The 57,163-nt window shown below is 47.0% G+C and overlaps 1 long non-coding RNA gene across 1 annotated transcript; it reads left to right on the top strand.

Annotated features, from left to right (window-relative positions):
* Positions 1-36,390: 36,390 nt before the first annotated feature.
* On the top strand, positions 36,391-43,802 carry LOC134983599 (uncharacterized). The gene is made up of 3 exons (XR_010191667.1): positions 36,391-36,737; positions 36,841-36,977; positions 42,177-43,802. It is a non-coding gene; the product is annotated as an uncharacterized LOC134983599 (long non-coding RNA).
* Positions 43,803-57,163: the final 13,361 nt, after the last annotated feature.

Here is a 57,163-nt window from a genome sequence, read left to right as displayed (position 1 = left end):
GCACAGACCCCGCTGTTACCGTAATACAGGCTGCACAGACCCGCTGTTACTGTACCTGTCACCGTACTGCAGGCTGCACAGACCCCGCTGTTACCGTAATACAGGCTGCACAGCCCCGCTGTTACCGTAATACAGGCTGCACAGGCCCCGCTGTTACTGTACTACAGGCTGCACAGGCCCCGATGTTACTGTACTACAGGCTGCATATGCCCCGCTGTTACTGTAATACAGGCTGCACAGGCCCCGCTGTTACTGTACTACAGGCTGCACAGACACCGCTGTTACTGTACTACAGGCTGCACAGGCCCCGCTGTTACCGTACTACAGGCTGCACAGACCCCGCTGTTACCGTAATACAGGCTGCACAGACCCCGCTGTTACCGTACTACAGGCTGCACAGACCCCGCTGTTACTGTACTACAGGCTGCACAGGCCCCGCTGTTACTGTACTACAGGCTGCACAGGCCCCGCTGTTACCGTAATACAGGCTGCACAGGCCCCGCTGTTACTGTACTACAGGCTGCACAGGCCCCGCTGTTACTGTACTACAGGCCAGGCTGCACAGGCCCCGCTATTACCGTAATACAGGCTGCACAGGCCCCGCTGTTACCGTACTACAGGCTGCACAGGCCCCGCTGCTACTGTACTACAGGCTGCACAGACCTCGCTGTTACTGTACTACAGGCTGCACAGGCCCCGCTGTTACTGTACTACAGGCTGCACAGGCCCCGCTGTTACTGTAATACAGGCTGCACAGGCCCCGCTGTTACTGTACTACAGGCTGCACAGACACCGCTGTTACTGTACTACAGGCTGCACAGACACCGCTGTTACTGTAATACAGGCTGCACAGGCCCCGCTGTTACTGTACTACAGGCTGCACAGAGACCGCTGTTTCTGTACTACAGGCTGCACAGACCCAGCTGTTACTGTAATACAGGCTGCACAGGCCCCGCTGTTACTGTACTACAGGCTGCACATGCCCCGCTGTTACTGTACTACAGGCTGCACAGACACCGCTGTTACTGTAATACAGGCTGCACAGGCCCCGCTGTTACTGTAATACAGGCTGCACATGCCCCGCTGTTACTGTACTACAGGCTGCACAGACACCGCTGTTACTGTAATACAGGCTGCACAGGCCCCGCTGTTACTGTAATACAGGCTGCACAGGCCCCGCTGTTACTGTACTACAGGCTGCACAGACACCGCTGTTACTGTACTACAGGCTGCACAGACACCGCTGTTACTGTAATACAGGCTGCACAGACCCCGCTGTTACCGTAATACAGGCTGCACAGACCCCGCTGTTACCGTACTACAGGCTGCACAGACCCCGCTGTTACCGTACTACAGGCTGCACAGACCCCGCTGTTACTGTACTACAGGCTGCACAGGCCCCGCTGTTACTGTACTACAGGCTGCACAGACCCCGCTGTTACTGTACTACAGGCTGCACAGGCCCCGCTTTTACCGTAATGCAGGCTGCACAGGCCCCGCTGTTACTGTACTACAGGCTGCACATGCCCCGCTGTTACTGTACTACAGGCTGCACAGACACCGCTGTTACTGTAATACAGGCTGCACAGGCCCCGCTGTTACTGTACTACAGGCTGCACAGACACCGCTGTTTCTGTACTACAGGCTGCACAGACCCAGCTGTTACTGTAATACAGGCTGCACAGGCCCCGCTGTTACTGTACTACAGGCTGCACATGCCCCGCTGTTACTGTACTACAGGCTGCACAGACACCGCTGTTACTGTAATACAGGCTGCACAGGCCCCGCTGTTACTGTAATACAGGCTGCACATGCCCCGCTGTTACTGTACTACAGGCTGCACAGGCCCCGCTGTTACTGTACTACAGGCTGCACAGACACCGCTGTTACTGTACTACAGGCTGCACAGACACCGCTGTTACCGTAATACAGGCTGCACAGACCCCGCTGTTACCGTAATACAGGCTGCACAGACCCCGCTGTTACCGTACTACAGGCTGCACAGACCCCGCTGTTACTGTACTACAGGCTGCACAGGCCCCGCTGTTACTGTACTACAGGCTGCACAGGCCCCGCTGTTACCGTAATACAGGCTGCACAGGCCCCGCTGTTACTGTACTACAGGCTGCACAGGCCCCGCTGTTACTGTACTACAGGCCAGGCTGCACAGGCCCCGCTATTACCGTAATACAGGCTGCACAGGCCCCGCTGTTACCGTACTACAGGCTGCACAGGCCCCGCTGCTACTGTACTACAGGCTGCACAGACCTCGCTGTTACTGTACTACAGGCTGCACAGGCCCCGCTGTTACTGTACTACAGGCTGCACAGGCCCCGCTGTTACTGTAATACAGGCTGCACAGGCCCCGCTGTTACTGTACTACAGGCTGCACAGACACCGCTGTTACTGTACTACAGGCTGCACAGACACCGCTGTTACTGTAATACAGGCTGCACAGACCCCGCTGTTACCGTAATACAGGCTGCACAGACCCCGCTGTTACCGTACTACAGGCTGCACAGACCCCGCTGTTACTGTACTACAGGCTGCACAGGCCCCGCTGTTACTGTACTACAGGCTGCACAGACCCCGCTGTTACTGTACTACAGGCTGCACAGGCCCCGCTGTTACCGTAATACAGGCTGCACAGGCCCCGCTGTTACTGTACTACAGGCTGCACAGGCCCCGCTGTTACTGTACTACAGGCCAGGCTGCACAGGCCCCGCTATTACCGTAATACAGGCTGCACAGGCCCCGCTGTTACCGTACTACAGGCTGCACAGGCCCCGCTGCTACTGTACTACAGGCTGCACAGACCTCGCTGTTACTGTACTACAGGCTGCACAGGCCCCGCTGTTACTGTACTACAGGCTGCACAGGCCCCGCTATTACCGTAATACAGGCTGCACAGGCCCCGCTGTTACCGTACTACAGGCTGCACAGACCCCGCTGTTACCGTAATACAGGCTGCACAAACCCCGCTGTTACTGTACCCGTCACCGTACTGCAGGCTGCACATGCCTCGCTGTTACTATACTACAGGCTGCACAGACCCCGCTGTTACCGTAATACAGGCTGCACAGACCCGCTGTTACTGTACCTGTCACCGTACTGCAGGCTGCACAGACCCCGCTGTTACCGTAATACAGGCTGCACAGCCCCGCTGTTACCGTAATACAGGCTGCACAGGCCCCGCTGTTACTGTACTACAGGCTGCACAGGCCCCGATGTTACTGTACTACAGGCTGCATATGCCCCGCTGTTATTGTAATACAGGCTGCACAGGCCCCGCTGTTACTGTACTACAGGCTGCACAGACACCGCTGTTACTGTACTACAGGCTGCACAGGCCCCGCTGTTACTGTACTACAGGCTGCACAGACCCAGCTGTTACTGTACTACAGGCTGCACAGGCCCCGCTGTTACCGTACTACAGGCTGCACAGGCCCCGCTGTTACCGTAATACAGGCTGCACAGGCCCCGCTGTTACTGTACTACAGGCTGCACATGCCCCGCTGTTACTGTACTACAGGCTGCACAGGCCCCGCTGTTACTGTACTACAGGCTGCACAGGCCCCGCTGTTACTGTAATACAGGCTGCACAGGCCCCGCTGTTACTGTACTACAGGCTGCACATGCCCCGCTGTTACTGTACTACAGGCTGCACAGACACCGCTGTTACTGTAATACAGGCTGCACAGGCCCCGCTGTTACTGTACTACAGGCTGCACAGAGACCGCTGTTTCTGTACTACAGGCTGCACAGACCCAGCTGTTACTGTAATACAGGCTGCACAGGCCCCGCTGTTACTGTACTACAGGCTGCACATGCCCCGCTGTTACTGTACTACAGGCTGCACAGACACCGCTGTTACTGTAATACAGGCTGCACAGGCCCCGCTGTTACTGTAATACAGGCTGCACATGCCCCGCTGTTACTGTACTACAGGCTGCACAGACACCGCTGTTACTGTAATACAGGCTGCACAGGCCCCGCTGTTACTGTAATACAGGCTGCACAGGCCCCGCTGTTACTGTACTACAGGCTGCACAGACACCGCTGTTACTGTACTACAGGCTGCACAGACACCGCTGTTACTGTAATACAGGCTGCACAGACCCCGCTGTTACCGTAATACAGGCTGCACAGACCCCGCTGTTACCGTACTACAGGCTGCACAGACCCCGCTGTTACTGTACTACAGGCTGCACAGGCCCCGCTGTTACTGTACTACAGGCTGCACAGACCCCGCTGTTACTGTACTACAGGCTGCACAGGCCCCGCTGTTACCGTAATACAGGCTGCACAGGCCCCGCTGTTACTGTACTACAGGCTGCACATGCCCCGCTGTTACTGTACTACAGGCTGCACAGACACCGCTGTTACTGTAATACAGGCTGCACAGGCCCCGCTGTTACTGTACTACAGGCTGCACAGACACCGCTGTTTCTGTACTACAGGCTGCACAGACCCAGCTGTTACTGTAATACAGGCTGCACAGGCCCCGCTGTTACTGTACTACAGGCTGCACATGCCCCGCTGTTACTGTACTACAGGCTGCACAGACACCGCTGTTACTGTAATACAGGCTGCACAGGCCCCGCTGTTACTGTAATACAGGCTGCACATGCCCCGCTGTTACTGTACTACAGGCTGCACAGACACCGCTGTTACTGTAATACAGGCTGCACAGGCCCCGCTGTTACTGTAATACAGGCTGCACAGGCCCCGCTGTTACTGTACTACAGGCTGCACAGACACCGCTGTTACTGTACTACAGGCTGCACAGACACCGCTGTTACTGTAATACAGGCTGCACAGACCCCGCTGTTACCGTAATACAGGCTGCACAGACCCCGCTGTTACCGTACTACAGGCTGCACAGACCCCGCTGTTACTGTACTACAGGCTGCACAGGCCCCGCTGTTACTGTACTACAGGCTGCACAGGCCCCGCTGTTACCGTAATACAGGCTGCACAGGCCCCGCTGTTACTGTACTACAGGCTGCACAGGCCCCGCTGTTACTGTACTACAGGCCAGGCTGCACAGGCCCCGCTATTACCGTAATACAGGCTGCACAGGCCCCGCTGTTACCGTACTACAGGCTGCACAGGCCCCGCTGCTACTGTACTACAGGCTGCACAGACCTCGCTGTTACTGTACTACAGGCTGCACAGGCCCCGCTGTTACTGTACTACAGGCTGCACAGGCCCCGCTGTTACTGTAATACAGGCTGCACAGGCCCCGCTGTTACTGTACTACAGGCTGCACAGACACCGCTGTTACTGTACTACAGGCTGCACAGACACCGCTGTTACTGTAATACAGGCTGCACAGACCCCGCTGTTACCGTAATACAGGCTGCACAGACCCCGCTGTTACCGTACTACAGGCTGCACAGACCCCGCTGTTACTGTACTACAGGCTGCACAGGCCCCGCTGTTACTGTACTACAGGCTGCACAGACCCCGCTGTTACTGTACTACAGGCTGCACAGGCCCCGCTGTTACCGTAATACAGGCTGCACAGGCCCCGCTGTTACTGTACTACAGGCTGCACAGGCCCCGCTGTTACTGTACTACAGGCCAGGCTGCACAGGCCCCGCTATTACCGTAATACAGGCTGCACAGGCCCCGCTGTTACCGTACTACAGGCTGCACAGGCCCCGCTGCTACTGTACTACAGGCTGCACAGACCTCGCTGTTACTGTACTACAGGCTGCACAGGCCCCGCTGTTACTGTACTACAGGCTGCACAGGCCCCGCTATTACCGTAATACAGGCTGCACAGGCCCCGCTGTTACCGTACTACAGGCTGCACAGACCCCGCTGTTACCGTAATACAGGCTGCACAAACCCCGCTGTTACTGTACCCGTCACCGTACTGCAGGCTGCACATGCCTCGCTGTTACTATACTACAGGCTGCACAGACCCCGCTGTTACCGTAATACAGGCTGCACAGACCCGCTGTTACTGTACCTGTCACCGTACTGCAGGCTGCACAGACCCCGCTGTTACCGTAATACAGGCTGCACAGCCCCGCTGTTACCGTAATACAGGCTGCACAGGCCCCGCTGTTACTGTAATACAGGCTGCACAGGCCCCGCTGTTACTGTAATACAGGCTGCACAGGCCCCGCTGTTACTGTAATACAGGCTGCACAGACTCAGCTGTTACTGTAATACAGGCTGCACAGACTCAGCTGTTACTGTACTACAGGCTGCACAGACTCAGCTGTTACTGTAATACAGGCTGCACAGACTCAGCTGTTACTGTACTACAGGCTGCACAGACTCAGCTGTTACTGTAATACAGGCTGCACAGACTCCGCTGTTACTGTAATACAGGCTGCACAGACTCCGCTGTTACTGTAATACAGGCTGCACAGGTCCCGTCGTTAGGCCCCGCTGTTACTGTAATACAGGCTGCACAGACTCCGCTGTTACTGTAATACAGGCTGCACAGGTCCCGTCGTTACTGTAATACAGGCTGCACAGACCCCGCTGTTACTGTAATACAGGCTGCACAGACACCGCTGTTACTGTAATACAGGCTGCACAGGTCCCGTCGTTACTGTAATACAGGCTGCACAGACTCCGCTGTTACTGTAATACAGGCTGCACAGGTCCCGTCGTTACTGTAATACAGGCTGCACAGACCCCGCTGTTCCTGTAATACAGGCTGCACAGACCCCGCTGTTACTGTAATACAGGCTGCATAGGCCCGCTGTTACTGTACTACAGGCGGTGCATATTCCACTGTTACTGTACTACAGATGGCACAGACTCCGCTGTTATTGTAATACAGGTGGCACAGACCCCGCTGTTAATGTACTACAGGCGGTGCATATTTCGCTGTTACTGTAATACGCTGTTACTGTTAGGCAGATGGCACAAACCCCGCTGTTACCGCAATACAGTATGGGGCAGACCCGTCTATTACTGTAATTTAGGAGGCACAGACTCTTCTGTTACTGTGATACAGGGGGCGTAATAGAGGTGGCACAGAATCCGCTGTTAATGTAACATGGGTGGCACAGCCCACGCTGTGACTGTAATATGGGTGGAGAAGATCTTTAGTAATAATACAATGACATGACTGGGAAGGTGAGGGGACCTGGCACTGTCACAGGAACATCACTTATATCTATAGTAATAATACAGGTGAGGTGATCTGGGAGTGTCACAGTAACAACTTGTATCTATAGTAATAATATGGGGAGGTGAGGTGTTTTGGGAGTGTCAGTGTGACATATCTATAATTGATAGTGATTTCCCAATATACATGTAGTGCTCTAATAGTGCCTAAAAAGGGGGTATTGTTATTTTAAAAGATAGCTGTCTGCATTGACTTCGTTTATGTATTTATTGTGGGTGATTATATGTAATGAGTATTTAGGGTGGTGAAGTGGGGGCACGAGGGGACAGCAGAGACTATTCTGGAAACCCCTCGCGCCGATGGCGCTGGGCAGGAGTAACCTGATGTGAGGGGAACGAGGCAGCGCGAGCAGCACCAAAAGGACGGTTGTTACTGGACAAGCGGCCAGAGAAACGGGCGCGCGGGTGAGTGCTGAGGACCCATGAAAAAGAGAGGAGAGTGTGCGCTGCGGGGATCGGTGCGGGTGAAGAGCGGTGCCGTGGCTTGGACGCTGAGTCGGGGGAGAAATCCTGGCCACCTGAATGTAATAGCCGCCTGAATTTCTCAGCTGCTGACCCGAGCACGGAACCTACCTCACGAAAGGGAGAATCCACAGATCTACCTCCCGGGAAGTGCCTGGTCCCGCTTGAAATACAACACCATCCAGGTAGAAGAAGAGAAGGGGTGCCTTACCAGCCCTCCAGCCGCGGTGTGTTCCAGAGGGAGGAGCTCACAGATAGAAACGCGAGTGACATGTACCTGTCCCTCCCCTCTGGCCCTGTCAGCAGAGACATTGATAACTAGATCTGCAGGGACAAAGGTAGTCTGAGGGCACTACATATACTACGAGACTGCTGTAAACAGTATGATTAGCCTGTATCCAGTCTAGTCAAGGAACACACACCCACATATTATAATCTTACCAGAGGAGGGAAGATTCATAGCAGCAAGGATCCCTAAAGGAATATAGATAGAGTGTTCATAGTAACGGTACGGACAGCCCCATATCACCCATCACCCTCCTGCTTGGGAACTGTAGGCAGAAGAGGACTCACCACCCCTTATAGTTAGCTCCCACTGAGGAGCGGCAGCGCCGGCGGTAATAAAGGATATTGAGTTCAGCCAGCTGGCGTGTTGGACTACTAGCACAGATAGGGGTTCTAGTGAACTATAATTGCCCATATGCACGGCTAGTAGATACTGACCAGTTCCCCCGGTACAGGAAAGCTGTAAGGAAGAACGTACCCAGCCCGTAGCTTTACGCCTAGCACTGTGAGATAATCTAAGATGGCTGCCACGGCATAAACCCCCACTGAGAGGACCTGTATTCTTAGCCCTTGTGGTAGACAGGGATCCGCCAAGATCACAGAGGTGACAACTGAGCTTAACACATTGTATGGTTTGCCTCCCCTACCGGAATCCTGCTGACAGCTGCAGTGGAAAGGGGAGCGAAGTATCAGAGTGCTAGATTAGGAGGAAAATATTCATCTCTATAACTACAGAGCAGACTATGGGAACATAATTGTATGGTTCAGAACCCAGAACCCATCTACTACTTCACCTTTTACCCCGGGCCCCAACTTGTGCACCAACGTAATACTCGAGTATAGTTAGGGGACTAAAACTAGGGTTATAACTGTGTGCGCAGCGACTAAAACAGTACTCTTCTCTTCCCGGGTGTTTTTGTGTACATAACCGGTTCTCAAGTTTTTTTTGCAGTGCATGCATAAGAAATTGTATAGCCTGAGGGTATATTAGGATGTACTCGTTAAGATAGATGTATATATATATGTGAAGGATCTAATACAATTGCTGAGGTAATATCTAGAAAGTGGTCATGTGTTATTATTCACTAAACCTACATGTCCATCGGGATCCCTGGGAAGGTCGCTGGAGAGGATCGGAAAGACAAAGAAGGCCGACCCTAGGTTAAGTAGGTTTATAACCTGTATAACCATTGCTGTAAAAAGAGAAAGTTTAAATACTCACTGCAGGCTTTCCCAAGCAAGCCCGACTACAATAAAAGCTTGGGTGTGTCACGCTCGGCGTAAGTTGGGGTTCCAACAACCGAGTTTTGGCTGAAGGGACAGCTACCTGTGAGGAGAGTAAACGAGGTGGCTGAATGTAATTCCTCCTCATGGGGTGGAAGCCTAACTAAGTGTTAATGTTGGCCGGAGGGCGTAAAGAAAAGGAGGACTTTGTAGGAAGATAACTGTAGTTTTAATGAATAATCAGGCTGTACACGAATATTGGAGCAATTGAAGAAACTGGAAGAATTAGAGTCCACGGTCAGATGACTTGAAGAGTGAAGCTGAAGAACTCCGGTAAAGAAGAACTGAAGAATGTGTTTAATGATTGAAAGACGAGACTGAAGAGCTTGGACTTTGAAGAAATGAAGACTGTGGTTTGTAATTGAAAGACGAGGCTGAAGAACTTGGACATTGAAGAAATGAGGACTGTGGTTTGTGATTGAAAGACGAGGCTAAAGAACTTGGACTTTGAAGAAATGAAGACATCTGCGTAAACTGCCGTTAGCACCTGGAGCTCCTCTATGACCTGGAACCCCCCGTGAGCACTTCCACGAGTGGCAACGGACTTAGACGGCAGGACTGCAGCAGCGTTTAGGTAACCGATGGATGAGAGCCACCAGGACCAGGGAACCAGAAGTAACCTGGGAGCACAGAGCTGGAGAACCTTTCACAAGGAGGTAACATGAAGCACTGGCACTCTCCCTCTGAGCCAGACCCTTTTTGTAAGGGGAGAACACGCAGGATTGGCTGGACACAGATTGGGAACTTCATTGGTAATACTCTGGTCTCCAACATGGCTGCCCCCAGCACAGGAGACATACTTAGCTGTTAGCACACAGCTTTAGCCAGCTTCTGTCTCTGACACACTATACTGTGTCACCACTAGAGGACCTTACCGCAGCCATCCCCGCCGCAGCGCCGGCTCTCCAGACCCTCGGCCCTTGACAGCAGCACATCCGTCCAGAGGGACCCGCCGCCAGCAGCTCCCTGCCACCGCAGCCGCGCCAACCAGCGGGATGGTAACCTGTGGGAGCTCCCGACGGAGGTAAGGCTCTGGACCACACCTTAGACATAATCATTGGTAACCCCATTTCCCTGGGTAGTCACAAGTAGAGAGGGGTTACATACTGGATTACACAGTGGTGAAGACATCCAGTGAATGTGGAACACCCAGCAGCCATTCCTGGGGGCCGCTCACCCCAGCAGCATGCCGCCACCCCCTTACAGAGCCAGAAGAATTGTGGCGAGTGAGTACACGGCCCCCCTAGCAAGCGGGGGGCTGGTGTGAAGATGGCGGCAACAGGGTATGGAGCACAGTATTAACTGCGCTCCGGGGCTCAGCGGTACATAATGCGGCGCTGTGAGGGGCGCCCTGAGCCAGCCCCTACACTGGTCACACAGCCTGTCGGGGTCCCGGGATCTCAGCCAGCATAATTCCTCAGGCCAGTATAATCCTATGGAGAGCAGGAGGACAGCGCTATTTTGGGGGCGGAGCTTTCCCTCAGAGCGGACCCAGCAGTGTCCAGCGCAATTTTCCTGCCTGCACATCGCTGTCCGTGAAGAGCAAGTCCCTCCAGAACAACTCCAGCTATCTCTCACGGTACCAGGGGGTTGTAGAAAGGATGGGGGGGGGGGACTGTATACAGTCTGTGTAAACTATTGAGGTGTACAGTCAGCGCTGGTTGGGGGTCTCCCTTTACCTAAAAAGCGCTCTTTGTCATATGCTGCAGAGGATATGTCCTCCCAGGATGATCCCATTCCATGTAACCAGGATTGCACTGTTTTAGCACAGATACCAGCAAGGGAGCCTGAGTGGTTATCCTCTATCAAATCTATGGCTCTATGGCAGTCTGGCCCAGTTCTGTTACCTCAGGGCCCCAAAAACGTGCTATTGCCCAGATTATGCAAGATGACACGGATACCGACTCTGACACGGCAGACGTTGATGGGGATGTGCTGCGGGGGGGGCTGCATCTCTTGCAAAAGGGGTGCAGTTGATGATAGAAGCCATTAGGAATGTGCTGAATATTACTGTTACAACACCTGTGCAGGTTGCGGAGGCTTACTTTACTCCCTGACGAAGCTGCCATAGCGCAGTGAAACGCGCGTGTTGGGCACAGCGTGTCCACGTGTGTGTGCATAATGTTATAAAACATATATATTATTGCTCAAAGTTGGTTACACCCCATGTGTGAGAGAGGCTCAGCTGCACTATGTAATACAACATATGAGATAATATACAGTGATTTATCAGTTATGTCAGTATACCTTAATAGTGTCAGCAGATAATTGAGATATATTCTGTGCTATGTATGTCTATGCATATAGGAAGATAGGATATTTAAACTAGCACATGTCAATTACCCGTATCGAGAAGAGTCAGATCAGATTCTATGTTTAAATATCAGGGATAAAAAGAGTGTGCTATATATACTTCTGGATATAATAATGACATCAGAAAGCATCACTACAGGTACCAGCTACGTGCTGCATAAATCAAACTATTGATGTCACTGAGTTGTTACAGATTAAGAACACTGTGCTGAGACCTAAGCGGCCCAATGCCCCAGTGAGACATCAAATGTTATACACTGTAACAAATACAACTGGTAACAGTTGGGAGCTGGGGAGCAACAGCATACTTTGCTGATATATTTAATCCAATGGTATCCGTTCACATGGTCGACCATGTTATGGTCGACAGTTATTAGGTCGACCACTATTGGTCGACATTGACATGGTCGACATGGACACATGGTCGACACGTGAAAATGGTCGACGCATGAAAGGTCGACACATGAAAAGGTCGACATGAGTTTTTTAACTTTTCCATACTTTCCGATCCACATGGACTACGATTGGAACGGTAAAGTGTACCGAGCGAAGCGGTAGCGGAGCGAAGGCACCATGCCCGAAGCATGGCGAGCGAAGCGAGCCATGCGAGGGGACGCAGTGCACTAATTGGGGTTCCCAGTCACTTTACTAAAAAAAACTAAAAAAACTCATGTCGACCTTTTCATATGTCGACCTTTCATATGTCAACCATTTTCATGTGTCGACCATGTGTCCATGTCAATGTCAACCAATAGTGGTCGACATAATGACTGTCGACCATAACATGGTCGACCATTCATACCAAACCTAATCCAATACATTGTAGCAGACTCACTGGCAACATTTATAAGCCAGCTGGCAGTTGAAGCTGTGCAACTGTAAAAGCCATTAGGGAGATAGCACATTCAAACACATATGCTATAATATAATACCTCAACTTTATCCCTGTATGATCGCTTTGCATTTAACATCTATATCTTGACTTATCTGCCTTTATCCCCTCTCATTCGTATTAATGGGATGATATATATTGCCATAAAGTAAATAAGCTTATTTACATTACCAACCACTGAATCTAGACTATTGAGGTAATATTACTAGAAAATAGAATTACTATATCCCCAAATGGTAGTTAAAACACACCGTAAAATAAACAAGGATCATTTCCTTTAACGGTGTGAGTAATCAACGTGATGCCTTGATACATGTCAATCAGGGCCGGTTCCGGGGGTTCTTGCGCCCCGGGCGGCATTAGGGGGCGTGGCTTCATACAGGGGGCGTGGTCAGCTACGCCCCTTTACCGTAGTAGGAAGTGCGTGCGCGATGACATCATCCCGCACCGCACAGCAAAGGTCCTCTCCACGGAGAAAAACTAGACGCTAAGCGTCTAGTTCCCTTCGTGGAGAGAACCTTTGCTGTGCGGTGCGCAATGATGTCAACGCGCATCGCACCTTATTACAGTAAAGGTCCTCTCCTCGAAGGGAAACTAGACGTTACGCATCTAGTTTCCCTCCACAACGGGCAGCCGACGAAGGGAAACTAGACGCGTAGCGTCTAGTTTCCCTTCACAGTGGGCAGCGGCACGGGGGGCACAGCAGCAGCGGATCTTGCCATGGTGCGGCGCCCTCCGGATGGCGCCGCCCCGGGCAAAAGTCCTGCTTGCCCGTGGCAAGATCCGCTACTGATGTCAATCTACTGCTCAATAAAACTGACTTGAATTATACAAACAAGAATTAAGTTGTGTTGATAGGCAACTTGCTTTCTGATAAAATTGGGGTTGCTATACCCCTAATGAAAGTACGATTACCTGTATTTTTCAGCCACACCTAATATGGTCAATATTAATTTATAGTAGGCTGTTAAATGTTGATTGTGAAATATCAAAACTGGAATGGCTATATTCCTTAAAGTGACTCTACCCATCAGCTAAATCAGGATCAACATTATTTCAGTTTCAGGATTAATATTCCCATCCCAGGAACAACTCTGAAACATTTTTGATATAAATTGTACTGTCCTTTCCCTGATACTTTGCGCAGCTGATTTTGTCTGTTTCTATATTCTCCAACCAAACACCCACATAGTGTTTTTCAGCCGCGCATGTATCAGGGTAATTTGATTATTAGCCTCCTGCAATTGAGGGGCTGTAGAAGCAGTCTTCGGTTTTTTTCGTTTTTTTCTCTTTTTTTCTCTTGCTGGTCCTTCAACCTGGAACAATACCGTCAAAGCTTCTTGTTGAGATCAGAGGCCATCATGTTTATTTGAGGTATATCCCAAAGATTTGTCACCTCTGTGAACACCACCGGATGGAGTCCCCACTCTACTGGATGGAGATCGTTTGTGCTTAGGAAGTCTGCTTCTCAGTTGTCTACTCCCGGAATGAAGATTGCTGACAGCGCCAACGCGTGTTTTTCTGCCCAGAGGATGATTCTTATTACCTCTGACATTGCAGCTCTGCTCTTCGTTCTGCTCTGTCGGTTGATGTAAGCCACTGTTGTTACATTGTCCGACTGCACTTGAATGGCCCGATTTCTCAGAAGATGGGCCGCTTGGAGAAGACCGTTGTAGACGGCTCTTAGTTCTAGAATATTTATCGGCAGGCCGGCTTCCTTGGAAGGTCTCCCCTTGAGTGACTGCGCTCCAGCCTCGGAGACTTGCATCCGTGGTTAGAAGGATCCAGTCCTGAAACCCGAACCTGCGGCCCTCCAGAAGGTGAGGTAGTTGCAACCACCAGAGGAGTGAAATCCAGGCCACGCCTCCTGTCTGCACACCTGCCGAGGTATCCGATTTGAAAGCATCAGCGGGTTTGTTCTCCCCGCAAGCCGTCTTTCATCTCCACAGAGATCCCAGAATAGCCGCGGATCTGAATTCTCGAGCCGCCCGTATCAACATACGGCTCCCCTTCAGCCGGATAAACCAGCACACGGCTTATACTTTACAGTGAATCCACGGCTCCCTCTCCCCTGCGGCATTCGCACAGTGGGCATTTCAGGACACTTCGCCGAGGACGCTCGGCTTTGGACCAGCCCACCTAAGGAGAGGTAATTGAACAATAAATAACACTGGATCACTCCCTCAATTTACTATTATGGGATGTCTACTGCACTGATCATTCACTTCCAATATTAACCTTACGGCTACTACCATCTATTGCTTTCCAACAAACAGCTGGACTTTATTTCCTTTTGTGGACTTCTATATAGAGAACCGACACAATTTGGTGTCTGTTTAAACGGATAAACTGAGTCATGGTGTGTCTTTTTATATCCAACAATTTAATGTCATCTTTTACTGCTATTTTATGCTTTTTCATTAATAAATCAATTTATATACATACATCGGTTCTCCTAAAATTGTACTGTCCTTTCCCTGATACTTTGCGCAGCTGATTTTGTCTGTTTCTGAAGGACCAGCAAGCCATGGCGGTGAATGCCCTAGTGACTCCGTGGGTGTTCCAGTCGGTGTACGTGTTTCCTCCACTTCCACTGATTCCAAGAGTGCTAAAGCTCATAAGGAGAACAAGGGTTCATGTGGTCCTCATTGCTCCAGACTGGCCAAGAAGGTCTTGGTACACGAATCTTCTGGATCTACTGCTAGAAGAGCCAAGGCCTCTTCCTCTTCTGGAGGACCCGCTGCAGCAGGGGCCGTTCGCCTATGAAGACTTACCGCGGCCGCGTTCAACGGCATGGAGGTTGAACGCCTAATACTAGCTCGGAAGGGCATTCCGAACAAGGTTATTCCTACCCTGATACAGGCTAGGTAAGGAGTAACGTCTAAACATTACCATCGTATTTGAAAAAAATATGTATCTTGGTGTGAGTCCAAGAAGTTTCCTATGGTGGAGTTTCAACTGGGATGTTTTCTCCTCTTCCTGCAAGCAGGTGTGGATATGGGCCTGAGGTTGGGATCCGTAAAGGTCCAAATTTTGGCCCTATCCATTTTCTCCCAGAAACAGTTGGCTGCCCTCCCTGAGGTTCAGACTTTTTTGAAGGGAGTTCTGCACATCCAACCTCCCTTTGTGCAGCCTACGGCACCCTGGGATCTTAATGTGGTGTTGCGGTTCCTCCATTCGGACTGATTTGAGCCTCTACAGGAGGTTGAGGTCAAGTTTCTCACGTGGAAGGCTGTCACTTTGTTGGCCTTAGCTTCTACTAGACGGTCACTATTAAGAGTTTAAGAGTGTGGGCTGGCTCCTCCCTCTATGCCCCTCCTACCAGACTCCATTTAGAAAATGTGCCCGGAGGAGCCGGTCACAGCTAGGGGAGCTCTACAGTGCTTTCTTAGAAAAAGTTTATTTTAGAGTATATTTTTTTACAGGAGGCTGTTGGCAACAGCCTGCCTGCAGCGAGGGACTGAGGGGGGGAGCAGTGTCCGCCCTGCGGGGTCTGAGCCATTGTCTCCACTGACTGGACATTGAGCTCCAGAGGGGACAGATCATGCCCCGCCACAGGGGAACGCTCTCCCCAACAGCCAGCCACCACCCCCTTGCAGAGCTGAAGTGTGGTATGAGTCACTGTCCTCCCTCACAAGTGGGGAGTCAGTTTGAAGATGGCAGTTTAAGGCTAGGAGGAAACCATCAGGATTCACGTTGCAGAAACGTGTTAAGGGTTTGAGCCACACCATTGATAGCCCATTTGATGACCCACAGCATTGGGACAGCTGCAACGCTGAAACATCATCACCGTCTCTGGCCGCGTCCTCCCTCCCCGAGACTTACATTACAGTCACCGCCGCTCATGTCACTGCCGCTTCATCCCGCTGCAGGGTGACACGGCAGCCAAGTCTTCATCTGCGGTGAGCTAAGCTGCTATCAGGCGGCAGGGGGGTCGTAGCATAACGCTGACCAGGAGGTGATGCTTTACCACCTCTCCAGGCGGACAATATGGCATACTCCTTCACATATGTGCCTCATATTTAAGGAGAACAATGTGCAACTTTTGCCTTTAAATTTACTCCGTTTCCTGAAATCCACCTGCTAGTGGGACTCACGCTGAATTATTAATTCTTTCCTATTATTCAGAACTTTCTGGACATTATAAACACGTCCTAGTGGGGACCAATTTGTCCTTCAACTTTTATTGCTGATTTATCCATGTGGCAATCAGGGGTTTATTTCTGTGGTTCTGTTATACGATATATTTTATATATTTTATTATTAATGCTTTGATATTAGATATCCTACCTTTAAAGTCAGAATACATTGTCATTTATTAATGCGCTCTCTTTTATAGTCTAATTTTATGGATTATATCAGTTTTTAGTGGATCCTGAATAGGCCTTCCTAGCTGAGGTAGTTATGTGGACTTACCCCCAGTAGCTTTATCCATTTGTCTAGTTCATCTCCAAATAAGGCCTCGCCTCTGAAAGGTAGGCCTTCTATGCCTTTCTTGGAGTCTGCATCTGCAGTCCACTGGCGTCGCAGACACTGCATAGCTGTAGTGCGTGCATTAAGCAAGCCTCTCTCTTTTATGACTTCCACCATAAAATTCGCAGAGTCCTGTATGTGCTGCAGCAGCAAAATAATCTCCCCTTGAGGCAAGGTATCTAACCCCTCAATTATGTTACCCGACCATTTAGCAATGGCTCGTGTAATCCGCCCACATGCTATAGTGGGTCTCTAGGCCACCCCCACAGCTGTATACAAAGATTTAAGTGTAGACTCAATTTTGCGATCAGCCGCGTCTTTTAGGGAGGCTGCACCCGGGACAGTCAATACAATTTTTAGTGAGAGCCTGGAGACCGATGCATCCACTATTGGTGGATTTTCCAATTTTCTCAGGCGTCCTAGAGGATGCTGGGGACTCCGTAAGGACCATGGGGTATAGACGGGATCCGCAGGAGACATGGGCACACTGTAAGACTTTGAATGGGTGTGAACTGGCTCCTTCCTCTATGCCCCTCCTCCAGACTCCAGTTAGATTCTTTGCCCAAGAGAGACTGGACACACACTAGGGGAGCTCTACTGAGTTTCTCTGAAAAGACTTTATATTAGTTTTTTTATTTTCAGAAAGACCTGCTGGCTACAGGCTCTCTGCTTCGTGGGACTGAGGAGAGAGAAGTCAGACCTACTTCTGAGATAAGGGCTCTGCTTCTTATGCTACTGGACACCATTAGCTCAAGAGGGCTCGATCACTTGGTGTGCCTAGCTGCTTGTTCCCGGAGCCGCGCAGTCAACCCCCTCACAGAAGCCAGTAGAAAGAAGCCGGGTGAGTATTAGAAGAACAGAAGACTTCAGTGACGGCAAAAGACTTCAGAGTCTCAGAGGTACCGCGCAGCGGTCGTGCTGCGCGCCATTGCTCCCACACACCAATGGCACTACAAGGGTGCAGCAATATACCTTTTCAATGAGCCTGGCAAAAGATGTATACAGTGCATAGGCACTGTATACGGACCCCCGCCAGTATAAAACTGTAAAATAATAGCGGGGCTGAAGTGCGCCGAGAAAGGGGCGTGGCTTAGCCCTCACAACTTGATACAGTGCCATTTTCTCCACAGTCCCCGCCAAAGCACTGTTTACAGCTAGCAGTGTAAACCGAAAGGGGGCACAGTGATTTAGTGCAATATAAAAAAATATAGCTATATATATATGTTATATATTGGGCGTGTAGTCAATGAGTTGTACATAAGTGTCTGTGTTTTCCCGGTCCCTGTCTGTACTGCTGAGGCAATCTGGAGTCTCTCCAGAGAAGCTGCGCGTCCCTGTCAGTCAGCGTCTGTGTAGCTGCAGTAGGGAAAATGGCACCTGTGAGCTGCTGGATCCGCTCATGGTGAAGCCCCGCCTCTTCAATGGCATGCGGTCTTCCCGCTCTTCTTTATACTGGCTGTATGTGTCTATGTGCATAAAATGAAGACTCCTTTTATGGCTCTGTTGCCAGTGCAGGTACTGTGTCCGCTGTTCAGCGTCTGTACACAGTCGGGAGACGCAGTCCTCCCGTTAGAAGCCGTGCATCTCCGTACCCGGCTTAGTACTCACCACTAATTCTTCTGGCTCTGTTAGGGATGGCAGCGTGCTACGGGAATGTACGCTCGCCGTAGTGGGGCTTATGAATAGCTCCCTCAGGAGCTCAGTGTCCTGTCAGCGGGGAAGGGGACCATTAATCCTGAGAGAGGTTGGTCCGTCCCGTCTCCCCCCCCCCCACCAAGTCCCATGAAGCAGGCAGGCTGGTGCCATCCAGTCCTGCCTGAAAATAACAAACATAGAAAATAACTGTAGAAAACTCTCCATGAGCTTTCAGAGATGTGATCTGCTCCTCCGGGCACATTTTCTAAACGGAGTCTGGTAGGAAGGGCATAGAGGGAGCAGCCAGGACACCTAATCAAACTTCTATAGTGCCCATGACTCCTAGTGGACCCGTATATACCCCATGGTACTGAATGGACCCCAGCATCCTCTAGGACGTAAGAGAAACATCAACCAACCTTTATCAAGAGGTTTTCTCCTTCGTCCTAGAGGATGCTGGGGACTCCAAAAGGACCATGGGGTATAGACGGGATCCGCAGGAGACATGGGCACTTTAAGACTTTAAATGGGTGTGAACTGGCTCCTCCCTCTATGCCCCTCCTCCAGACCTCAGTTAGATTCTGTGCCCAGAGGAGACTGGTTGCACACTAGGGGAGCTCTACAGAGTTTCTCTAGAAAATACTTTTGTTAGGTTTTTTTATTTTCAGCGATCACTGCTGGCAACAGGCTCCCTGCTTCCTGGGACTGAGGGGAGAGAAACAGACTTACTTCTGTGAGTTCAAAGGCACTGCTTCTTAGGCTACTGGGCACCATTAGCTCCAGAGGGTCTGATCACTTGGTGCGCCTAGATGCTTGTTCCCGGAGCCACGCCGTCGCCCCCCTCACAGAGCCTGAAGAGAGAAGCCGGGTGAGTAGCAGAAGCAAGAAGACTTCAGAGGCAGCAGAAAACTACTGATCTTCGGAGGTATCGCGCAGCGGTCGCGCTGCACGCCATTGCTCCCACGCACTATAATGGCACTATATGGGTGCAGGGCGCAGGGGGGACGCCCTGGACAGCAATTACACCTAATTTGGGGACTGGCATGACAGTATACAGTGCATAGGCACTGTATACAGAACCCAGTCAGTATAAATAAAATCTGGACACACGTGCGCCATGTAGGGGGCGGGGCTTCGTCCTCTGAGGAAGGTAGATGGGCAAGCATTAGTATGATTCTGCAATAAAGCCAATGTTACTCCATTTTGTTATATTCAATACATTATAAGCTTACTTTAGCATTAATATATGATATGCTTAAATATGTTTGGGGAAAAAGAAAAGTATAGAATGATGAAATATTCAGTTAGCAAAGAGAGGAACTTGTGGGTAAGCCATATCTGATAGAGATAAAGAAAAGAACAAGAATAAGACCGTTATCAGGAAGAGGACACAACCCTGAGGTTAAACTGTAAACTCCTCTGAGTTTTTTTCAAGTATATATTCATGTAACAGGAGGACCGATCAGAGCAACGGTACCAGAATTGCATAGATAATTGATAATAAAGGTACATAACAGTATGAAGACATAAAATGCACTGTGGTACATATAAGACGGGGTATAATGTATAATACAGTGGGTTGGTACACGGAGCTAGGAAGTGACGTCACTTCCGGTCACGGACTAAAGTCACAGACTGAATAATATGCATAGACGGGTATTGATTACGCCGTCTGTGCAATACCAAATAAGCTCCTTATCAGGGCACCCATTAAAGCCACCTATGAGCAATGTAGTTTAAAATCCGAAGTTTATTAAAAATCACGGAGACAGGAAGTGACTTCACTTCCGGTTTTAGTAAATATGTGTACGAAAAGCAAATATTACATTGATGCTTCTTTGTTCTTTCTCATATTGCCTATGTTCCACCTAAACTCTAATATCATTTATGATATGTCAGTTATTTCATTTTGCATTAGCTTTTATTTTACTTTCGTTTTGGATGTTGATTACGTCACTTCCGGTTCCGGGAGTTCCGTGAACCGGAAGTAAGGGGTCAAATTGACTCAGTTCATCTTTAAATAGACTTTGATCTGTACTGTACTCTGATCTCCTGATGAAGCCTTGTTTGGCGAAACGCGTTGAGACCTGAGCAGAACCTTACCCGGCTGCTAAGCTAAGCTATATTGATTACTCCTTTTTAATTATTTATTATACTACTTATTTGGATGTTGTTTTATAGCCTACATTTTTTTGAATAAATATTTTAGTCATTTGACTGAAACTACAACTGCCCTGTGTGCTGGATTTGATGAGAAGATCTGGATATAAGATCATTTAATGTTCACGCTGATTATTCATCTTAATCTGGTACGCTTAACTGGGTGACTACAGGGATATCATTGTTAATCTTGAAGTACTACGCTATGCGGCGATTCCTGTTTCTTTGATTTTTAGATGGTGTTGTTGGTGAAGAAATTTCCTGACTGACATCTTACTATTAGACGTGTTTTAAAGACTCCATCTGGTACGCATTTATATTATCTCAAGTGTCAATTCACACTTTTAAGAACTTACTGCACCATAGGCGCTTGTTCTTCTCCACCCTCTTTTTGCTACAGAATTTATGCCATATACCTTTGGTACACTGAGGAACGGAGCAGCCACCCTGAAGAGTGGAAGGTGCTGATAAAGACTTAATCAAGCCTATTAAACTGTGATTTCAGCCATTTGTGGCTACCTTACTAGCAAATTCAAAAAACTATTCGGAGAAGGATTTCTCATTACGGTCGATCCCTAAAGAAGCGCACGAGTCTATACATCTTTTCTATATATTCATGTATGTAAGAACATTAAACCAGAACTCAGATTGAATACACCAGGCTGAGTGTGTGAATATTTGATTTCTCCAGCTGGCTGCACGGCACATATTTTATTCACAGGTAGTTCTGAATGCAAGACAGGCTGTTGTTGGAGTCCTCTCAGAGAAGGCTAAGGCTAAAGGAGGTTTACCGCCAACATTTTCATGGTGCCGAAACCCGGGAAGCCAAGAAGTTGAAGTTGAACCGTTTAAACCGCGGTAAGTAACAAATTGATTGCGATTTTCGCCAATTGTTTCTTTACGTGTTTTAACGTCTGTGTCAGAAGTGTCAGTTTTCTCTGTTCAACTCAAGCGCTTCCTAGTAAAAGCCTTGCCTCTTTTGTATCAGAACAGTAATGTAAATATATGTCTAAAATGTAAGAATGTATTGATTTTGAAAGCTCATATGGTTGTGGGTGTTGTACTGTTAGTTTAAAGTGGATTGCGCAAGGTCCTCATGGGTCAGTAAATATTACATTTGTTGTACGCACTGAAAAAGATATATCAGGTTTTAAAAGGTGTAAGGGACAGCAAGAAGATGTTTATGGTAAAACTGTGGGTTATATGAAAGGTATATTAACAACAGGATGTCATGGTTTTGTTAATCTAAGGGAAGGCAAGGACTTGCGCCAGACACTGAAAGAACCAGAACCTGAAAGATTCTTTTGTCCCTATTCTGTCAGACCCACCAGATTGAGATATACCTTGATAACGGAAGATTGTGAGTCCACCCATAAGGAAACTGAATGATTACAGGTGTATGTAATCAGTAGGACAGAGGTAAACCTGTAGTGTTCAGGAAACCCATCTTTACAATAATCAACATAGAGTACTGAAATTGTGTAACTCATATCGGAGAGAGAAGTGTTGATAAGTTGGCAGAAGGCAGGATGGGAACCTCTAATAGCAAGGGTGAATTAACCCCTGTAGAAATAGTTAAACAGGAGGTGGGACCACATGCAGTTAAAGATATAGCCAAGGTATTTAAAAGGGGAGGATTTCCTCCATATGGGGAATTTAACACTGACAAATGGAGAAAGTTTAGAATCTGTAATAGGGAATGGATAGAGAAACGCAAGGAAGGGGATCAGGTTTATATTTGGCTAACAGCAAGTGAGAAATGGGAGCAGGAGGAGGAAAGGAAGAAGAAAGAGAGGGAAGATGACCAGCATATGACGGTCTGTTTAGCAACTACAGGAACGAACCAGGGCCATAATGTGCCAGTTATTCCCAATCCGCCCCCTCCTCCACCTGTAATACCAGTCCCAGTATCTACACTAGTCACAGATCCACCCCCTTACCCCGCAAATCTGGGAACCCCAGGGCAACCTCCTATAGTATGGAACCAGTACCCTGATTTAACTAAATGTCCCCAATGTGCATCTCTGTTGGAACCAGAGAGGATGACATGTCCCAACTTTACACCCTAGATAGGAACAGGCCACAGAACTACATTAATGATAAATAGACTGAAACCGTACAACCTACCTGGTCAAGGGGAAATGCATTCAGGATCCCAATTGTCTCATAAAGACAAAATAAAAACGGAGAAAGGGGAGACTGGGAACAAGAAATGTATTTACACTGAAGTAGAAAATGGAACTCTTCAAATGCATGAAATTGAGGAAGAAGATGAATCAGAAAACTTAAATGTTCCTGTTTGTTACCCAGTACGTACCTTTGCCTATGTCAATCCAAGAGGAGGACAGGCTATATTAGCGAATGAGGAGGGATATGTTCAAGGAGGACAGAATAATTTTAGACCACAATTTTTTACAAGAGAACAACATACCCCTTTTTCAGGAATGGAAGTTACAGCCATAATAAAAGATAGCCCAGATCCCTACAAACAGCCAGGACGGTTTGGGTTATATATGGAGACTATGTGTTATTAACATTCCGCAGCATGGGTAGATGTGGAACAAATATGTAAAAATAAATTAGCAGAGGGTGATCTAAGACAGATTAAGGATATGGCAGCTTATCAAGCCACTGATTATCATGAACAGATAGAAGATGTACTAGAAGCACAAAGGAAAACTATAGCCAGTGGACCACAATTTGTGGCACGCCTAAGGAGATGGTGTTATTTAAGAAATCAAAGGTATCCAAAAGCCATTGGACCACAAGGAGAACAACCGTTTAGAAGTTACCTCTGTAAAATTAAGGATATGGTCCGAAATGAAGGTTTGGACCCAGAAGCAGAAGCAGGAGAAAGGATGGTCAGATACAGAGTATTGGAAGGTTTAAGACCAAATCTAAAACAGAAATTAATTACTAGTACTCCTGCATATAGGTCTACGCCTATGGATCAAATTCTGGATACGGTAGAGGCCTTAGAAGATCTGGAAAAGGAGAAATAGGTAGCCAAATCCAAAACAGTCTACCTGGTCACAGAAGAAGGCTCAAAGAAAAAAATTAGAAGGGGAAGGAAGAGCCATGATCAAGCCCGAATCGGGAAAATGCTTCCGGTGCAAGAAACCAGGACATTTCAAAAGAGACTGTCGCACATATAAGAGTTGGATAGAGAAAAGGGGCAATCAAGCCCCCAAGGATAAGTCAGACTGAAGTCCCGGCACCCCAGTACCAATGATACTCCCGATGAACCCCCCGACAGAATGGAAGATGGGTTTATTAAAGTCAAACTGCCAACGGGAGAAAATGTTTCCTGCCTGTTTGATACTGGGGCAAGCCAATCAGTTATAAGACAGGAAGAAGTACCAGCACACCTCATTAGAGGAAAACCAGTGACAGCAAAGGGATTAAGTGGAGAAAAGATCCAGCTGAGGAAAACTAGGATCCTCAATGTACAAGTACAAGGACATCCACATGAAATCCCAGTAGAGTTCCTAGTATCTCCCACCTGCCCAGTCAACTTGCTGGGAGCAGATTTGCTGCAGAAACTACAAGCAAGTATTCTGTACAGAGGGCACAAGGTGATATTCAAGACAGCACTATCACCCACAGACTATGATCAAGTGCAAGCCGCTATACAGATATTTCTAGCAACCACCGCAGAAGAGGATGAAGAAGAAACCCCAGAACAAATTAAAACCTGGCGAGGATGGGGAGTTCCAGACAAGGTATGGGCAAAAGGAAAAAGATGTTGGAACCATGAAGGTCCAACCTGTGAAGCTATCAATCAAACCAGGAACTGTACCAGTAACTATAAAACAGTACCCCTTAAACAAGGAACAGACAGCAGGAATAGGAGTACAGATCAAAGATATGCTTGCACTTGATGGACAGCAATATTGCTGGACAAGACTTCCTCAAGGAGGAGCTACAAGCCCATCAGAGTTCACAGAAGCCATGGCCACAGTCTTGAAGAAATGGGCACCTGAGTATCCAGAAGAAACTCATCTACTGCAATATGTGGATGATCTACTACTAGCAACTGCTACCAAACAGCAATGCCAAGAAGAGACAATATCATTGTTAAAGTTTCTTGTAGATAAAGACTGCTGAGTGACACAAGCCAAGCTGCAATTTGCCCAGAAGGTGATATTCCTAGGACACTGAATTTCTCAAGAAACACGCCACCTTACAACAGAAAGAATAAAAGTTATACTGAATGCTCCAAATCTACAGACCTTAACACAGAAAAGAGCCTTTCTAAGTTTGGTGTCCTATGTCAGAGACTGGATACCAGGAGCTTCAGCCCTTATGCAACCACTGTATAATGCCAAGAAGACTGCTACAAACTCCCAAGAAGAGAAAGAGACACAATGGGTGGCAGTTAAGCAGATGAAGGAAGCCATATGTTCAGCTCCAGCCCTGGGACTCCCAGACTACACAAAGCCTTTTACCTTGTTCTGTCATGAACATAGGGGTCATGCAACAGGAGTCCTGACACAGGAGGTCGCTTATTATTCAGCAGCGCTGGATGGAGTGATGCAAGGATCACCAACCTGCATAAGGTCAGTAGCAGCTGCAGCCATCCTAAAGGACAAATGTGCAGATGTTGTGATAGATCACACACTTATCATACAATTTTCACATGCAGTCACAGAAATACTGCAACAGGCATCTACAAGACATCTCAGCACAGCAAGGCTGACAAAATATGAAGTAGCCCTTCTATCAGCAAGCAACCTTACTATTAAGAGATGTACCACTCTCAACCCTGCAACTTTACTACCTCTTAAAGATGAACCTGACGGTTCAAAAGGAGGGAAAGATGAAGAAGTACAGCCAGAGGAAAGAACAGAACCATACCCGGAACAAGAACATGACTGTATAGCCCTCATGGAGGAATAAATACAGCCAGATTGGAAGATTGATGACAGACCGATACATAATATAACATTTTTATTTTTTACCGATGGTTCTAGTTATTATGTTCAAGGATACAGGGTGGTGGGGTATGTAATTGTTTCTCCGCATGAAGTCTGGGAGAACAGAAGTTTCCTTACAGCAGCAGGTAAACTTATAAAGAATGGGCATCTAATACAAAGACAAACAAGAGCATTGAAACTGCCCAAACAAATGGCAGTCATAAAGACCAAAGCACATACTAAGGAAGAAACAGAAGAAAGCAAGGGTAATGCATATGCGGATGCAGAAGCAAGGAAAGCAGCCCTAAAGAACAAACATGAACCAGCCATTTATGTTCAGGAAGAAGCAGAAGAAGTGAACATAAAGACTCTCATCAAGCTACAAGAACAAGCAAAAGCAACACAAGACATGGGAAAAGATGGGAGCCAAAGCAACCTGTTTAGGGTTATGGAAGAAAGAAGACAAATGGTGCTTACCAAGAGCACTATACCCACCTATGCTACATGTATCCCATGGATCAGATCACAAGGGAAGAGAACAAATGACTAGGCTGGTACAGGACTATTGGGTAGCACCAGGATTCTATGTGGCAGCAAAGAACTTTACGGATCAATGCTGGATATGTGCAGAGAACGATCCAGGAAGAAGAACAAGGACAAGCTTTGGCCAAACACCACAAGCTTATTTTCCTTTCCAGAGACTACAAATTGACTGTATACAGATGCCAAAGCATGGAACATATGAATATGTTCTAACCTACACAGACATTTTTAGCAGATGGCCAGAGGCGGGTCCGGTAGCAAAAGCAAATGCTATCTCTACTGCAAGGAAAATAATAGCAGAAATAGTATGCAGATTTGGGGTTCCAGTAGTAATAGAACGTCTGAATGGGACCCTAAAGCTTAAAATACAAAAGGCCATGCAAGAGACAGGGAAAGCATAGGTAAAGTGCTTGCCCTTAGCATTGTTTGCAGTTAGAACACCAGGCAAGGAAACAGGGTACTCACCTTTATGAGATTTTATTCGGGACAAAACCCAAGACAGGGTGTTATTTGCCCTAGGAACTGCAGCATAAACATGGAAATATGACAGAGTATATAAAGCAGTTGAATAAACACCTAACTGAAATACATTCTCAAGTTTTATCCTCAGGACCTGAAAGAGCTTATCTTGAACAACACAGCATCCTGATTGGCGATTGGGTCTACCTAGAAAGACACGTGAGAGGAGCACTTGAGCCCAGATATGATAGTCCTTTCCAAGTGTTGCTAGTGACACCCACCTCGGTGAAACTCGAGGGTCGAGACGCGTGGGTGCATGCATTGCACTGCAAAAAGACCAAGATCACTATTAAACCCCCAGGAAAGTAATAACTATGAATTTACTTGGACCTATGCCTGATAGGTCCCTGTGGGGGGTTATTTGGGATCCGCAATGTTGGTTGTTGCAATTGTATTTACTGTACATTTGGTAAACACGCCTGTAAGTCAAAGCCCTACTCTAGCCCCTGAGATAAGTACGTAAAAATACCCTGTAACCATGAATAAATAACCCTGAAGTGTAAGAAAGACATGCAGTGTGGCCAATACCACTGTGTGCAAAAATGGAAGGCAGGGATAAATGTTTGTGTGAGTGTGGACAGGAACCACTGGAAATAGCAATGGAATGTCAGACTAAATGTAAATTTGATTACAGTACATGGGGAATATACTTTGCAAGGTTACAGACATGTTGGAAGTGTTACCCAGAAAACAGTTTGAAATGGACATGTATGACTGGATGTTGGACAAGGCCCTCCCTGCATAAGAGTAACGAATGGGCATGGCTGTTAGAAGCCAGGCAAAGAGAGGGCAGTAAGAAAAAATGCAGGAAATAGAAGATATAAAACAGCAGTTTGTGAGAAAGGTGGAGGAATCATCATGGACATGGGGAGACTGGGATTTTGGATGGTTAAACCCTGCAAATTTGGTTCAAGGGGATTGGAGGATGGTTAATATGCATTGTTCTCCTAATTGCAAAAGTAAATGGAGTATGTTTGTTGGTATATGTACTCATACGTATTATTCTCTGTTGTATTTCATGCACTTCGAAAAAAGTAAAACGCAAGATAAACAAAAAGAAACTTGCTAAACACGTAGGATTCGAGCATACAGAGGAAATGGATGAACGTGACCAAGATGAATATGATGATATTGAATCATGTAATGACAGACCACCCGTCTACAAAAATGAAAGCAATCAAAAAAGACTGTAAAAAGGACTCTTATGCATCTATGCCTTGTGACTATTTTGTCTGTACGGGATGGTTATTACCCTCCCCTGGCAATAGGCCCAGGGAGACAGACGTACTTGACCAGGTCATCGCCTGGCCTGCTCGGCGAAGTAGGGTAGCGAGGTATAGTGTGATGTCTTTTTGAGAATCAAAAGGAGGGAAAATGAGGAAGGTAGATGGGCAAGCATTAGTATGATTCTGCAATAAAGCCAATGTTACTCCATTTTGTTATATTCAATACATTATAAGCTTACTTTAGCATTAATATATGATATGCTTAAATATGTTGGGGAAAAAAGAAAAGTATAGAAAGATGAAATATTCAGTTAGCAAAGAGAGGAACTTGTGGGTAAGCCATATCTGATAGAGATAAAGAAAAGAACAAGACCGTTATCAGGAAGAGGACACAACCCTGAGGTTAAACTGTAAACTCCTCTGAGTTTTTTTCAAGTATATATTCATGTATGTAAGAACATTAAACCAGAACTCAGATTGAATACACCAGGCTGAGTGTGTGAATATTTGATTTCTCCAGCTGGCTGCAAGGCACATATTTTATTCACAGGTAGTTCTGAATGCAAAAGACAGGCTGTTGTTGGAGTCCTCTCAGAGAAGGCTGAGGCTAAAGGAGGTTTACCTCTAACACCTCCAGCTCTAATCAGTGCCATTTTCTCTAACGTCCTAGTGGATGCTGGGGACTCCGTAAGGACCATGGGGAATAGACGGGCTCCGCAGGAGACATGGGCACTTTAGGAAAGAATTTAGATTCTGGTGTGCTCTGGCTCCTTCCTCTATGTCCCTCCTCCAGACCTCAGTTTGAATCTGTGCCCGGACGAGCTGGGTGCTGTTCAGTGAGCTCTCCTGAGCTTGCTGTAAGAAAGTATTTTGTTAGATTTTTTTATTTTCAGGGAGCTCTGCTGGCAACAGACTCCCTGCATCGTGGGACTGAGGGGAGAGAAGCAGCCCTACTCTTTGAAGCTAGGTCCTGCCTATGAGGCTACTGGACACCATTAGCTCCAGAGGGATCGTACACAGGATCTCACCCTCGTCGTCTGATCCCAGAGCCGCGCCTCCGTCCCCCTCGCAGAGCCCGAAGACAGAAGCCGGGTGAGTATAAGAAGCAAGAAGACTTCAAAATCGGCGGCAGAAGACTCCAGTCCTTCACATGAGGTAACGCACAGCACTGCGGCTGGGTGCCATTGCTCCAAACACACTTCACATACTCCGGTCACTGTAAGGGTGCAGGGGAGGGAGGGGGGGGGCGCCCTGGGCAGCATATGGACCTCTGTTGGCAAAAGTACTCATATATACAGTTGGGCACTGTATATATGTATGAGCCCCCGCCACAAAGATATGTATTTTAGCGGGATAGAATCCCGCCATCGAGGGGGCGGGGCTTCTCCCTCAGCACTCACCAGCACCATTTTCCCTCCACAGCTCCGCTGAGAAGAAGCTCCCCAGGCTCTCCCCTGCAGTTCACGGTAGATAAGGGTAAAAAGAGAGGAGGGCCACATAATTAGGCGCTAAAAACACAATATACAGCAGCTACTGGGTTAACATTAAGTTACTGTGTTATTCCTGTGTTATATAGCGCTGGGGGGTGTGCTGGCATACTCTCTCTCTCTCCAAAGGGCCTTGTGGGGGAACGGTCTTCAAAAAGGGCATTCCCTGTGTGTGTGTGGTGTCGATACGCTTGTGTCGACATGTCTGACGAGGAAGGCTATGTGGAAGCAGAGCGGGAGCAAATGAATGTGGTGTCTCTGCCGACGGCACCGACACCTGATTGGATGGATATGTGGAAGGTTTTAAATGACAATGTTAATGCCTTACATAAAAGGTTAGAAAAAGCTGAAGCCTCAGGACAGTCAGGGTCCCAACCCATGCCTGATCCTATGTCGCAGAGGCCGTCAGGGTCTCAGAAGCGCCCACTATCCCAAATTATTGACACGGATACAGACATGGATTCTGACTCCAGTGTCGATTACGATGATGCAAAGTTACAGCCAAGATTGGCTAAATCCATCCGTTATATGATTATAGCTATTAAGGATGTGTTGCACATCACAGAGGAAACCCCAGTACCTGACAAGAGGGTTCATATGTATGGGGAAAAGAAGCCGCAGGTGACTTTTCCGCCCTCACACGAGCTCAATGAGTTATGTGAAAAGGCTTGGGGATCTCTAAATAAAAAAACTCCAGATTTCCAAAAGGATTCTTATGGTGTATCATTTCCCGCCAAAGGACAGGTTACGCTGGGAATCTTCCCCTAGGGTGGACAAAGCTTTGACACGCTTATCCAAAAAGGTGGCCCTGCCGTCACAGGATACGGCTACCCTCAAAGATGCTGCGGATAGAAAACAGGAGGGTATCCTGAAGTCCATTTATACACATTCAGGTACCTTACTGAGGCCGGTAATCGCGTCGGCCTGGGTGTGTAGTGCTGTAGCAACATGGACGGATACCTTATCTGAGGAACTTGATACCTTAGACAAGGATGCTATATTAATGACCCTGGGGCATATTAAAGACGCTGTCCTTTATATGAGAGATGCTCAAAGAGACATTAGCCTACTAGGTTCTAGAATAAATGCAATGTCGATTTCTGCCAGGAGGGTACCGTGGACTCGGCAATGGACAGGCGATGCCGACTCAAAAAGGCACATGGAGGTTTTACCTTATAAGGGTGAGGATTTGTTTGGGGAGGGTCTCTCGGACCTGGTCTCCACAGCTACGGCTGGAAAATCACATTTTTTGCATATGTTTCCTCACAGCCTAAGAAAGCACCGTATTACCAAATGCAGTCCTTTCAATCACAGAAAAACAAGAAAGTCTGAGGTGCGTCCTTTCTTGCCAGGGGCAGAGGAAAGAAGCTGCACAACACAGCTGGTTCCCAGGAACAGAAGTCCTCCCCGGCTTCCACTAAATCCACCGCATGACACTGGGGCTCCACAGGCGGAGCTAGGCCCTGTGGGGGCGCGTCTCTGAAATTTCAGCCACAAGTGGGTTCACTCCCAGTTAAATCCCTGGGCAATAGAAATTTTGTCTCAGGGATACAAGCTGGAATTCGAGGAGATGCCCCCTCACCGATACCTCAAATAGTGTTAACTGCAATTCACAAATTGTATCTTCAACAGGTGGTGGTCAAGGTTCCCCTTCTTCAACAAGGAAAGGGTTATTATTCGACCATTTTTGTAGTACCGAAACCGGACGGTTCGGTCAGACCCATATTGAATTTAAAATCCCTGAACATGTACCTGAAAAGGTTCCGGTTCAAGATGGAATCGCTGACAGCGGTCCATTGCAAGCCTGGAAGGGGGGGATTTTATGCTGTCTCTGGACATAAAGGATGCATACCTTCATGTCCCCATTTATCCACCTCATCAGGCATACCTCAGATTTGTGGTACAGGATTGTCATTACCAATTTCAGACGTTGCCGTTTGGTCTCTCCATGGCTCCGAGAATATTTACCAAGGTAATGGCGGAAATGATGGTACTCCTGCGGAAGCAAGGGGGTCACAATTATCCCATACTTGGACGATCTCCTCATAAAAGCGAGGTCAAGAGAGCAGTTGCTGATAAGCGTAACACGTTCTCTGGAAGTGTTGCGGCAACACGGCTGGATTCTGAATATTCCAAAGTCGCAGTTGGTTCCTACGACTCGTCTGCCTTTCCTGGGCATGATTCTGGACACAGACCAGAAGAGGGTTTATCTCCCGATAGAGAAAGTTCAGGAACTCATGACACTGGTCAGGGACCTATTAAAACCAAAACAGGTGTCGGTGCATCACTGCACTCGAGTCCTGGGAAAGATGGTGGCATCATACGAAGCCATTCCCTTTGGCAGGTTCCATGCGAGGACTTTTCAATGGGACTTACTGGACAAATGGTCCAGATCACATCTTCAGATGCATTGGTTAATCACCCTATCCCCCAGGGCCAGGGTGTCTCTTCTGTGGTGGCTGCAGAGTGCTCACCATCTCGAGGGATGCAGATTCGGCATTCAGGACTGGGTCCTGGTGATCACGGATGCAAGCCTCCGAGGGTGGGGAGCAGTCACACAGGGAAGAAATTTCCAAGGTCTGTGGTCAAGTCAGGAGACTTGCCTTCACATCAACATCCTGGAACTAAGGGCAATTTACAACGCCCTAAGTCAAGCAGGGACCCTGCTTCGCAGTCAACCGGTTCTGTTTCAGTCAGACAACATCACCGCTGTGGCTCATGTGAACCGACAGGGCGGCACAAGGAGCAGGGTGGCAATGGCAGAAGCCACCAGAATTCTTCGCTGGGCAGAGAATCACGTAAGCGCACTGTCAGCAGTGTTCATCCCGGGGGTAGACAACTGGGAAGCAGACTTACTCAGCAGGCACGACCTCCATCCGGGGGAGTGGGGACTTCATCAAGAAGTCTTCGCGCAGATTGCAAGTCGGTGGGAACTGCCACAGGTGGACATGATGGCATCCCGCCTCAACAAGAAACTACAGAAGTATTACGCCAGGTCAAGAGACCCTCAGGCGATAGCTGTAGACACCCTGGGCACACCGTGGGTGTTCCAATCGGTTTATGTATTTCCTCCTCTTCCTCTCATACCCAAGGTGTTGAGAATCATAAGAAAAAGAGGAGTGAGAACAATACTCATTGTTCCGGATTGGCCAAGAAGGACTTGGTATCCAGATCTGCAAGAAATGCTCACAGAGGACCCGTGGCCTCTTCCTCTAAGACAGACTTGTTACAACAAGGGCCCTGTCTGTTCCAAGACTTACCATGGCTGCGTTTGACGGCATGGCGGTTGAACACCGGATCCTAGCGGAAAAAGGCATTCCGGATGAGGTCATTCCTACGCTGATAAAGGCTAGGATGGACGTGACAGCTCAGCATTATCACCGTATATGGCGGAAATATGTTGCTTGGTGTGAGGCCAGGAATGCCCCTACGAAAGAATTACAGCTGGGCCGTTTCCTTCGCTTCCTATAGTCAGGGGTGACTTTGGGCCTAAAATTGTGTTCCATTAAGATCCAGATTTCGTCCCTATCCATTTTCTTTCAAAAAGAGCTGGTTTCTCTACCTGAAGTTCAGACGTTTGTGAAGGGAGTGCTGCATATTCAGCCCCCTTTTGTGCCCCCAGTGGCACCTTGGGATCTTAACGTGGTGTTGAGTTTCCTGAAATCCCACTGGGTTGAACCACTCAAAACGGTGGAATTGAAATATCTCACGTGGAAGGTGTTCATGCTATTAGCCTTGGCTTCGGCTAGGCGTGTGTCAGAATTAGCGGCTTTGTCACATAAAAGCCCCTATCTGGTTTTCCATGCGGATAGAGCAGAGTTGCGAACCCGTCCACAATTCCTGCCAAAAGTGATTTCATCTTTTCATATAAACCAACCTATTGTGGTGCCTGTGGCTACTACTGACTTGGAGGATTCCGAGTTGCTTGATGTGGTCAGGGCTTTGAAGGTTTATGTAGCCAGAACGGCTAGAGTCAGGAAAACAGAATCTTTGTTTATCCTGTATGCTTCCAACAAGCTTGGTGCGCCTGCTTCAAAGCAAACTATTGCTCGCTGGATCTGTAACACGATTCAGCAGGCTCATTCTGCGGCTGAATTGCCGCTGCCAAAATCTGTTAAAGCCCATTCCACTAGGAAGGTGGGCTCATCTTGGGCAGCTGCCCGAGGGGTCTCGGCATTACAGCTGTGCCGAGCGGCTACTCGGTCAGGTCCAAACACTTTTTCAACGTTCTACAAGTTTGATACCCTGGCTGAGGAGGACCTTGAGTTTGCTCATTCGGTGCTGCAGAGTCATCCGCACTCTCCCGCCCGTTTGGGAGCTTTGGTATAATCCCCATGGTCCTTACGGCATCCCCAGCATCCACTAGGACGTTAGAGAAAATAAGATTTTACTTACCAGTAAATCTATTTCTCGTAGTCCGTAGTGGATGCTGGGCGCCTGTCCCAAGTGTGGACTTCTTCTGCAAATACTTGTATATAGTTATTGCTGCAATAAGGGTTATGTTATGGTTGCATCAGGGTTGAACTGATGCTCTGTTGTTGTTCATACTGTTAACTGGGTAAGTTTATCACAAGTTATATGGTGTGATTGGTGTGGCTGGTATGAGTCTTGCCCTGGATTCCCAAAATCCTTTCCTTGTACTGTCAGCTCTTTTGGGCACAGTTTCTTTAACTGAGGTCTGGAGGAGGGGCATAGAGGGAGGAGCCAGTGCACACCAGTATCCAAATTCTTTCTTAAAGTGCCCTGTCTCCTGCGGAGCCCGTCTATTCCCCATGGTCCTTACGGAGTCCCCAGCATCCACTACGGACTACGAGAAATAGATTTACCGGTAAGTAAAATCTTATTCTCTCTTCACAGCAAGCTGCAGAGACGCTGGTCCTGGCCCTTCACTTCTGTCTCAAGTAACAGGGAGCAAAAGCAGGGGGGGCACAGCATATTTGGCGTTGTATTTATTTACATATAAAAGGGTTTTTGTATATTCCTTCAGACCGGGTGAGGCGCTGGGTGTGAGCTGGCAAACTCCCTTTCTCATACGTCCTAGAGCAGGAGTGGCCAACCAGTCAGAGACAAAGAGCCCAGAAAAATATGTTAGGTACGTCAAAAAGCCAACATCGAACCGAAGGCGCGCATGCAAAAATGGGATGTGGCCTTGTGTCTTCTAGGCCACGCCCCTGGTATAAAATACATTGAAAAGCCAGATCCAACATAAAATACATTGAAAAAGCCACTTCCACATAAAAATTGTAAAATCCAGATCCACATAAAATATATTGAAAAATCCAGATTCACATAATACACTTCAGCTCCCCCATGTGTCACTCCAACCAGCACCCTCCTGTCACTCCAACTAGCACCCTCCTGTCACTCCAACTAGCACCCTCCTGTCACTCCAGCCAGCACCCTCCTGTCACTCCAGCCAGCACCCTCCTGTCACTTCAGCCAGCACCCTCCTGTCACTTCAGCCAGCATCCTCATGTGTCACTTCAGCTTCCCCCAATTCATGCTATTGCAGCAGTCTCTTATGTGTCCTCTGTTTGCTGGTGGGTGGCTCATCTCTAGTATCTGTCTCCTTCAGTTCTAAGTCCATGTAGTGCTGCTGCGTGTTTTTCTGGAGAGCAGTGGTTACCGGATCTGCTGTGGTCATGTGACTTTGTGTGTTAGGAGCCACATTTGAAGAAAGAAAGAAAGAGCCGCATGTGGCTCAAGAGCCACAGGTTGTCCACCGCTGTCCTAGAGGATGCTGGGGACTCCAAATGGACCATAGGGGTATAGACGGACACAAAACAGGGGAGCTCTCCTGAGTTTCTCTGCTTCTTAGGCTACTGGACACCATTAGCTCCAGAGGGTCTGATCACTTGGTATATCCTAGCTGCTCGATCCCGGAGCCGTGCCGTCATCCCCCTCACAGAGCCAGAAGAAAGAAGCCGGCTGAGTAAAAGAAGCAAAGAAGACTTCATAAAGACGGCAGAAGACTTCAGTCTTCAGCGGTCGCGCTGCGCGCCATTGCTCCCACACACAAGCGGCACTACAAGGGTGCAGGGCGTGGGGGGGGGGCGCCCTGGGCAGCAATAAAACCTCCATATCAGGCTGGCACAAGAGGTATACAGTGCATAGGCACTGTATACAGACCCCCGCCAGGGTAAAGAAAGCTAAAAAATAGCGGGGCTGGAGCGCGCCATTAATGGGGCGTGGCTTATCCCTCACAGCTCTACACAACACCATTTTCTTATCACAGCGACGCTGGCCCTGCCAAAAGCACTGCTGATATCACAGTGAAAAACAAGGGGGGGGGGGGGGGGCACAGTGGTTTAGTGTGTTATATGTATAAGAAAAGCACAATATATAAGGAACATGGTGTAATAGAGCTGAGAAACATCTTCTGTGTTTCCCTTACATAAAATAATCAGTGTAATGTCGGTGGGTGGTTAGTACATGTGTGTCGGCATGTCAACGGCTGAGTACTCTGTAAAAAATGTCTCAGTCGGCACCACCGACGCCTGATGCTACTTGGTTCATGAAAATACGTATCAACATGTCAGTAGATGTATAGCTTTCACAAGAGAAAACTATATGGGACATACAGACGTGTGTGGCTGACCTTGTCGGCACCAACAAATCTGACTGGGTAAACATTGCATGATACTGTGATACTTGATGGTGGCGGCTTACTAGGCCATCCTGTTTGGCAGTTTTCATGCCAGAGTTTTTCAGTGGGACCTGTTGGACAAGTGGTCCGGGTCCCATCTACACATGCACCGGAAGATATGCCTATCTCCCAGGGCCAGGATTTCTCTCCTGTGGTGGCTCCAAAGTTCTCACCTCCTAGAGGGTTGCAAGTTCGGGATCCAAGATTTGATCCTGGTGACCACGGATGCGAGTCTCCGAGGTTGGGGAGCGGTCACACAGGGAGAAAATTAAGAGGGAAAATGGTCGAGCCAAGAGGCTTGTTTGCACATAAACATTCTGGAATTAAGGGCCATTTACAACGGCCGTGTACAAGCGGAACTGCGAAAAAAAGAGAAATTTCCTGACTGACATCTTACTATTAGACGTGTTTTAAAGACTCCATCTGGTACGCATTTATATTATCTCAAGTGTCAATTCACACTTTTAAGAACTTACTGCACCATAGGCGCTTGTTCTTCTCCACCCTCTTTTTGCTACAGAATTTATGCCATATACCTTTGGTACACTGAGGAACGGAGCAGCCACCCTGAAGAGTGGAAGGTGCTGATAAAGACTTAATCAAGCCTATTAAACTGTGATTTCAGCCATTTGTGGCTACCTTACTAGCAAATTCAAAAAACTATTCGGAGAAGGATTTCTCATTACGGTCGATCCCTAAAGAAGCGCACGAGTCTATACATCTTTTCTATATATTCATGTATGTAAGAACATTAAACCAGAACTCAGATTGAATACACCAGGCTGAGTGTGTGAATATTTGATTTCTCCAGCTGGCTGCACGGCACATATTTTATTCACAGGTAGTTCTGAATGCAAGACAGGCTGTTGTTGGAGTCCTCTCAGAGAAGGCTAAGGCTAAAGGAGGTTTACCGCCAACATTTTCATGGTGCCGAAACCCGGGAAGCCAAGAAGTTGAAGTTGAACCGTTTAAACCGCGGTAAGTAACAAATTGATTGCGATTTTCGCCAATTGTTTCTTTACGTGTTTTAACGTCTGTGTCAGAAGTGTCAGTTTTCTCTGTTCAACTCAAGCGCTTCCTAGTAAAAGCCTTGCCTCTTTTGTATCAGAACAGTAATGTAAATATATGTCTAAAATGTAAGAATGTATTGATTTTGAAAGCTCATATGGTTGTGGGTGTTGTACTGTTAGTTTAAAGTGGATTGCGCAAGGTCCTCATGGGTCAGTAAATATTACATTTGTTGTACGCACTGAAAAAGATATATCAGGTTTTAAAAGGTGTAAGGGACAGCAAGAAGATGTTTATGGTAAAACTGTGGGTTATATGAAAGGTATATTAACAACAGGATGTCATGGTTTTGTTAATCTAAGGGAAGGCAAGGACTTGCGCCAGACACTGAAAGAACCAGAACCTGAAAGATTCTTTTGTCCCTATTCTGTCAGACCCACCAGATTGAGATATACCTTGATAACGGAAGATTGTGAGTCCACCCATAAGGAAACTGAATGATTACAGGTGTATGTAATCAGTAGGACAGAGGTAAACCTGTAGTGTTCAGGAAACCCATCTTTACAATAATCAACATAGAGTACTGAAATTGTGTAACTCATATCGGAGAGAGAAGTGTTGATAAGTTGGCAGAAGGCAGGATGGGAACCTCTAATAGCAAGGGTGAATTAACCCCTGTAGAAATAGTTAAACAGGAGGTGGGACCACATGCAGTTAAAGATATAGCCAAGGTATTTAAAAGGGGAGGATTTCCTCCATATGGGGAATTTAACACTGACAAATGGAGAAAGTTTAGAATCTGTAATAGGGAATGGATAGAGAAACGCAAGGAAGGGGATCAGGTTTATATTTGGCTAACAGCAAGTGAGAAATGGGAGCAGGAGGAGGAAAGGAAGAAGAAAGAGAGGGAAGATGACCAGCATATGACGGTCTGTTTAGCAACTACAGGAACGAACCAGGGCCATAATGTGCCAGTTATTCCCAATCCGCCCCCTCCTCCACCTGTAATACCAGTCCCAGTATCTACACTAGTCACAGATCCACCCCCTTACCCCGCAAATCTGGGAACCCCAGGGCAACCTCCTATAGTATGGAACCAGTACCCTGATTTAACTAAATGTCCCCAATGTGCATCTCTGTTGGAACCAGAGAGGATGACATGTCCCAACTTTACACCCTAGATAGGAACAGGCCACAGAACTACATTAATGATAAATAGACTGAAACCGTACAACCTACCTGGTCAAGGGGAAATGCATTCAGGATCCCAATTGTCTCATAAAGACAAAATAAAAACGGAGAAAGGGGAGACTGGGAACAAGAAATGTATTTACACTGAAGTAGAAAATGGAACTCTTCAAATGCATGAAATTGAGGAAGAAGATGAATCAGAAAACTTAAATGTTCCTGTTTGTTACCCAGTACGTACCTTTGCCTATGTCAATCCAAGAGGAGGACAGGCTATATTAGCGAATGAGGAGGGATATGTTCAAGGAGGACAGAATAATTTTAGACCACAATTTTTTACAAGAGAACAACATACCCCTTTTTCAGGAATGGAAGTTACAGCCATAATAAAAGATAGCCCAGATCCCTACAAACAGCCAGGACGGTTTGGGTTATATATGGAGACTATGTGTTATTAACATTCCGCAGCATGGGTAGATGTGGAACAAATATGTAAAAATAAATTAGCAGAGGGTGATCTAAGACAGATTAAGGATATGGCAGCTTATCAAGCCACTGATTATCATGAACAGATAGAAGATGTACTAGAAGCACAAAGGAAAACTATAGCCAGTGGACCACAATTTGTGGCACGCCTAAGGAGATGGTGTTATTTAAGAAATCAAAGGTATCCAAAAGCCATTGGACCACAAGGAGAACAACCGTTTAGAAGTTACCTCTGTAAAATTAAGGATATGGTCCGAAATGAAGGTTTGGACCCAGAAGCAGAAGCAGGAGAAAGGATGGTCAGATACAGAGTATTGGAAGGTTTAAGACCAAATCTAAAACAGAAATTAATTACTAGTACTCCTGCATATAGGTCTACGCCTATGGATCAAATTCTGGATACGGTAGAGGCCTTAGAAGATCTGGAAAAGGAGAAATAGGTAGCCAAATCCAAAACAGTCTACCTGGTCACAGAAGAAGGCTCAAAGAAAAAAATTAGAAGGGGAAGGAAGAGCCATGATCAAGCCCGAATCGGGAAAATGCTTCCGGTGCAAGAAACCAGGACATTTCAAAAGAGACTGTCGCACATATAAGAGTTGGATAGAGAAAAGGGGCAATCAAGCCCCCAAGGATAAGTCAGACTGAAGTCCCGGCACCCCAGTACCAATGATACTCCCGATGAACCCCCCGACAGAATGGAAGATGGGTTTATTAAAGTCAAACTGCCAACGGGAGAAAATGTTTCCTGCCTGTTTGATACTGGGGCAAGCCAATCAGTTATAAGACAGGAAGAAGTACCAGCACACCTCATTAGAGGAAAACCAGTGACAGCAAAGGGATTAAGTGGAGAAAAGATCCAGCTGAGGAAAACTAGGATCCTCAATGTACAAGTACAAGGACATCCACATGAAATCCCAGTAGAGTTCCTAGTATCTCCCACCTGCCCAGTCAACTTGCTGGGAGCAGATTTGCTGCAGAAACTACAAGCAAGTATTCTGTACAGAGGGCACAAGGTGATATTCAAGACAGCACTATCACCCACAGACTATGATCAAGTGCAAGCCGCTATACAGATATTTCTAGCAACCACCGCAGAAGAGGATGAAGAAGAAACCCCAGAACAAATTAAAACCTGGCGAGGATGGGGAGTTCCAGACAAGGTATGGGCAAAAGGAAAAAGATGTTGGAACCATGAAGGTCCAACCTGTGAAGCTATCAATCAAACCAGGAACTGTACCAGTAACTATAAAACAGTACCCCTTAAACAAGGAACAGACAGCAGGAATAGGAGTACAGATCAAAGATATGCTTGCACTTGATGGACAGCAATATTGCTGGACAAGACTTCCTCAAGGAGGAGCTACAAGCCCATCAGAGTTCACAGAAGCCATGGCCACAGTCTTGAAGAAATGGGCACCTGAGTATCCAGAAGAAACTCATCTACTGCAATATGTGGATGATCTACTACTAGCAACTGCTACCAAACAGCAATGCCAAGAAGAGACAATATCATTGTTAAAGTTTCTTGTAGATAAAGACTGCTGAGTGACACAAGCCAAGCTGCAATTTGCCCAGAAGGTGATATTCCTAGGACACTGAATTTCTCAAGAAACACGCCACCTTACAACAGAAAGAATAAAAGTTATACTGAATGCTCCAAATCTACAGACCTTAACACAGAAAAGAGCCTTTCTAAGTTTGGTGTCCTATGTCAGAGACTGGATACCAGGAGCTTCAGCCCTTATGCAACCACTGTATAATGCCAAGAAGACTGCTACAAACTCCCAAGAAGAGAAAGAGACACAATGGGTGGCAGTTAAGCAGATGAAGGAAGCCATATGTTCAGCTCCAGCCCTGGGACTCCCAGACTACACAAAGCCTTTTACCTTGTTCTGTCATGAACATAGGGGTCATGCAACAGGAGTCCTGACACAGGAGGTCGCTTATTATTCAGCAGCGCTGGATGGAGTGATGCAAGGATCACCAACCTGCATAAGGTCAGTAGCAGCTGCAGCCATCCTAAAGGACAAATGTGCAGATGTTGTGATAGATCACACACTTATCATACAATTTTCACATGCAGTCACAGAAATACTGCAACAGGCATCTACAAGACATCTCAGCACAGCAAGGCTGACAAAATATGAAGTAGCCCTTCTATCAGCAAGCAACCTTACTATTAAGAGATGTACCACTCTCAACCCTGCAACTTTACTACCTCTTAAAGATGAACCTGACGGTTCAAAAGGAGGGAAAGATGAAGAAGTACAGCCAGAGGAAAGAACAGAACCATACCCGGAACAAGAACATGACTGTATAGCCCTCATGGAGGAATAAATACAGCCAGATTGGAAGATTGATGACAGACCGATACATAATATAACATTTTTATTTTTTACCGATGGTTCTAGTTATTATGTTCAAGGATACAGGGTGGTGGGGTATGTAATTGTTTCTCCGCATGAAGTCTGGGAGAACAGAAGTTTCCTTACAGCAGCAGGTAAACTTATAAAGAATGGGCATCTAATACAAAGACAAACAAGAGCATTGAAACTGCCCAAACAAATGGCAGTCATAAAGACCAAAGCACATACTAAGGAAGAAACAGAAGAAAGCAAGGGTAATGCATATGCGGATGCAGAAGCAAGGAAAGCAGCCCTAAAGAACAAACATGAACCAGCCATTTATGTTCAGGAAGAAGCAGAAGAAGTGAACATAAAGACTCTCATCAAGCTACAAGAACAAGCAAAAGCAACACAAGACATGGGAAAAGATGGGAGCCAAAGCAACCTGTTTAGGGTTATGGAAGAAAGAAGACAAATGGTGCTTACCAAGAGCACTATACCCACCTATGCTACATGTATCCCATGGATCAGATCACAAGGGAAGAGAACAAATGACTAGGCTGGTACAGGACTATTGGGTAGCACCAGGATTCTATGTGGCAGCAAAGAACTTTACGGATCAATGCTGGATATGTGCAGAGAACGATCCAGGAAGAAGAACAAGGACAAGCTTTGGCCAAACACCACAAGCTTATTTTCCTTTCCAGAGACTACAAATTGACTGTATACAGATGCCAAAGCATGGAACATATGAATATGTTCTAACCTACACAGACATTTTTAGCAGATGGCCAGAGGCGGGTCCGGTAGCAAAAGCAAATGCTATCTCTACTGCAAGGAAAATAATAGCAGAAATAGTATGCAGATTTGGGGTTCCAGTAGTAATAGAACGTCTGAATGGGACCCTAAAGCTTAAAATACAAAAGGCCATGCAAGAGACAGGGAAAGCATAGGTAAAGTGCTTGCCCTTAGCATTGTTTGCAGTTAGAACACCAGGCAAGGAAACAGGGTACTCACCTTTATGAGATTTTATTCGGGACAAAACCCAAGACAGGGTGTTATTTGCCCTAGGAACTGCAGCATAAACATGGAAATATGACAGAGTATATAAAGCAGTTGAATGAACACCTAACTGAAATACATTCTCAAGTTTTATCCTCAGGACCTGAAAGAGCTTATCTTGAACAACACAGCATCCTGATTGGCGATTGGGTCTACCTAGAAAGACACGTGAGAGGAGCACTTGAGCCCAGATATGATAGTCCTTTCCAAGTGTTGCTAGTGACACCCACCTCGGTGAAACTCGAGGGTCGAGACGCGTGGGTGCATGCATTGCACTGCAAAAAGACCAAGATCACTATTAAACCCCCAGGAAAGTAATAACTATGAATTTACTTGGACCTATGCCTGATAGGTCCCTGTGGGGGGTTATTTGGGATCCGCAATGTTGGTTGTTGCAATTGTATTTACTGTACATTTGGTAAACACGCCTGTAAGTCAAAGCCCTACTCTAGCCCCTGAGATAAGTACGTAAAAATACCCTGTAACCATGAATAAATAACCCTGAAGTGTAAGAAAGACATGCAGTGTGGCCAATACCACTGTGTGCAAAAATGGAAGGCAGGGATAAATGTTTGTGTGAGTGTGGACAGGAACCACTGGAAATAGCAATGGAATGTCAGACTAAATGTAAATTTGATTACAGTACATGGGGAATATACTTTGCAAGGTTACAGACATGTTGGAAGTGTTACCCAGAAAACAGTTTGAAATGGACATGTATGACTGGATGTTGGACAAGGCCCTCCCTGCATAAGAGTAACGAATGGGCATGGCTGTTAGAAGCCAGGCAAAGAGAGGGCAGTAAGAAAAAATGCAGGAAATAGAAGATATAAAACAGCAGTTTGTGAGAAAGGTGGAGGAATCATCATGGACATGGGGAGACTGGGATTTTGGATGGTTAAACCCTGCAAATTTGGTTCAAGGGGATTGGAGGATGGTTAATATGCATTGTTCTCCTAATTGCAAAAGTAAATGGAGTATGTTTGTTGGTATATGTACTCATACGTATTATTCTCTGTTGTATTTCATGCACTTCGAAAAAAGTAAAACGCAAGATAAACAAAAAGAAACTTGCTAAACACGTAGGATTCGAGCATACAGAGGAAATGGATGAACGTGACCAAGATGAATATGATGATATTGAATCATGTAATGACAGACCACCCGTCTACAAAAATGAAAGCAATCAAAAAAGACTGTAAAAAGGACTCTTATGCATCTATGCCTTGTGACTATTTTGTCTGTACGGGATGGTTATTACCCTCCCCTGGCAATAGGCCCAGGGAGACAGACGTACTTGACCAGGTCATCGCCTGGCCTGCTCGGCGAAGTAGGGTAGCGAGGTATAGTGTGATGTCTTTTTGAGAATCAAAAGGAGGGAAAATGAGGAAGGTAGATGGGCAAGCATTAGTATGATTCTGCAATAAAGCCAATGTTACTCCATTTTGTTATATTCAATACATTATAAGCTTACTTTAGCATTAATATATGATATGCTTAAATATGTTGGGGAAAAAAGAAAAGTATAGAAAGATGAAATATTCAGTTAGCAAAGAGAGGAACTTGTGGGTAAGCCATATCTGATAGAGATAAAGAAAAGAACAAGACCGTTATCAGGAAGAGGACACAACCCTGAGGTTAAACTGTAAACTCCTCTGAGTTTTTTTCAAGTATATATTCATGTATGTAAGAACATTAAACCAGAACTCAGATTGAATACACCAGGCTGAGTGTGTGAATATTTGATTTCTCCAGCTGGCTGCAAGGCACATATTTTATTCACAGGTAGTTCTGAATGCAAAAGACAGGCTGTTGTTGGAGTCCTCTCAGAGAAGGCTGAGGCTAAAGGAGGTTTACCTCTAACACCTCCAGCTCTAATCAGTGCCATTTTCTCTAACGTCCTAGTGGATGCTGGGGACTCCGTAAGGACCATGGGGAATAGACGGGCTCCGCAGGAGACATGGGCACTTTAGGAAAGAATTTAGATTCTGGTGTGCTCTGGCTCCTTCCTCTATGTCCCTCCTCCAGACCTCAGTTTGAATCTGTGCCCGGACGAGCTGGGTGCTGTTCAGTGAGCTCTCCTGAGCTTGCTGTAAGAAAGTATTTTGTTAGATTTTTTTATTTTCAGGGAGCTCTGCTGGCAACAGACTCCCTGCATCGTGGGACTGAGGGGAGAGAAGCAGCCCTACTCTTTGAAGCTAGGTCCTGCCTATGAGGCTACTGGACACCATTAGCTCCAGAGGGATCGTACACAGGATCTCACCCTCGTCGTCTGATCCCAGAGCCGCGCCTCCGTCCCCCTCGCAGAGCCCGAAGACAGAAGCCGGGTGAGTATAAGAAGCAAGAAGACTTCAAAATCGGCGGCAGAAGACTCCAGTCCTTCACATGAGGTAACGCACAGCACTGCGGCTGGGTGCCATTGCTCCAAACACACCTCACATACTCCGGTCACTGTAAGGGTGCAGGGGAGGGAGGGGGGGGGGCGCCCTGGGCAGCATATGGACCTCTGTTGGCAAAAGTACTCATATATACAGTTGGGCACTGTATATATGTATGAGCCCCCGCCACAAAGATATGTATTTTAGCGGGATAGAATCCCGCCATCGAGGGGGCGGGGCTTCTCCCTCAGCACTCACCAGCACCATTTTCCCTCCACAGCTCCGCTGAGAAGAAGCTCCCCAGGCTCTCCCCTGCAGTTCACGGTAGAAAAGGGTAAAAAGAGAGGAGGGCCACATAATTAGGCGCTAAAAACACAATATACAGCAGCTACTGGGTTAACATTAAGTTACTGTGTTATTCCTGTGTTATATAGCGCTGGGGGGTGTGCTGGCATACTCTCTCTCTCTCCAAAGGGCCTTGTGGGGGAACGGTCTTCAAAAAGGGCATTCCCTGTGTGTGTGTGGTATGTCGATACGCTTGTGTCGACATGTCTGACGAGGAAGGCTATGTGGAAGCAGAGCGGGAGCAAATGAATGTGGTGTCTCTGCCGACGGCACCGACACCTGATTGGATGGATATGTGGAAGGTTTTAAATGACAATGTTAATGCCTTACATAAAAGGTTAGAAAAAGCTGAAGCCTCAGGACAGTCAGGGTCCCAACCCATGCCTGATCCTATGTCGCAGAGGCCGTCAGGGTCTCAGAAGCGCCCACTATCCCAAATTATTGACACGGATACAGACATGGATTCTGACTCCAGTGTCGATTACGATGATGCAAAGTTACAGCCAAGATTGGCTAAATCCATCCGTTATATGATTATAGCTATTAAGGATGTGTTGCACATCACAGAGGAAACCCCAGTACCTGACAAGAGGGTTCATATGTATGGGGAAAAGAAGCCGCAGGTGACTTTTCCGCCCTCACACGAGCTCAATGAGTTATGTGAAAAGGCTTGGGGATCTCTAGATAAAAAAACTCCAGATTTCCAAAAGGATTCTTATGGTGTATCATTTCCCGCCAAAGGACAGGTTACGCTGGGAATCTTCCCCTAGGGTGGACAAAGCTTTGACACGCTTATCCAAAAAGGTGGCCCTGCCGTCACAGGATACGGCTACCCTCAAAGATGCTGCGGATAGAAAACAGGAGGGTATCCTGAAGTCCATTTATACACATTCAGGTACCTTACTGAGGCCGGTAATCGCGTCGGCCTGGGTGTGTAGTGCTGTAGCAACATGGACGGATACCTTATCTGAGGAACTTGATACCTTAGACAAGGATGCTATATTAATGACCCTGGGGCATATTAAAGACGCTGTCCTTTATATGAGAGATGCTCAAAGAGACATTAGCCTACTAGGTTCTAGAATAAATGCAATGTCGATTTCTGCCAGGAGGGTACCGTGGACTCGGCAATGGACAGGCGATGCCGACTCAAAAAGGCACATGGAGGTTTTACCTTATAAGGGTGAGGATTTGTTTGGGGAGGGTCTCTCGGACCTGGTCTCCACAGCTACGGCTGGAAAATCACATTTTTTGCATATGTTTCCTCACAGCCTAAGAAAGCACCGTATTACCAAATGCAGTCCTTTCAATCACAGAAAAACAAGAAAGTCTGAGGTGCGTCCTTTCTTGCCAGGGGCAGAGGAAAGAAGCTGCACAACACAGCTGGTTCCCAGGAACAGAAGTCCTCCCCGGCTTCCACTAAATCCACCGCATGACACTGGGGCTCCACAGGCGGAGCTAGGCCCTGTGGGGGCGCGTCTCTGAAATTTCAGCCACAAGTGGGTTCACTCCCAGTTAAATCCCTGGGCAATAGAAATTTTGTCTCAGGGATACAAGCTGGAATTCGAGGAGATGCCCCCTCACCGATACCTCAAATAGTGTTAACTGCAATTCACAAATTGTATCTTCAACAGGTGGTGGTCAAGGTTCCCCTTCTTCAACAAGGAAAGGGTTATTATTCGACCATTTTTGTAGTACCGAAACCGGACGGTTCGGTCAGACCCATATTGAATTTAAAATCCCTGAACATGTACCTGAAAAGGTTCCGGTTCAAGATGGAATCGCTGACAGCGGTCCATTGCAAGCCTGGAAGGGGGGGATTTTATGCTGTCTCTGGACATAAAGGATGCATACCTTCATGTCCCCATTTATCCACCTCATCAGGCATACCTCAGATTTGTGGTACAGGATTGTCATTACCAATTTCAGACGTTGCCGTTTGGTCTCTCCATGGCTCCGAGAATATTTACCAAGGTAATGGCGGAAATGATGGTACTCCTGCGGAAGCAAGGGGGTCACAATTATCCCATACTTGGACGATCTCCTCATAAAAGCGAGGTCAAGAGAGCAGTTGCTGATAAGCGTAACACGTTCTCTGGAAGTGTTGCGGCAACACGGCTGGATTCTGAATATTCCAAAGTCGCAGTTGGTTCCTACGACTCGTCTGCCTTTCCTGGGCATGATTCTGGACACAGACCAGAAGAGGGTTTATCTCCCGATAGAGAAAGTTCAGGAACTCATGACACTGGTCAGGGACCTATTAAAACCAAAACAGGTGTCGGTGCATCACTGCACTCGAGTCCTGGGAAAGATGGTGGCATCATACGAAGCCATTCCCTTTGGCAGGTTCCATGCGAGGACTTTTCAATGGGACTTACTGGACAAATGGTCCAGATCACATCTTCAGATGCATTGGTTAATCACCCTATCCCCCAGGGCCAGGGTGTCTCTTCTGTGGTGGCTGCAGAGTGCTCACCATCTCGAGGGATGCAGATTCGGCATTCAGGACTGGGTCCTGGTGATCACGGATGCAAGCCTCCGAGGGTGGGGAGCAGTCACACAGGGAAGAAATTTCCAAGGTCTGTGGTCAAGTCAGGAGACTTGCCTTCACATCAACATCCTGGAACTAAGGGCAATTTACAACGCCCTAAGTCAAGCAGGGACCCTGCTTCGCAGTCAACCGGTTCTGTTTCAGTCAGACAACATCACCGCTGTGGCTCATGTGAACCGACAGGGCGGCACAAGGAGCAGGGTGGCAATGGCAGAAGCCACCAGAATTCTTCGCTGGGCAGAGAATCACGTAAGCGCACTGTCAGCAGTGTTCATCCCGGGGGTAGACAACTGGGAAGCAGACTTACTCAGCAGGCACGACCTCCATCCGGGGGAGTGGGGACTTCATCAAGAAGTCTTCGCGCAGATTGCAAGTCGGTGGGAACTGCCACAGGTGGACATGATGGCATCCCGCCTCAACAAGAAACTACAGAAGTATTACGCCAGGTCAAGAGACCCTCAGGCGATAGCTGTAGACACCCTGGGCACACCGTGGGTGTTCCAATCGGTTTATGTATTTCCTCCTCTTCCTCTCATACCCAAGGTGTTGAGAATCATAAGAAAAAGAGGAGTGAGAACAATACTCATTGTTCCGGATTGGCCAAGAAGGACTTGGTATCCAGATCTGCAAGAAATGCTCACAGAGGACCCGTGGCCTCTTCCTCTAAGACAGACTTGTTACAACAAGGGCCCTGTCTGTTCCAAGACTTACCATGGCTGCGTTTGACGGCATGGCGGTTGAACACCGGATCCTAGCGGAAAAAGGCATTCCGGATGAGGTCATTCCTACGCTGATAAAGGCTAGGATGGACGTGACAGCTCAGCATTATCACCGTATATGGCGGAAATATGTTGCTTGGTGTGAGGCCAGGAATGCCCCTACGAAAGAATTACAGCTGGGCCGTTTCCTTCGCTTCCTATAGTCAGGGGTGACTTTGGGCCTAAAATTGTGTTCCATTAAGATCCAGATTTCGTCCCTATCCATTTTCTTTCAAAAAGAGCTGGTTTCTCTACCTGAAGTTCAGACGTTTGTGAAGGGAGTGCTGCATATTCAGCCCCCTTTTGTGCCCCCAGTGGCACCTTGGGATCTTAACGTGGTGTTGAGTTTCCTGAAATCCCACTGGGTTGAACCACTCAAAACGGTGGAATTGAAATATCTCTCGTGGAAGGTGTTCATGCTATTAGCCTTGGCTTCGGCTAGGCGTGTGTCAGAATTAGCGGCTTTGTCACATAAAAGCCCCTATCTGGTTTTCCATGCGGATAGAGCAGAGTTGCGAACCCGTCCACAATTCCTGCCAAAAGTGATTTCATCTTTTCATATAAACCAACCTATTGTGGTGCCTGTGGCTACTACTGACTTGGAGGATTCCGAGTTGCTTGATGTGGTCAGGGCTTTGAAGGTTTATGTAGCCAGAACGGCTAGAGTCAGGAAAACAGAATCTTTGTTTATCCTGTATGCTTCCAACAAGCTTGGTGCGCCTGCTTCAAAGCAAACTATTGCTCGCTGGATCTGTAACACGATTCAGCAGGCTCATTCTGCGGCTGAATTGCCGCTGCCAAAATCTGTTAAAGCCCATTCCACTAGGAAGGTGGGCTCATCTTGGGCAGCTGCCCGAGGGGTCTCGGCATTACAGCTGTGCCGAGCGGCTACTCGGTCAGGTCCAAACACTTTTTCAACGTTCTACAAGTTTGATACCCTGGCTGAGGAGGACCTTGAGTTTGCTCATTCGGTGCTGCAGAGTCATCCGCACTCTCCCGCCCGTTTGGGAGCTTTGGTATAATCCCCATGGTCCTTACGGCATCCCCAGCATCCACTAGGACGTTAGAGAAAATAAGATTTTACTTACCAGTAAATCTATTTCTCGTAGTCCGTAGTGGATGCTGGGCGCCTGTCCCAAGTGTGGACTTCTTCTGCAAATACTTGTATATAGTTATTGCTGCAATAAGGGTTATGTTATGGTTGCATCAGGGTTGAACTGATGCTCTGTTGTTGTTCATACTGTTAACTGGGTAAGTTTATCACAAGTTATATGGTGTGATTGGTGTGGCTGGTATGAGTCTTGCCCTGGATTCCCAAAATCCTTTCCTTGTACTGTCAGCTCTTTTGGGCACAGTTTCTTTAACTGAGGTCTGGAGGAGGGGCATAGAGGGAGGAGCCAGTGCACACCAGTATCCAAATTCTTTCTTAAAGTGCCCTGTCTCCTGCGGAGCCCGTCTATTCCCCATGGTCCTTACGGAGTCCCCAGCATCCACTACGGACTACGAGAAATAGATTTACCGGTAAGTAAAATCTTATTCTCTCTTCACACCAAGCTGCAGAGACGCTGGTCCTGGCCCTTCACTTCTGTCTCAAGTAACAGGGAGCAAAAGCAGGGGGGGCACAGCATATTTGGCGTTGTATTTATTTACATATAAAAGGGTTTTTGTATATTCCTTCAGACCGGGTGAGGCGCTGGGTGTGAGCTGGCAAACTCCCTTTCTCATACGTCCTAGAGCAGGAGTGGCCAACCAGTCAGAGACAAAGAGCCCAGAAAAATATGTTAGGTACGTCAAAGAGCCAACATCGAACCGAAGGCGCGCATGCAAAAATGGGATGTGGCCTTGTGTCTTCTAGGCCACGCCCCTGGTATAAAATACATTGAAAAGCCAGATCCAACATAAAATACATTGAAAAAGCCACTTCCACATAAAAATTGTAAAATCCAGATCCACATAAAATATATTGAAAAATCCAGATTCACATAATACACTTCAGCTCCCCCATGTGTCACTCCAACCAGCACCCTCCTGTCACTCCAACTAGCACCCTCCTGTCACTCCAGCCAGCACCCTCCTGTCACTCCAGCCAGCACCCTCCTGTCACTCCAGCCAGCACCCTCCTGTCACTTCAGCCAGCACCCTCCTGTCACTTCAGCCAGCATCCTCATGTGTCACTTCAGCTTCCCCCAATTCATGCTATTGCAGCAGTCTCTTATGTGTCCTCTGTTTGCTGGTGGGTGGCTCATCTCTAGTATCTGTCTCCTTCAGTTCTAAGTCCATGTAGTGCTGCTGCGTGTTTTTCTGGAGAGCAGTGGTTACCGGATCTGCTGTGGTCATGTGACTTTGTGTGTTAGGAGCCACATTTGAAGAAAGAAAGAGCCGCATGTGGCTCAAGAGCCACAGGTTGTCCACCGCTGTCCTAGAGGATGCTGGGGACTCCAAATGGACCATAGGGGTATAGACGGACACAAAACAGGGGAGCTCTCCTGAGTTTCTCTGCTTCTTAGGCTACTGGACACCATTAGCTCCAGAGGGTCTGATCACTTGGTATATCCTAGCTGCTCGTTCCCGGAGCCGTGCCGTCATCCCCCTCACAGAGCCAGAAGAAAGAAGCCGGCTGAGTAAAAGAAGCAAAGAAGACTTCATAAAGACGGCAGAAGACTTCAGTCTTCAGCGGTCGCGCTGCGCGCCATTGCTCCCACACACAAGCGGCACTACAAGGGTGCAGGGCGTGGGGGGGGGGGGCGCCCTGGGCAGCAATAAAACCTCCATATCAGGCTGGCACAAGAGGTATACAGTGCATAGGCACTGTATACAGACCCCCGCCAGGGTAAAGAAAGCTAAAAAATAGCGGGGCTGAAGCGCGCCATTAATGGGGCGTGGCTTATCCCTCACAGCTCTACACAACACCATTTTCTTATCACAGCGACGCTGGCCCTGCCAAAAGCACTGCTGATATCACAGTGAAAAACAAGGGGGGGGGGGGGGCACAGTGGTTTAGTGTGTTATATGTATAAGAAAAGCACAATATATAAGGAACATGGTGTAATAGAGCTGAGAAACATCTTCTGTGTTTCCCTTACATAAAATAATCAGTGTAATGTCGGTGGGTGGTTAGTACATGTGTGTCGGCATGTCAACGGCTGAGTACTCTGTAAAAAATGTCTCAGTCGGCACCACCGACGCCTGATGCTACTTGGTTCATGAAAATACGTATCAACATGTCAGTAGATGTATAGCTTTCACAAGAGAAAACTATATGGGACATACAGACGTGTGTGGCTGACCTTGTCGGCACCAACAAATCTGACTGGGTAAACATTGCATGATACTGTGATACTTGATGGTGGCGGCTTACTAGGCCATCCTGTTTGGCAGTTTTCATGCCAGAGTTTTTCAGTGGGACCTGTTGGACAAGTGGTCCGGGTCCCATCTACACATGCACCGGAAGATATGCCTATCTCCCAGGGCCAGGATTTCTCTCCTGTGGTGGCTCCAAAGTTCTCACCTCCTAGAGGGTTGCAAGTTCGGGATCCAAGATTTGATCCTGGTGACCACGGATGCGAGTCTCCGAGGTTGGGGAGCGGTCACACAGGGAGAAAATTAAGAGGGAAAATGGTCGAGCCAAGAGGCTTGTTTGCACATAAACATTCTGGAATTAAGGGCCATTTACAACGGCCGTGTACAAGCGGAACTGCGAAAAAAAGAGAAAAACTACCAGATGGTAATTCTCTCCAGGCGCTGATTGGAGAGGTTCAACACAGCACCTATATATAGAGGTTGGTCAGACCTCTCAAAAAGCAAACAAATAGAAATAGAAAAATAGCGCTAATTGGTCATAGATGAGATAAGTAGGTCAAATTACATACCGTATTTAATTCATAATAAAAATCAATATAACATCCATATGGAATAGCAATAGGTATTATATAAAACTTGTTAAAAAAAATAAGCCCTAGTAGGAAAATAGAGCAAAAACTCCCATACGTATTGATCTGGCAATGATGGAGATGATAGGACCTGTTCCTATAATTTAGTCCCCTTCAAAAGTCCATGGACCCAATTAATAGTCAAACGTCGACGATGATATTTACCACAGAGGTATCCAAGGGTAATTAAGCAGTTCGGCAATCCGCAGTATTGCAGTTCCTTGATAAAGTAGAAAAATAGGCAGTGTCCACAGTTCAATTGGTATACCTCCAATGTGGGCCTCTAAAGTTGCAATGGACTTGGTTCAGGTCGTCAGATCTCCGAAAAGTGGAAGTCCAGGGAGTAATGCAGGAGAGCAGCTCACACCAACGCATTTAGTAGTGTTCACACGACTTTTTCAAGGTGCTCACTAGGCTGTAAACAGGGGTTTATATACCCAAACAATATGGCTGCTCATTTGCATAAATAATTTAAATTGACCATCTCATCTCATAATATGACCCATTTAATGACAGACATTAGTATATAATCAGAGACCTCTACTACCAGATGTGTATATTAAAAAGAAGACCCTAAAACTCCAAAATTATATATTTATTTTTATTTAGGGTGGTCACATGACCCTTTGTGGATGCCTTACATGGGCTGTAATGCCCAAACTCTGGAGTGGATCGGATGTATTTATACTGAATAAATAGTAGTAATACTTACTAAATGGAGAGAGATCCGGCCCGCTACTTAGTATATTAATGCGGGTTCCCCTCCCCCTCACCCGCATCGTCAACATTGTTAATTAGCGGAGATGACGCGACGGGATGGGATCCGATCGAGTCATCTCATGTCAAATAGACATGATGGCTTCTCACCTCAACAAGAAGCTTCAGACGTATTGTTCCAGGTCGAGGGACCCTCAAGCGATAGCAGTGGATGCACTAGTGACACCGTGGGTGTTTCAGTCGGTCTATGTGTTCCCTCCACTTCCACTCATCCCAAAGGTGTTATGGATCATAAGAAGAACAAGGGTTCAGACGATACTCGTTGTTCCAGATTGGCCACGGAGGGCCTGTTATCCGGATCTTCAGGAATTGCTCATAGGAGATCCCTGGCCTCTTCCTCTAAGAGAGAATCTGTTACAGCAGGGGCTGTGCGTGTTCCAGGACTTACCGCGGTTGCGTCTGACGGCATGGCGGTTGAACGCCAAATCTTAGCTCGTAAGGGTATTCCCAGAGAGGTCATCCCCACTCGGCTGAAAGCTAGAAAGGAGGTAACGGCGAAGCATTACCACCGTATTTGGAGAAAATGTGTGTCTTGGTGCGAATCCAAGAAGGCTCCTACAGAAGAATTTCAGCTGGGTCGGTTTCTCCATTTTTTGCAAGCTGGTGTGGAGGCGGGCCTAAAGTTAGGATCTATTAAAGTGCAGATTTCGCCCTTATCAATTTTCTTTCATAGGGAATTGGCCTCGCTTCCAGAAGTACAGACTTTCGTGAAGGGCGTGCTGCACATACAACCTCCATTTTTGCCCCCAGTGGCACCGTGGGACCTTAACGTGGTATTACAGTTCTTTTGGTTTGAACCTTTGCAAAAGGTTGAGTTGAAATTTCTCACTTGGAAAGAGGTCATGCTATTGGCCTTGGCATCCGCGAGGCAGGTTTCGGAATTGGCGGCTTTGTCTCACAAAAGCCGCTATTTGGTTTTCCATGTAGATAGAGCGGAATTGAGGACTCGTCAACAATTCCTACCAAAGGTGGTTTCTTCGTTTCACATGAACCAACCTATTGTAGTTCCTGTGGCTTCTGAAGCCTTGGATGATTCAAAGTCCCTCGATGTGGTCAGAGCTTTGAAAATGTATGTAGCCAGAACGGCTCATATCAGGAAAACTGAGGCGCTGTTTGTCCTGTATGCTTCCAACAAGATTGGGGCAGACTATTGCACGCTGGATTTGTAATACGATTCAGCATGCTCATTCTATGACTGGTTTGCCGTTACCGAAATCGGTGAAAGCCCATTCCACTAGGAAGGTGGGCTCATCTTGGGCGGCTGCCCGGGGTGTCTCGGCGTTACAACTTTGCCGAGCAGCTACTTGGTCGAGTTTAAACACTTTTGCAAAATTCTACAAGTTTGATACCCTGGCTGATGAGGACCTTATGTTTTCTCAATCGGTGCTGCAGAGTCATCCGCACTCTCCCGTCCGGTCTGGAGCTTTAGTATAGAGTCCATGGTCCTTTTGGAGTCCCCAGCATCCTCTAGGACAAAGGAGAAAATAGGATTTTAATACCTACCGGTAAATCCTTTTCTCTTAGTCCGTAGAGGATGCTAGGCGCCCGTCCCAGTGCGGACTCTATCTGCAGTACTTGTTATTAGTTGTTGTTTTTGTTACACAAGGGTTGTGTTTGGTTCAATCATCCTGTTGCTGATTTTTTGGTTCATACCGTTAACTGGTTAGTTAAATGCCATTTTGTACGGTCTGTTGTGGTGTGAGCTGGTATGTGTCTCACCCTTAGTTAACAAAAATCCTTTCCTCGAAATCTCCGTCTCCCTGGGCACAGTTCCTATAACGGAGGTCTGGAGGAGGGGCATAGAGGGAGGAGCCTGTTTACACCCATTTAAAGTCTTAAAGTGCCCATGTCTCCTGCGGATCCAGTCTATACCCCATGGTCCTTTTGGAGTCCCCCGGCATCCTCTACGGACTAAGAGAAAAGGATTTACCGGTAGGTATTAAAATCCTATTTTAAGGAAGGTAGAAGCTGTCCGGAAGAGATATGGAGAGACAGATAGGTCGGAAATGCTCACACAGAGATGGAACGCAGGGAAAATTGAGGGATATCAGTGTCCGCATGATTATGGGTTTTAACAGCCAACATAAACAGGTTGAAAAGATTGTTAGAAAACATTGGGAAGTTCTTACCCATGATCCTCTTCTCAAATGTTATATTGATGAGAAACCTCATTTTGCGTACCGTAGGGCCAAAAACCTCAGAAATAGTCTGGTTAATAGTGTTTTACCTATTGAACCAACAAGTAAGATCGTATCCAAAGGTTTTTACTGCTGTGGTACCTGCAGCATGTGTAAAGTATGCAAAAATACCACAGTACAAATCAAATGAAACGGAAAATATATAAAATGGAGGATTTTATTAGCTGTCACAGTAAGGGTTGCATTTACATGTTGGAATGTTCATATGGTAAACAGTATATTAGGAAGACCAAGCGTCAATTAAAATGATTAGCAGAACATGTCCGCAATATACGCATAGCACTAATTACACATAATGTATCGATGCACTTTAAAGAGACACATGCATGTGACATAAAACACCTAACCTTTTGTACTGGGATTAGACATATTAAACCAAAATGGAGGAGGGATACTTTTGATGAGGATTTGGCCAAGGCAGAAATTAGGAGTATATACCTATTGAAAACTATGGTCCCTAAAGGGTTAAATGTGGAATTTGAGGTGAAGTGGTACTAATAGGATATTGTCTAATATTTACCTGTTCTTTCATATATTATGTATGTCACCCTCTTGTGTTAGATTACAAACAAAATCTTTGTATTTAGATTTTAACACTTTATTTATTTTTATGTAATCTATTTGAGATTGGACATCATGAATATTGGCCGGTCCACTTATCAGAAAGATGATCCTCCACCTACATCTATCCATATCCGCAGTGAGTAGCGGAACTCGTCCTACATGGGAACCAAATGTGATGAGCAAACATTGGAGGCAGAAAACGGTGGACTGTGCGCAATGTTACGGCATGTTTGATGTAGTTACTGGAATTGACACGCCAGAACTATGGAGCATGCGGTTTAAGGAGATCCTGGCTTGCGTTCCACAGGACGGAAGACTTGGGAAATGGCGGTGGTTTATAATCAAAGACTTTTATGGACTCAATAAACATCACCCATACATCACACACCAGCGGTCCCGCTTAGTGTAATGACTGGCAGACGTATTTAAAGACAGTCAGGAAAGAAATTATATACACCCATTATGGAGTCCGGATGTTTGAAACCCTGCCTACTATGTTGTCATTACTTAATGCGTCAGTTGTACTAGACAAGAATTTTATATATTGTGGGAAAGTACAATGGTATTTTTAGAACATAGAAGGTATTGTAGTAGGTAATATTTTTTAGATTTGCGAGATGCCTTAACACATGATTCAGTGCTGTCAATCATCGTTGACTGAGTCATGTGACTGGGTATGGGAGGTATAAATATGGTCACCAGAGGAAGAAGTCTTCACACTTTGAGAAAGGAGCAATGCGAAACCCGTTAGTGGACTGTGGAGGCAGGGCTGGAGACCCCCCTACTAAGACCAGCAGGGACACGTAAGATATTTTTTTTAGCAATAGGGTTTCTATGTTTCCTATATATCCGGAGCTAGGAGACCATTAACCATTTGTTTTGTCCTCTACTGGTCTTGGGTTGGTGTCTCCAGTCAAGGAAGGGAATACACTTCCCGACATTTCCACTTTAAAAATCAATGCACTTTTTTTTGAGCTGCTATGTTATTTTTTACATTTTGCTGAGTTTTAAATTTTTTGGGGGTTGTTACAACCACTAATTTGTATGGATTTGTTTTGTCCTGGTGGTCTACTTCACTATGAGAAGTATTTGAAGCTGCATTAAGAAGCTGGCTGAGAATCAATCCCAATACCCTCTGATATAAAAGAAACCTTTATGTGAATATAGGGGACCTACATAAGGTCAGTGTCATGACAATTTGAGTTGTGTATGATATCAGTCTGGTTAAAAATCCAATCCTGGATTAATCCAGTGGAATACAAAGTAACCTTTATGTGGACATATAGGGCATTTGCCTAAGGTCAGTGGCGTAGTGGAACCCACTCTTTCAAGCTCATAGGTTATCAAAGAATCTTATCATTCATTTCTTTACCCTATTTCTCTACATGGGAGGACCAGGAATCGATGCTCATTGAAAACTAAGAGAGACACTGCATTTGCATTTCCATACCACAGTTTGGGAATAAATATATTACTCCTCCGGGGGGGTGAGAAGAAATCCCGTCGGCGGCGGAAACTCCACGCTAAAATAAATAGCCTCAGGAGCAAACTCCTGGCGCTGTTCAATTTCAACAG

The sequence above is a fragment of the Pseudophryne corroboree genome, assembly GCF_028390025.1.
Source record: "Pseudophryne corroboree isolate aPseCor3 chromosome 3 unlocalized genomic scaffold, aPseCor3.hap2 SUPER_3_unloc_2, whole genome shotgun sequence".
Classification (NCBI taxonomy): Eukaryota; Metazoa; Chordata; class Amphibia; order Anura; family Myobatrachidae; genus Pseudophryne; species Pseudophryne corroboree.
This window is presented reverse-complemented; position numbering and strand designations above follow the sequence as displayed.